Here is a 59,984-nt window from a genome sequence, read left to right on the forward strand (position 1 = left end):
GTCTCCGCCTCCTCTCGGTACCGTAGCCACATACCGCAGGTGAGGACGCTGAACTTGAACGAAACGGCTAATGAAGACAAACGATCGTGGAGATTGCTGATGGGGTAAAAGTGCAGGAAGAGCAAGCCAGATTTCCTGCCCTTAAAAACTACGAGCCCATTCAGCTCTAAAATCTTCTGCTAATGGCCTTTCAGGAGCACTTCCTCATCTATTTATGCTCACACAGAGAAGTTACATCATTTTACATTAGCGTGACAGCAATCCAGTGAATATTATCCGAGCAAACGGACGTTTATGTAGAGAATTGATCAAGTGGAAGGTAGCCCCAGTTTCCTGTGATAAAATATTCAAAACTCAGTGTTCACAGTTGTTTGTCTCCACTACTGTACGTCTTCCTCCAACGAGATTTATGCTTCTACGCTGTAGCTCCGTGCTCCATACTGCAGTAGCCTATTCCAAAGCCTGATGTTAACCTCCCGACTACATAACTATACTACTGGGAACTGTTTTAACACATGGCAGGATATTTTTTGGGGGGGAATTTTCATCCCAGACGTAGATATTTTAATTTGGTTTTAGGGTCTTTGAACAATGGCAGCTGCAGGATGCGGCTCTAAGCTGCATAAAATACCAGTAAATGAAAAACGTGCTCAATGAAACCCGGTCCCTGAGATATTCAGCATCACAGGTTCCAAGCTGTATGAAAAGCTGTCATTAATGTCATTAATGTTCAAATGCGTTGCGACTACTGGCTCTTATGTACCGGGGTAGAAAATGACATTCATGAGCAGCATAATTTTGGCGAGCTGTGTGACATAGCAGGGATTCCACTGCAGCCCACTTCTGAAAACAGTGGGATGATAGATGAGTGGCTCAGAGGCTTTCTCTTTTTTGTTGTACAGATGCTGACATTCCATCTTCAGATGAAAACGTCAGAAATGTTAGTTATGGATGGTTGCCTTTGCATACGTTTAGAATTGAGTTTTTTTCTGAGCTGAATGAAGGCCACTGTTCTTCTTCTCTGGCTTAATTCTGTTGCGTTGTTTAAATTATTGTCCGGCATCTACAGTAAGTCAGGGCTGAAAGGAGATGAATTTAAAGGCGTATTTCAAATGCTCATTGAATTGAATTTAAATGCTACTGCAATACAAAAAACACTAATTGGTAGGCATGTTTCAGTTTCTAATAACAAATAGATTTTGACACAAAACACAAAACCAAAGACAAACTGCTCCATCATTACTTAGGAATGCTAATTCTTTATCATAAATCTGCAGCAGGCTGGCGATTCGTCTGGAGCGATCTGTCTTGTTCAGTAGTACAACTGTCATGGAAACCTGAAATGTGACTGTAAGTAGAGGGCTGCCTATTTTTTTCAAACCTGATGTTAAAAACAACATCTGCAGCAATACATGCGCAAGAATCCTTCATAAACGCCAGCATGTAAACTTTCGAGTAAAGCACGTTGGCAAGGTGAAAGTGTCCCATAATGTTGTCATGTGTTTGTGTAGCCCCGCAGCCATGTCTGTTGGCAGCTCACTCTCCACCAACAAGCACAAATGTGCTGACTTTATTACTTTCACAACAACGACGACCTGGAAAATGTCCACGTTACCATAAGTCATTAAATAGATCCTGTCAAGCAAGGTGGCGTTTTCACCAAAATTAATCCGATACAGGTGACGGCGCCCCTGTCAGTTGGGTCGCCCGTAGGAAAGCGCTGTAGATCAGCATATCAACAGAGCATAAATCAGTCCAGGTGAATGCAAATGACAGGCTTGTGCAAGCCTGATGGAAATGTTTTCCCCGAATACCCTACAGGTTTGGAGAGATGAATTCCTCGCAGGCTGCAGACATTTTCACAGGCATGCGCCGAGTGAATCTGCTGCTAAACAAACAACATTGTGTGCCTCCGTAAGTAGCTGAAGGGCAATTGTTGTTGAGGACAATCTTGAGCATTCAAAGAAAATGTCTGATCACATGCAGCTATTTTGTAGGAGCTTTTCTTGTCCTTGTTGAATCATAGGAATGAGACAGATGGAGAGAGAGAAAATAGTTGACTCATCCCCTGGGATTTGGGGTTAGGGTTAGGGTTAGGGTTTGGGTTTGAGTGTCCAGTAGCTTTTACACAAACATACGCAGACATCAGCATAACATAACAGCAAAATTAACATAAGTAAGAGCAGTGCATATGGAAGACTGGTAATATATATGAGAATACATTGGAGAATGTCTGAAGAAGTCCTTAGAAGAATGTTTGACAGATGAGTCAGTGAAATGGTGTCCTTCAGTGGTGTCCTGTGGTTGTACTTGATCAGTTTGGGATCTAGTGAGTCTGAAGTCCATGTCAAGTTGTTCCTAAACCATTCTTGTGTGTGTCAGGCTGCATCCTGTTGGGGATGGCTGCAGACATCAAGGAGTGTCATTGCTATGAGGTGGGGGGTGACTGGTCTAGTCTCGGTGGGTGGTACATGTCTAAATAATATCCACATGGATGCCAGGTCCAAAGTTTCCCAGCAGAACGTTGAATTGTCACAAGGTAGTCGATGTTATTTACTTCTCCTGTCAGTGGTTATAATGTTGTGGCTACATACTGTAGATGACTACTGTGTTCTGCTATTTCTTCCTTCTGCAGGTGCAGAATGTTCAGTATGTGCTAGCTGGTCAGTGCTGGTAGCCTTTGCGATTGTGTTTGTCCTGAGTTTTACAAAGATAAGAATACACACATGCTTTGCAGTAGTTTTTTTCCCCCGCAGATAAAGATCAAATTCCAGCCATTGTCATCGTCAATCATTTCTGACCACACAAAAACAAGCTCCTGCTTCATGCATATTTAAGAGTGGTTTAAAATGTTTCCCCTCTTGGGTGTTTCTGCAGAATAAGACAGACTCAAGCATGTGGTCTTATCTTGAGATCTCACCGTCATCTCGTCACATTTCCGTCTTTACTGTTCATGTGACGGTCACAAATAGCCCTCAATAAAACCTTCCCATGGGTGCAGCTCAGGCTCCTGGCTTTTCTTTTGCACTGATGCAAGCACAGCAGAGCAGACGTAAACAGGGGAAACGTGTCCCTGTTCATTATTTTCCTTATTTTTACGATGACTAGAAGACACAGTTAGGACTTCTGTTACAGGCTTGGACTGAACTAAGGAAGTGAGACTAGCCGAACTGTCTGGCATCTGTGTACTCGAGGGAAAAAAAATGTGCAGTGGCAAGCAAACCATTTTTAACAAACCATACACAAAGCACTGGGGGATACTTTCACCTGGTCGGCGACATGTAAATACCTTTTAAAGCACCGTCGAGGCCTGGGCTCATCATGTTGCGGTCTCGTTTCGGGGCAAGTGGAAGTCCTCGCCACCTCACCCCTGCGGGGCATCCTCGTAAATCAAGCGGGAGGGCTGGATTTTAAGTGCAGAAGTTTGTTTTTGCCACCGAGCGGTTAAATTTATGGCTGCTCCGAGACATAAAGGAAAAGATTTTGTTGAAAGTCACCTTTGGAATTTGAGCTGAAGTATGTATTTTTTTTATCTTCTATGATACCTTTACTGCCACGTCCAGACACCTTTTCGACTTCTTATGTTTCTGTCTAAGAATGACTTCAAAATCCCCAAATTACTTCAGCATATCCAGTGTTAAAGCTGCAAATCAACCTCTTAGGCCTTTAAGCAATGACCTTGTCTATAACTTCAGAGATTGAATTTATGACTTTATTAAGCCTTTGTTATGATGCAACAACAACTGTATGTGAAGGCGAGATGATACTTGTTGTAATGACTTGGTAACCTGCCCGGTCAGACACTGTAGAAATCTCTCAGAGACAACGGGGTTTAAAATGGGTTTCAATTTTTCAAGGCTTGACAGCTCTGTGGGGATTTATGCCTCACACCCCGTCCCGCCGGCATTTACTGTCAAATTCGCAACAACGGAATCGCAGTTTTAAAAAGGAGTTCACAAGCCAGGGTTGTAACTCCCGTGGCTGATGACAAGGGATCTAAAAACGTCAACCTCGGGGCAATAAAGAGAGCTCAGCGTGAATCAGAAGTTCAAATCAAGGCCTGAGTTGGCACTGCTTTCAGAAAAAAAAAATTGTATTTATTTATACAATGTCATTTAATTTGACACCTGTTTCAGTCTAATGGCACTTTCTGGTTTGCAGAGACATTTTCGCCACCGGCTGATTTTTCCATGATGCCTTAAAATCAATAGGATGCCCTCGTTTTGATGGCAGTCGATAATATGGCTCATTACCAAATGTGGGACACGCACATTTCCATGTGTTGGCCAGACCTTTGAAGTGTGACTAATGCCTGGGCCACCACTTTGGTTCATAGAGCCTCAGCAACTGTTGCATGGATTGTCAAATATTGCGTAGATGTCCCCAAAAAAGTCTTTGATCAACTTCAAATCAAAGGCTGCACTGAAGACTGGAATACCAAAAGTAGGACTTAGGTAACGGACAACCCCACAAACTAGTGGGGTGGAAGACAGAGAGAGTAGTGCCCTGGACAACCAGGACGAAGAAGAGCTGGGTAGGGGGAAGAAAGAACGAGAAATGGCTTGAAAGGAAGAACTTTAGTGGATTTAAAGAACTGGCAAGAAAATAAATGGCATAGAGAGTTAAGGCTAAGCTAAGCTAAACTGAAACAATAGGGGCGTTGAAATTGAAAATTATGCCGTTTTTATGAAGCGTGGGATATAACAAAAGACAATGGCGTGATGGGCGGGAATATCCCAAATCGACCATAGAGGAAAAGATATAGAACGTGTGAACGAATCTTCCAAATTCAACTTTCACCTAAACTTCATAAATCTTTTCCACCATCATTGTATTATAAAGCCCGATCCATGACCCAATGAAACGTCTCAACGCGTTCATCACTGGATGAAATGTTTGTACAGATGTACATGATTCCCACGTAACTTCGGAGCTCTCCTAAGCTGTCCTCTCTCCACCAGACTGATTGACAAATGCATCTTTGGGGTTGTTCAACAATTGATGGATTAGCACAACTCTCAGCACCTTCGTGCTCCGCACAGAATGAGTTTGCAGTAATGAGGTGATCCCTTTGACTTTCCCTCCAGCACCACCGGCAAGTCAATACTCAAAGCTGATTCCCATTGGCCTCGGTTGCACTGTCTCTAATGCTTGTTATCAAATGTGAGCAACACTCTGACACACTCAAAAAAGAAATATAATTATAATGCAGAAAAATGGCTCAAAATAGTTGGATGGTTCAAAATATGAAGGGGTATAGACCCCTTCATGGCCTACGTCACTGTCACATCACGATGTTAACTGGAAGCAAAACTGAGGGAAGCCTGAGGTGAACACTGTCACTTTCAACCATGAAAATGTCCTCTTGCTTTTGGTGCCAAATCTGAAAAATCAAAAACACTAACTTGAAGTTTTATCACATACCAGCCACTGCCAGTTGTAGACAACTTGGTTTGGCTTTGGTGATTAAAAGAAAAATCATTGGAGTGAGACAATCAACAACACTTCATAACAGTTAAGATTAATATGTAATGCATCATCAGTTTCAGCCAGGATAACATCATAGGTTAGAATAAATAGTGACTGAAATTACATTAGGTTAATCATTATTTAGGGAATTTTTGTTACATGTTAATGCTAATGCTAACCGCTAGGTAAAGCAACTTTAGTTACGTGTTTCAGGGGTGTCCAAGCAGAAGTTGCATTTACTACTTAACCCTCCACAGTGGTTTCAGTTAGTTAGAGACTTTGTCCCCTCTGTGTCCTCCTTTGGTCAAATCGTCCATCCAGTGAGTGAGAGGGGTCGGTCAATGTTGTCCCATCAGTCAGAGTCAACTTTTTAAAATAACAATGTTATTACCCTAACCCACTGTATCTTGCCATCAGTTAAGCCCCGCCCCTCAAGAAACGTCACATTGTTTACAAACCATGTAGGAGTTTATACCATGCAGTTGAACAGCTTTTTCTGCCTCTGGGAATCAAATGAAACGGAAATATCATTGTGCATGTATTTATTCATGAAAATGTATTGTCGCAAATGTATGTTAACCATCATGTTAACTTCCTTGTTCAGCAAAAGAAGCAACTAAACATCTCTACTAACTGATGATCTGTCGTCCACAGCAACCTGGAGGAATCTTAACCCATTCCTCAGTACAGAACCACTTTACGTCTGGGACAATGGGGGGTTTCTGTTGGATAAAGGTCCGGACACTGGACTTAGATGTACATTTATAAGAGGTAACCATTGTTTTTTAAAAGCGAGACCTGCAACATTGTTGGTGAGTCTTTGTTGGTGAGTCACTTAGTCAAGTGTCAGTCTAGCACTTGTCATTAATGAACTGGAGACACAAACTCATCTGATTGGTTGACCTGTTTCCTTTTCCTCCGCTAGTGTAATCCATTCATCTTAACCCTAACCCCTAACAAAAAAACAGCAAGAGTTCAAGACTTCCTCTCAACAGCCGACCCTGTAATTTGATAACTGCGCTGATACAAGGAGGTATCCGTCATAATTAGTTCAGAGGCTTTGCATCGCTGTCCCTCCACAAGGTCAGACACGTGCACCTCTCACGGGCAAACACGACCGACTCTTCCGCTCCCACAGCTCTGCAAACATTTCCCAGGGGCTGTGTCACCGCATTACTTCACGTACAGCTCATGAAGCGATGATTACACACTCGGCCTTATCAGGCCTCAGCTGCGGTGATGTAATTTGAGGCTGTAACCGAAATGCAAACATACCAAGGGAACCACGTAAGGTGTGTTTAAGTCAAGTGGCGGCTCTTCCTGTTACCTGCAGCAGTCAGACAGAGGCAGTCCACGGTGGGATGGGTCATTAAACTCTGTCCCGTCTGCTGTGTTGTCAGACCCTGAGCTGATGGACTGTTTGTATTGCCAACATGTAATAAGCCCAGTTAAGAGTTTATTTAATGTCAGTGTTTGGCGTTCGCCCGCTGAACACACTGTCTGTGTAAACACGGTCAGCAGACCTCACTCCACTTTGGGCAAACACACCAAAGGTGAAGAAGAAACCCGATCCCAGCGTGATGTCATCCGGGCCGGCTCCCATGGAGTAACAGTCAAGGAACGCGAGGCTGCGTCCCGAGCTGCAGCTATCCTTGTAATGAGGGAAACCTCACCGTAAATCTCGGTAACATCCAGCTTCCTGCTCGCAAAGTATGACTTTGGCATAATTTCGGGTTATGGAGAGGACGGAAAGTATGTGTTTGTTTGTATCTTTTTTTCTGTTTACTCAGAGATGTATAATTGTTGCCATATAAATATAAAAAGGACAGTTATAATCTTTTTTGTTTGTTCTGGAAACACGACGCCAGTGTGAGATGTGTCGAGCGAAGGAGTGGGAACGCCACATAAGCAGGCCTTTGCGTATTATTTCTTTCTCTCCCGCTCCTCGACTCTGCTCCGCCGCTGCTCTTTTTATTTTTTAAGACTTGTTTACCAGTAGTATTTGGTCCTTAGTGGTCCTCGTCATGAATCATCACCCCAATAAATTTTCATCATTCGGTTTGGTCCTAATCTCATGAAAAACGGCATAATGAGCTGCTTCCTCGCATTCCGATCTTTATTAGTCGATCGGAGCGGCTAATTGAGATAAATGCCCCTGTCATATTTGTCTCGAGTAGATGGATTCCGTTGTCACTGCGCAGCCACCACCCAGCTTGTCTACAGTCACGCCATTGTGTTGAAAGGAAGGGCTGTTAAAGAGCAACTAATTCGCCCTGACTCAAACAATGCATCGTGTGTGCGCCTGTGATGTGCTAATCTTTCTGACAGATAAGTAAGGACCTGAGGCTGCGGAGGCACCGTGCGGGAAGGTCGAAATGATTGCCTCAGAAACCCTTCCTGAGCAGCTCTTTCCTTTTAAACCGCTGAAGGGATGATGGTGCGTTCCATTTGTACTCGGAAGTCGGAGTTTTCACCTGGAACGCCCACCGAAGTTGGATTTTATACTCAGGACGTCGTAAAATCCTCACTACAACATATGTTGAAATGCTGTTATTTAAGTTTTTCATGTGTTACATGGAAACAACAAGCCCATGTCGTGCTAACAATGGCTAAAAACAATAGCCAAACTTGGCAAACTGATTAATAGTGTTTGTTTTTTTTTTTACATTTAAATTGAACAAAACTTTTGTTTAAATTTTATCACTGTAAATAATTCTAGTAAAAAATGTTTGATTTACAATTTGTGTAGCTTAAATAGCCTAAATCTAGCTTATAGCAAAAATAGCAATAATATCAAGATTTTTATTTTTTTTTTAAACTTTAATTTCAATCTGCACTCAAAAAATTGAATTATCAAACACACCAAGTTATATCCGGACAAGGCAACACCTTTCAGTAGTTTTCCGACTTTAACTGGAACGCCGATAACTCAGGTGTGATGTCATTCCCAGGGCTGAATTCCGCCCTCCAAGGTGAATGGAACGAACCGTAACTTCTTGTAGAGCAGAAATAGCACTGTTAAGAAATTTGACACCACCGTGTACAAGAGTGAGCGTAAGATGCTCTTCCGAGACCGGGAGGTATAGTCCGTGCGAAGGAGATTTCCAGCAAAGCAAAAGATGGCAGATTATTTCCCGTCATGGTCAATCAAGAACCCAAGAGTTCAGGGATCTTGATTAGGAAGGCATGTCGGCTCAAGGCTGGATGTGTGACGATTGGTTCATACGGATCTTTCCAGAGCCTATGTTGTGATTGGTTGAGGCTTCTACATCAATATGACTCCTATGCTAGCTTTGGCAACAGCCCAGACCCTAACGCCGTGGACTGACATACAGCTCCCCAGAAATGTCACTACGCAGACCACACATGGTCCACGCTTTAGTATTTCTGGCTGCTTCACCAATTGATTGTTTTGGGCCAATAAAGATGGAATACATTGAGGAAAGGATAACCGAGGAGGTCTAGAGTTGTACAACTCGTCTTTGACATACTTAACTTTCAACGCCGTTGTTGAAAGTCAAGCAGGAAGTAGAAACAAAAATGAACCCGCCTGGCAAAAAAAGACACAGCCCCGACTAGTGTTTGGGTGGCAGTTTTTTCAGACTGAGCACACAAGTATAAATGGCTCGACCAGATCAACCACAGAAACATTAAAGTGTATTTACATGCACAGCTTAATCGAAATCTATGCTCGAAATTCGACTTTCTGAATGCAGTCCTTGTCCCAGTTTACATGCAACGGAGAAAATCGAATAACTGACGGGGACATGTGGTCCTCCTTTACACTAGGTGCTGTTATGTGTCTTGTCACTGGGATAATACTATGTTGATATGGCTCCCTTTCCGGTTGACCTATTACGTCATATAATAAAAAAGAGTTGCACCTGTGGCAGACTGGCGTGTCAAAGACAAACCAGATGGATAATAAAGCTTTTTGAATCTTGTACATAATGTGCGCTCTACTAATGGTGCAGATAAGATGGCGCTACCCCGCAGGCGGTTCTTCTGCCGGCTCTGTTTACCTTCTTCTTCTGGGACCGGCTTTCTTATGTATTACGTGTTGTCCGGTTAAAGTCCTATTAAGGCGTATGCATGTGGAAGAAAATAGTTTTCCAATTGCATTATCCGGGTGTCTTAATCAGATAAGGAGAACTCAAATTTTAGTTAGAGTAATGTGTTTACATGCACTTAAATTGTCCACTTAAAATCATGTAAGCGTACTGACTGCCACTCAGCATAGGAATCCACCCAGCCAAGCCTTCAGAACTCCTCTACAATGTAACCTGTAGGGCTACCAGTTCTACATGGTACATAATGCTAAGTAAAAATCCAATTCAATCCCCAAATTCCTTAGAGGACAACAAACTCCTCCACCCAAAGAAATCCACTGCTTTTATGTCTCATCAAATTCAAACCGTAGTCTGCTTTTCACGTGTTCGCCTTGTTCGTATTTGTCCTCTGAGGTGCGAAGGAACGGAGCAAAACCGGACTGGAAGACAAACCGCCACGATGGTGCCCCTTCAGGCGTGTTTGCTGACTCATCAAGATCCGCTCACCCACTATAGCTTTCTGTTTGCTCTTTGGCAGTCGGCACATGAGTCACGGCGACACTGAGCCCTGAATGTTTGAACAGGCGGTGACAAACTCATTCATACGCTGCATCCATCCATTTGTTATAGGGTGGATGTTTTGTGTGCAACAGGACATAAAATAGCTTGTGACTAATAACTCTTCTTTCTTTTTTTTTATATGAGGTCAAGAAGAAAGATTTTTCATGTTTTTTTTCACCATGGGAAAAATCCCATGAAAATGCGGCGACGCAGAGGCGTGATTGACGTGATGATTATTTGGTTCTTTCCTGAGCTGCTTTAGCTTCGGCGCCGTTCTTGCGGAACGCTACACCACTTGGCCGCGTTTGAGTCGAGCGTGACGCAGTGGCAACATCTGATCTCACATCTGAGAGGCTTGTGCAGACAAGCCTTGTGTAAACCAAGCAGTGTCTCCTGAACTTCGGAGGAAGGCCTGGCTGACCCTCTAAACCCTGTGGGGCCGTTAAAACAACAGGTGCTTGGGGGGTCGTGGGCGTGTGTGGGGTTGGGGGGGGGGGGCTCAGCTGTCAGTGCAAGGCGGCAGCTAGCTCGAGGTTTGGCTAGCGGCAGCTGCAGGTAACGGCAATCGGATCTTGACCTGGAGGACGAAGGAGTCACCCACCAGTGGAGCACAGCCCGCTGAATCCGAACAAACCCCGGAGCTCATTAGACGGAGGACTTGTGGCCTGTTAGCAGCTGCGCTTGTCACCACACAGACAGATGGGACGCCATATTTTAATGGAGAGCGCTGCCTTTCTCTATCTGGGTTTTATTGAGTCTCCAGTGAAAACAGAGAGTGTATTCAAGCAAGACCAGACACGCTGTTCCACATTTATCCCCATCCTATAAATCTTCGTTCATGTACATTTCATTTAAACTAGCTTTCGCATCCGTTTGCCTTTCATTTAAATGTGACCTGCGGCAACAGTAAATTGCCTTTATCTCCCTGATAGGAAATTGATCTGGGTGATGTATAGCAGATGCGATGTATCCATTACAATAACCTCAGCCCGTGGTGGAAGTCGCTCACAGGAACAGCTGGTGCACAGGGAGAGCTGCCCTGAATTTAACACCGCACAAGTGCTATTACTCATTTCATAACATATGTTAGTTTTCTTGGAGGATTTATAATCATGTCTTTTACTGTCAGTTACTGTAGAAGAAGAAGAAGGTGCTGAAACAAGTGCTCCAGGCAAAGAGCAGTACGAAACAATGCAAAAGTAAAACACTGACTGAATCCAAAGGTCACTTTTATTTAATTCAGTGTGAATAAATTCAATACTGTCCCCTGGACAGCACTAGAAACACATTTAAGGTGATAAGACAGGGACATTTCTCTCTGAAACTAGACCACACAACAGCAATGACTTCAGTAACTACGAACTGGATGACGCTGTTGTGGGTACACAACAACATCGAAATGGGCTCAGGTCATTTGTGTAATCTTCCTGACAAGTCTGAACAGCTTGTCCTTTCAAACCTAACTCACTTTAATGTGCACTTACATGAAGTGAACATAAATTAATACTTAAAAAAATCAAATACTGTGACAGAATACTTAATATATCAGCTTTAGCAGCGCTATACACCGATCAGGCATAACATTATGACCACCTTACAATGTGTAGGTCTCTCTTGTGCTTACAAAACAGTTGTGACTCATCAGAGAATGGACATGTCCCTGCTGAGGGTGTCCTGTGGTGTTAGTGGGGGTCTTTGGGTCCTATGGGTTGAGGGGAGGGGCCTCTGTGGATCATCCCACAGATACTTGTCATTGCTATGGGGTAGAGGTGTCTTGTCTGGTCTAGGTGGGTGGTACATATCTGAGTAACATCCACATGAAGTTTCTCAGCAGAACCCTGAATTGTCACAAGACGGTCAATGTTATTCATTTCACCTGTCAGTGGTTTTAATGTTGTGGCTGATCGGTGTATTTCAGTGAATAGATCTCTCTCTCTCTCACACACACACACACACACACTCAAACCACCCTTCAATCAGTGACTTCACATCTTTCCCTTCAGAGAATAACATAATGGTGCGTTTAGAATATGGAAAACACTCTAAAATAACAGTGACTTCATGATAAGTTGATCAGCTCCAGTTACAGCAGCAACGGCCTTTCAGAAAAATTAAATATATGATGAATTGCCAACAGCAGTTCAACGCAACAGCCGAATAATGCTGATGTGAGCTGATATAGCCATTAGCTAAATCCTGCTAATGTCCTAATTGCTTTATGGGTATTTTAATGCTGTTTCATGTTTTGAATTTAGAGGAGGTCACTTCTGTAAGGAAACCTCAGACTGTTAAAAAACACCTTGAAATAGGTTTCTCCTCTGTTGTAAAAAATAACAATCCATTTATGCCAATGCAGGTAATGGCAAATACTATCCACAGTGTCCAGTGAATTATTCAATCCGGAGTCAAGGAATGTTTCTAATACTATTTACAACCTCTCTGAGATTCACATGTCAGCTGATTAAAACTGTATGGCTATGTATGAGCTCATCATATGGAAGTCTACTAGTCGTAGGCTTTTACAGATCACAGTGTTCAAAGCTACATGGAGCAGTGAGCTTCTTCATCATTATGTGGTGTTCATATCTTCATAGATGAACACAATCCACCTCGCTGTCAAATATTGTTGAGTTGCCCCACTGCTAGACATGACATCGCCACACTTGCTATTTTTTATCTGTGTAGATGTGGAGTGAAAATGTTGTGAGGGTAGTGCGTGTGCCTATGCCTGTGTTTGTTTATGACAGCACGGTGAGAGTGACAGTTCCTTTGGTCCTTTTCAGGATACCAACAGCTTCTTCATGTGTAACACCTTCCAGAGTCTGCCCGTTAACAGCCATGATCTGGTCCCCCCGCTTCAGACGGCCATCCTCCGCTGCTGCCCCCTACAGGTAACAAGGTTTTATATAAAGTGAAAACCAAACAAGATTAACTTCAGAAAAATTTGAGAAATGCCTGAAAAATTGTATAAAAACTTTTGAGATGTCAAGAAATTTTTGCAAGAAATAATTTTGGAGAGAAACTTTGGCAACACCTCATAAAGGACCCTATAAATTGTTTTTTTTGAGATGTCAAGAAAATTTTGCGAGAACTTTTTGGGGAGAGAAACTTCGGCGACATCTCAATAAAAAATTGTCTAAATTTTTTTTGAGAGCTTGAGAAAATTTTACAAGATCATTCATTTCTGAGTGAAACTTTGGTGACATCTCAATAAAGGATCCTATAAAAATTTTTGATATGTCAAGAAAATTTTGTGAGAAATTCCTTTTGAGAGAAACTTTGGCGACATCTCAGTAAACCTTTGCATGATATTAAGAAACTTTTTGAGATCTTGAAAGCTTTTGTGAGATCGTAAAATAACAATGGGAGATGTTCAGAAACTTTTGCCTGATCTTGAGAAAACTTTTTGAGGGAAAAAATACCCATGAACTTGTGTGAGGTTTTTGAGAAGCTTTGCGAGTTTCTGCAAGATCTTTTGCTAAATATCAGGAGAAATTTTTGCAAAATTTCATTAAAAGTTTCTAAGATTTGTAGAAACTTTTACACGATTCTACAATTTTTCATTAAAAAATGAAGTAACACATCCTCTTTCCTCCCATTTCAGTGTTCTCCACTGTGCTTTAAACTATTGTTTATTCCCCTCAAATATGTGAAAACCATGCCCACTGCACAGATCTAATCTCTGTATTTATTTCTCTTTAGCTCTGACGCACAATAGTACCAAACTGATCAGGAAAAAAATATCTTTTTAGATGTGTTGCCAAATTCTGCCAAAAGGCATGTTGACGCTGCAACATTAAACTGTTTCAGCTTGCACCACTTACCTTTCCAAAAACTGTTTTAACATAAATTGGCAAGTCTCCATGTGGGCTGCCATATCCTCCAACAATACTGAAGCCAAGTCCATCTGGTCCCCTGTCCAAAGTGATGGTCTTATACTGAGGTGGGCTGTAGGAAAAGAACAGGGACTTAGGGACCGTGCAGGGAGAAAATAAAGGAACTGGAGTGTGAAGGGGGCTGAATGTTGTGTAAAAACTACCAATCTGGAGAGAGAAAAGGTCACTCCCCTATCTAGAGTCATAGACTAACTCTATAGGGGTAAGATGGATGTTGCAACCAAGCCAAACGCTCTTCTAGTAAAAACAATTTCATACCCAAGATCATCCTGGAAGATGCAGCTGGGCGTAAGACCCCCACCTGCCTGCTCCTGAGAGGGACCTGTCACGGTGGTGTCGCCGCCTGCTACCACCTACAGGTATGTGGACACACACACAAACATTCACATTGTCATGGTACAGTAGACCCGATGCACTATGCAGATAAAGACTGACAGCATGGTGGTGGTGCTGAATGAGGGAGGCGAGCTTCGGGCTACTTCAAAGTCAGCTGCCGTCGCCCTTCCACACGTCTTTTCAGATGAAAACTTTGTACACAGATAAAGGAAACAATACACCACAAAGCAAGCGCGGCCGCAGATGGTCTCATCGTCTGCAGGTTTATCTGATGGGAACACAGAGGGCGTGACAACAAGTGCATGGGTGTGTGATCTGGGAGACCTGCAGCTGTATGGTTCCTGTGGCGTTCTTGAGCAGAGTGACGGCCTGTGAGTGGCTCATGCCTTCAGCAGAGGTTCCACATATGCTGACCAGTCGGTCCCCGATCTGAAAAATAAAACGTCAGCTTAGTTCTTTTTTCTTTTTTTTTTAATGCACATTACTGCTTGAAATCTGCATAGAATAGACAGCAGGTCAGATGCTGATGTTTTTATGGTTTCAATCTTACTTCTGCGCAAGACAACAGGATGTGAGACAGTGGCTAATCCTGTTTGCAGATTTCATTCACGTCGCCATACAAACGCAAAACTGTGCTTATGTTCAGTCGAGTAATTTCATTATGTAGTGCTCCATTTCTCATTCTGACTGAAAATATAAAGCAGCGTGAATTTAGCATTCAACATTCCCCCTCTTCATTTCAATGAGCCCTTCCATGGGTTTAATGATCTTAATGCACGAGTGGGAGATTTATTATCCGTGTTAGCAAAGGCTATTGTCCTCCTCCAGTCTGAGCCCGACAGAGTTACAATTGTCAGTTTCTCTGCGAAGGTCACTGTGAGAGGCTGTGGGCTCTTGACCTTTAGAGGCCTCAGAGACTCAGAGAAGACTGTGTAAATAATTCACATTACATCCCACGCGAGGACTGGTGGGATGCAAATTCTTTGTTTTGTATTCTGCCGAAGAGAGAGGTGATCGATACCTTGAGCTTCTGGGTCTGAGCGGCCAGGCCGACGGGATTCATCATGGCGATAAAGATGGGTATGTCACCCAGAGGGCTGCCCACCCCGCCCGCTATGCTGATACCAAGAGAATCACTGGGGCCTTTAGTGAACTCGACCGTCCTGGTGTCCTGGTGCTCTGGGTCTGAACACAGACGCATTATTTAGACGAGTTGCTCAACATTTCCTTTTGTACGTGGCCAATTTGCTGATATGCCTTCTAAGATTTATTTCTGCTTGTTATTTTGTGCTTGTAATCTTGCAACACTTACATTCCTGACTTCTGCTAGGCTTGTCAGGGTCACCTGGAGGGGTTCCAGAGTCTGAGCCGGACTGATAGGCCACCTTGGCGCTGCTGGTTTCACTCATCTGTAACAAAAAGCATTGAGTTTTTCTTTCCAGTGACTATTTAAGAGACGTTCCTATAGACGTGTTGAATGAGCAGTAAATCACCTGACTGCTTTGAGAAAGTCTTCTCTCAGAGTGGAAGGGGCCAGCCTTAAACCTTCCCACGTCCATCTTAATAGGCCCCACGCAGCACTGCAACACAAATGTTGTTCATTTAGTAATTGTTGTGTCATTTATTCATTCAATTCATTGCGACGAAAAGTGGTGGGAATACCTTAAGCAGCGCAGCCACGGCCTCCTGAGTGGCTGACCTGACGTCTTCTCCATTGACCGACAGTATCTGGTCACCCTGCATCAGCCGACCGTCCGTCTCCACCAAACCCCCCTTCACAATATCAGACACGAACACCCCCGTGTCGTTCCTGATCGGAAAGATCGGAAAGACGAAGACCTGTCAGTGGGCAGCATTCTTCTCTACTGGCAGGTCTGAATCATTCTCCAGATTATGTGTTTGAACATGTCATTGTCAATACGCTATTTATCCAGCAAACCTTTTTCAGTGGAACTCGAACATTTGGCTCGCACCTCTTGTGAAACCAATTAGAGACACCTCATACAGTGGGGTTTTTAAAAGCAGAGATTCCCACTTTGACCATAGTTCGGTTTTGACGCTACATACTCTGTAATCTTTGAAAACACAACTTGGAAAAAGAAACTTTATCTTAAGCCCTTCTTCTTCTTTCTTTTTTTTTTTTTTTTTTTTTAAATCACTGCTGTGGATTTTGCATATCTGAGGTGCCAATCTCCACGTGGATAAAGACTAGCCCAAGCAGAAGCTGTGAAGCGAAGAAACCCGATCCCGCTCTGTCCCGGAGCCAGAGATACTTGGCTGTCACAACCCCTCACCGCTAACTGCTAGCTTGCACTTTCCTTCCAGCCGAGGGTTTTATGTTGTCTGTGTTACTGTGTTTTCCATCCTTTCGAGCATTTTATCTTTTTTTTTTTCCACTTGTGTAGCAAAACCACAGTGACAGAGGCAGAAACGTACAACTATATTAAAAGTGGATCCGCCTGAAGCGTTGAGCTGCCTGAACTCTTCCACCTTAAGGCCTAATCCTGGGTCTTCCAACCATGCGGCAGTCATACGTAGACGTATCACGACTCATGACATAAGTATCATGATAATACCCTATTATAATGTGACTTACGTATTGTAAAATATCCTATTGTATTGTGACTTACGTACTGAGTGACTTACGTATTGTGTTGACTTCTGTATCGTGGTAATATCCTACTGTATTGTGACTTATGTATTGTGTGACTTACATATCGTGATATTATCCTATTGTATTGTGATAATACTGCATCGTGACATAGGGTGTTGTGATAATAACGTATCGTGACGTAAGTATCATGACAATATCTTATGAGGTCGCAGCTTTGCGTTGATACCATATTGTGACACACACTGAGTCGTGACTTATGTGATAATATGGAACGCAATGAAAATCGGATTTGTTTGTAACATCTCTATTTGTATAACAACAGATTTAATTGTAAAGGTCCTAATAATTGGTTACCTTTGGTCCCGCGATCTGCATTTAAAACAACAAAAAAACAAACAAAACAACACAGTTATAAACTACTCTGATAATAACATTTCTCAATATGTTAACTCATGACCAGTGCCAACCTTCTAGTGCCAAAGTTACACCATAGTCAATAGAAAATTAAAAAAACAGATCACTCCTCTATTAACTCTTACCTGTATTTTACAGACCAATATGCTAACACTTCTTTCACACTAATCTAACTGCAAACGCTCTCACCTCCTCCCTACGATGCTCAGACCCAGGCCCTGGCCCGGCTTCTTATGCAGCTCCACGGTGAAGGAGTCCCACAGGTCCTCCTCTTTGTACTGGGCTTCGTCCCTGTAGACCGTCAGACGAACCCTCTGCGGGGTCTGCCGCAGAACATTGATGGCTTCATCGTGACTGGCTGCTCGCAAGTCTATGCCGTTCACCTTCGGTGGGAGAAAACCAGGTATGTAATGAAGAAATGTGGGGCAGTTCTAACTAGAAACTACTGATTTAACATTCGTTTTAAATCTGTGTGGGCAAATTTCCGTTTGCGGTCCTGCTGCAAGAGTAGAAAAGCAGAGGACTATAAAAAGGTTCTTTAACCACAACTCTCACACTTCTTTAGATTACCCAAACTGCTGAGACACTTGGAAACTACATCATCATATTTAAATCACGGGGACATGTTAGAACACTTAACTGCGGGGAGGCCTTTCCACAAAACTGTGAGAAACTCGAGCGGTCAGTTTTAGGACTTATGTTCCTTTCTACCACATTAAAAGGGGGAAATACCGCATTAGCTTTCACCATGGACATGCAAAGGATTTATTTTTTCTTTCCATAGCAGCTAATGGCATCGCAGTGGACTAGGAAACCACTGAATCTTTTCACTTTTCCTCTCTGACCTGATTTTCTAAACACAGGAGCCTGGTTTGGGGACAGAGATGAAAAGGGGAGGGCAATTAAGTCATCAGGGGGGTGTTTGTGTGCACGCATGCATGTGTGCCTTTCAGTTCAGGTCTGCACATAGACTGAAGTCCCCGGCTCCACCCCTGGCCTCCCTCTGCCACAAAGCATGAGGTCAGATGGAGGGCAAATCCAAGTTGAGCTTTGATACTTAACTTGTCAAAGCACGTAGGACACATGGGACTCATACGAGTTTTCAGCTAGAATTACACAACCTAGTAGTTTAGATTAAAGTGCTGGTTAAATGTGTTGTTTTTTTGTTTTTTTTTTGGTCATTTGTCACATGAAACCAAAGCTTTCATATCAGAACTCGTTCGTGACCCTCATTTATACTTCACCGCACCTCAAGGATTTGGTCTCCTGCCCACAGTCGGCCATCTTTGGAGGCCGCTCCTTCTTCATAAACTTCATGGATGATGATGGCCCCCTGGAGAGAGAACACGTAAACATGTAGGTGGCAGGAGAGGAAGATGCAGAGGAGCCGGTGGAAATTACACGAGAAGCCGTTTACACGGAGGAAATGAAAGACAAATAGGAGGGGATAATGAGTTAAAAGCCTTTTGTTGTCGGACAGAATGGTTCTTGTGTTTGTTGGCAAAACATATACGCAATCAAGTGCTACGTCTGTGAGTGTTCCTGGGTTCCAGTGTGAGTATCATTTGGGGTCCAGAGGTCACATTCCAGGGTTGGATATTGTCTGCTGTGGTCGAGGCCAGACAATGAGCTGCTCTCCCAAGCCTGACTGAGCAGACAGAATGGACGGGCTGAGGGGAGGATGGCAGGAGGAGGAGGAAGCCTGTGACAACATCATTTCCTACATTCTTGAGCTGCCATGGCTATTTCAGACCTGAGATACAATACCACCAAAGACTCTAAGTGGGTGGCATCGTGGGTGGGAACTGGCACTGCAGCCACTTTAAAATACAAAAAATACTGTATATTTTTTTATTTACTTTATTCATTGAGCCTATTTGTGTCATTTAATCTACTATCCTTCCTTGGCTCTGAGGATGTTTGGTCGACTGCCAAGTAGACTTCTATTGCTAGTTTGTTGTTTCCTACCAGCAGCGTGTCGCAGCCTCCCACAATGCTGAGGCCCAGGCCTGTGCGGCCCTTGGAGATGTCGATGGTGGTCTCACAGCCGGGGATGATGGGACAGGTCGTGGGGTCGCAGGTTAGAGTGGAGGGAGTGGACGAGCGACTCAGACCTGAAACAGATACGATATAAAGCACCACGTGGTTGTGTTCTTCCACGAGCAGAAGTCAAACTGACATTAGCTGCAAATTAAATAACTGCATGACTCACTTGTGACCGCTTCGGCCTCTGGTTGACTCAGGGAGGTCGGGGGAGAGCTCGGCATGCTGGGGAGGCCGGCGAGGACTCCATCTGAGCAGCTCCTGTCCTGGCAGGTGGACTGGGGAGAGGAGAGGGAGGAGGGGATCTCATTTGAAGAGAAGGTTAGCTTCACTGGACCTTTGGCTTTCCTCAATAGAGAACTGACCTAAAAGAAACGAGAATTTGGACCTCATCTGTCACACTGTGGCTGCTGGTGTTCTCTAAATAAGTCTACTGCTACTAACATTTAAACCCTACACGTGGATATACTGAAATCATCTTAGAAGTTTCAAGGACAGGATATAAAATGAAAGTTTATTTCTGATGACACGTACTTTTTCAGCTGTGTATCCGAGCACTGATTCGCCGTTCACAGCTAAGAGTTTGTCCCCTGGTTTCATGCAGCCCTCCTGCACATCACAACACATCAGAGCCTGGATTAGCAAAAAGCCAACAATATTTATGTACCAGAAACTGTTTTCCTTCCTTAAAACGTACTTTTCCAGTGTGTCCTTTCACTTCAGATATACTTTGAATCTCGACTCCATTCTCCGTGTTCCCCTCGACAAAAGTGATGCCCAGTCCTCCATCCTCCTAGTGGACAACACAAACATTAGTGCACGATCGCAATTTGGAGCGACATTCATTCACGTAAAGCGCATGAACGCGGTTGAAGAACTGCGGGGAGCAAAAACATGCAGCCTGAGCCGCGCAGCTTTAACATGTGCTGAATAATGGAGCCGCACCAGCTGACAAAACTACTGTCAACAATTACTTCCAGGGAGATAATTAGTTACAGCTTCACCTTGCGTCATTTCAGTCCTGCTGTGTTCCCAGAGTGGGCTTATACATTCATATCAATGATCTGCCCGGCGGCTTTGACACCGTCATCCCCTGTTGCCTTATGTAATACAGTATAAGCAGAGTCCCATCTGGGCGCTGGAGCTTTTCAAACTAAGTTGTGCTCTCACTTTCTCCGCTGTTCTCTGTCAAACTCTAAACATGTTTTCCCACTTCACGCTGCAGGTAATTATTCTTGCTGGCAGACTATTTGCTGAGTTCTTCAGATATCCGCTGTTGACACTTCTCCTCCCCACTTCAGTGCTGTGGGACTGAATTGAATTTCACTGGTGGCGCTGAATGGATCAAACGGTGACCTTTGAGAAAGCAGACCCCACAGGAGAAAAGAATCTATTCATTTTTATTTATTATATGGGTGAAACGAGCCTTTAAGATCTCTCAGAACTTCCTCTTTCCCCGTTGTTTTGTTTTCTTCACCCTTTTATTCCACCCTCTTTTCTCCATCTTGGCAGCTTGTCAGACTCCGCTGCTCCTGTGTGCTCCCTGTCTGTCTTTCTTCAAGGTTTTTGTGTGGATCCCACCCTCATTACTGCGCCGCTTCTTAGTCTTTCTTCCTATTATCGTCTTTATGTGCTAATTCAGAAGACCATGACTCCCTTCTCTGTGTGTGTGTGTGTGTGTGTGATATCCACGGACCAGCCAGTGCATCTCACCTTCATCTTCACGATGTGATGGACGTGCTTTGAGGCATCAGCGTCACCATTAGCATCAGCGTCTGTTTCTGGCTGCGAGGGAAACAACAAGTGGTTGGTACGCTAAATAAAGCCCGAGTGCGTGTCTGTTGGCTGGTGGGAATACGGCACTGCGCGCATCCACACTGCTGTTTGTGGTTTTTGGGTGTCTCGGGAGTCGCGCACAGGCACAGGATGTTCGAAACTCAGGGACCACACAAAGCTACTGGCATACATGAAAACAATTCCGAAGCGTGAGACAGTAAAAACTAAATTGCACGAGGGCCAGACGCAAATGAACGGTTTACGCGGCTCCGACGTCACTCTCTAATAGCTGCATGATGTGCGTCTGCGGATGCGTACCTCGGCGCGGGGCTCCGCCGCGTCTCCCTCGTGCTCCCTCACCGGTCCCACAGCCATCTGGTCCAGCGCCTCCGTGTTCCTGTTTCACAGGGTCATAACTCACGTAAATCGCCGCTCTTCTGCTTGGCGGCGGCGCGGCCGTGATTTACGCGACCTGATCGCAGCGTCTCTCTCTCTCTCGGACGAGGGGGTCAAGAAAGGGATGTGAGTTAAGTGGGATGTGGAGAAAAAGGGCGAAGGAGGGTCAAGGGGCAGACATGTCTGACGCTGTGGTGACATGTGAACAAATATGTGCCTATTACGTAACACAAAGGGATTTTATGAAAACTAGATTTTTAGTTTTGTTTTTCTATGCTGACTTTTTTAATGCATGGATTAGCTTATAATGACTGTTTAGTATCATACAGAGCTGTAGCTGTTAGCAGATCAGTGACGGTTTTAAATTATGTGTAACATTTTCATTAAAAAAAGTATTAAATATTATAGTGTTTAATACTGGAGTTAACAGTTTTATATGTGAGGGAAAGCTGTTAGATTCGACTGTGTATGTAGCTCTTCACCAGCTTTCTGTTGTGCTACAATAGCTCCCTCTGTTGGATATTTAACAGCATTGCAACACATTTTCTAAGGTTCATTTTAAGAATCTCCAAAACAGTTACCAGCTGGTGGCCTTGATTTCTTTTTTTTCACAGATGTGTTAATAGAAAGATTTTTTTTATTATACCTGACAAAGATGATTTTAACTTTGGACGGAGAGCTCTTGATTATGGCGGATGCATTCTGATGACTGTGGCCGTAAAGGACTTGTCCGTTAATCTGGGAGAAAACAAACAACGATCAGGAAAACGTTCGTAAAATCCAGACGAGCCGTTCAGAGCTCAATTAAATACGCGTCTCACCTCCAGCAGCTCGTCCCCCACCACCATGCGTCCGTCCCTGCCGGCCGCCCCGCTGGGATCTATTCCCACCACGAACACACTCATGCGAGAGCGGTCCCTGTTCCCCGCCAGGCTGAGGCCCAGGCCCGTCTTGCCTTTCTCCAGCTCGATCATGTGTAGCACACCTGGGAGGCTGCCATAGCGCTGGCTTATGTTCTCTGAAAGAAAGAGGCACGTGCAGACGGGTGTAAGCTGACGATACGGCCAAACGGTGCCAGGACTGTCTCGAGTCCTCTCGGTTCGCGTGAGGTCGCTCGAACAAGGGAGGAAATTAGGATTCAGCGAAATACAGAGGGAAAGTTTGAAATGGTAAAAGTGTGAATGTTCTGTCCTCCCCCCTCTATCTCTTTGTCTTAATCTCTCCTCTTTTGTTCTCGTTCTCGCTCCACCTCTACTGTCTCTGGCGTGTTAGATAGCCGGTGTTCAGACCAATGGGCTCCTGTTGTTCTGGGCTCTCTGCCACTGTTGAACCATCAGTCCTGGACTAATCTCCACAACTCACCTCCCCAAGCCCAACCTCATCAATCTTATTCCCGAAGGATGGCTCTGTCTATCTTAGACACACACATGCACACACACACACACACACACACACACGTATTCTCCACAGTCCCAGGTATTTTAAGGCTAGAAATCTGCCCTTTATCCTTTTTGCCTGGTATCATTCTCTTCAGAGCACTGGATGGATCCTTAAGTTGACATACGGATGTCGGCGGCCTAAAGCGGACATGGAGTCCTTCAGGTTGTGCTGCGGTGCGTCCACTTTTATTACAGGCTGTGCATTGGGGGGATAGAGTTATGGTCAGGGAGCACAAACGTGCATCTCGGAGGACCTCTTGTGGCAGTTTTCGGTTACTGCACGCGTACCTCAAGTAAACAGATTTTTATGATTTCTAATAATCCATTTCATTTAGGTGAAAATGTGAGGTGTGTGGTGGGCGTATCTATAACTACCACAGGTCATATTCACACCAAGAATTCAAACGAGCCGAGTGAGAGCAGAATCTAATAAAAATGTACGTTTCTCCTCCTAATTGAGAAAAAATTGAAAACCGAAACTCACTCCAGCTGTATCCAAACTCATCCTCCACCTCCTCCTCTCCCCGCTCCTCCTCCTCCTCCTTGTCCTCAGCTGCTGCCTCAGCGGGTCTGCCAGGGCTCTCTATCAGCGTGTCTGCGTCGGTCTCTCCCACATGGGGCACCACCGGGAGTGGGAGGACGGCGCTGGTGGGAGACGCTCTCGCCACTTCGCGCTTCGCCAGCTGTTACGCCACAGATGGGAGTCAGGGAAAACAGTCGATCGGTGAAAAAGGTAACGAGGGGAAAGCAGGCTGCGCTGAAGTTTAAATCAGTTTGTCAGGTTTGCAGAGATGGAAAGGCACACGAGAACCGTTGATGTAATCGACGGGAATCAAATGCTTGCGTTATCGGTTTGAGAAGTTAGTCTTATGTATGCAATGGGTTTATGCAATAGGCTCAAATTAAAACACATTTTATCACTCGACTGTCAAATTAATAATCAAATGCATCCACGTGTTCACTTACCTCAAACTCAAAAGAAAAAAAACATCTGATTACTTAATCTGTGGTTCTTCTCAAATTTAAAAGACAAACGGTTTAACAAGCCAAATCTGTACAACTGTCTTTTGTCAGCGAGTAAAGCGGGTATTGATTCCGTTATTTATTTAGAGACTAAAAGCAGACAACAGAAAGAGGTTCTGATTTCACAAAACACTCAAAAGGATGCGGGGCAGACGAGAGGAGGCGTTAGGGGACGTGTATGCACGTACAGCATGTTAGAATACAGCCGGCGCACGGGCTGTATCGTCAACATGTTTGTAGGAAAAGGGAAAAGCACAACACAGAGACCCACAAACCTTAAACGGGGTAGGAGTGAAAGGGTTAGTTGGGGAGAGGCGGAGGTAAAGTCTACTGTGACTGTCACCCTCCTACAGAGAAGAGAAAACAACTTTAGAAGGCAACACACTCCTGACAGACAAACGCTCGCGAGACGCGTGTCAGCGCTGCCGCCGACGACGCGTCTCCAGACTGTTTTACTGAACTCAGTGGCGAACTAAATCGCTCACGGCAAAACTACGACAAGTACAAGGAAGCCGGTATTAGACGAAAACACCAACCTTGTTCTTGGCGGCCCTCGTCGCGGCGGCGGCCCTCTCCTCGCTGGAGTCCGTTATCGACGACTGTTGCGTTAAAGACAGACACGAGGGTAAATCACTCGACTCGGCGCCAGGTAGCGACGCCTTCAAATTAATTTGCGTCACGTTTGGAGAGCGGAGTAATAATATCTACTTCAATGTCACCAGATAAGCGGAAGATACGGCATCAGACCGCTGCGCACTTCAAACACAGTAATCCCATAAATATTAATAAGTTCCTACAAAGTCATAAAGTGTTCTGAATGAATAAAACCGTGCACAATATGCTGCGTTGAGATAAACCATCTGGTTTTAAACGAAGAAATATACCCATTTCTCAAATAGAAACAAAATAAAATAAAATCAAAATAACAAAACAAATCTCTTCGATTTAATTTTTTGGCGATTTCAGAAAACTCAAACGTGCCAGAACGTTTGTGCGTCGCGTGGAAAAGGCTGCCCAGCTCCACGCGTCCATCCAAGCTTGACCGTTTCCTCATGATGATCGAAAAAAAAAAAAAAGGCTTTAACCAGAAACTCTGGCATCTTGAGGCGCAGATATTGGCGTTTCCAGGCCCTCGGATAGCCGTGTTTGTGTTGCCTGCCGACTGTCTAATCAAGCTGTCTTTTCTGTTCGCTGGCAATGAGGCACTCGGGACAGCGTTTGAGGGATAATTGGAAAAAAAAAAATTGCCTTTCAAAAGCCGGGGACAGGAGCAAAATAAAAAGCACTTACAGTAAAAGCCTCAACAATTTTGAATTTGTTGCAACGAAGACAATAAAAAAAAAAAAAAAAAAAAAAAGCACAGGGGCATAAATTATAATAGGAAAACAGATAAAAGATTCAAAACAGACATGCAACACCAGTCAGAAGTCTGGACACACCTTCTCATTCGACTCAGTGAGTCCAAACTTTTGACTGTACACCCAAACACAGGCAAGCAGACACAGGCGTGGGGTGTCTCTCTAACCTGAGGGAGGGCAGGCGCTAAGCGGGTTTGGTTAGTGCTGCACAGGCTCGACCCGCGGCCGCCGTTTAGCTGCAGAAAGGGCAGGGGCGGCTTCTAAAAGCAACACAAGACCAACAAGCTGACGACAGGAGGAACGTTTAATATGACGGCCGAGCCTCCCCGACAAAATTGAATCGGAAGCCGTCCGGGAGGAATGAAAAAAAAAAAAAAAAAAAACGGGGCGTGTGCGTGAGGAGGACCGAGAGCACCTCGGGTTTTTATTTAAATGAGTCACCATTAAAGCGAGCGCTTTCCTTGAGGATGGCGATTTCCTTTACATAAAAAGAATCAGAGAAAAGCCTCTTTTTCAAGAAACAGTTTAACAAAATGTTTCAAAGGCTCCTCCGGGCTACCCCGAGATTATTCATTGCTTACAAGACAAGGATCTGAAACTTAAAAGGGAGACGGCGTGAGTCTGGCGTTCTGGCCCCCGGTGGCTGCTTTTTGAAACAGCGTTGTTGTGTTTCAGCCAATCAAAATGATATGTTTTCTAACTGTTTAGTCAGTTTTTTTAATGAATTTCACTCATGCCATGACTTTCTTTAGCCACAGACACAAATGATTCCCCTAACTCATTTTATATTTTCCGGGTTGCCAACGTAATCAGGTGACATTTAAAAAAATAATACGACTTTTAATGTGGTTAAGACCATGCATCATATTAATGAGGCTCACTCTTAATGACGTCTCCTGTGCTGTCGACTGTAGTCCAGGTGTGGAGGGCTGTGTGCATTTACACATTTCATTATTTATAATGACCCCCGACACAGATACAGAATGGTAAGGATCAAATGGCAAATTACTTTGTGATTATAAGCATTTTTAGAGCAAGAGCTGTACAGACTATATCATGAGCAAGTTCCGATTTAAAACATGGCCACAGGTTGTAACAATGGCGTTGTTGTACTAAATAAATGGTCATTATCCACGGATATAACTAATAAACTAAACATACAGCATGTTTGGGGGGATTTGCATCCCATAAATAAATACTTGAACTCCCTCCTCCAGGACTATTTAAAATAGCAGGGTTCTCAATAACCTTCGGCTCTATGCTTCTGCACCCGGCAGCCACCGCAGAGGAGATGAAGCAATCTGCGCAATTTACTGTCCACGATTGTAACTGTATATCTCCCGCTTATGAGGAACCTGTTGAAATTCGCATCAGCATTATATCTGAAAACTTCACACAGAAAGTTGGCAACCCCGGTGCTGCACAGTTGATATAGAATATTATATCATTATAGGAGATAGCTATAAAATTTTAATAACTCCTTAAATGGTCTCAAATTTACTGTGAAGTCTGCATGTGTAATGAGTAGCAGCGTTTCGTTTTTTTTTCCCCCCAAAATGTTTCAAGAGACCAAATTAATTTTACCACTCGCTGACCACTTGATTAAAAACCACCACTGTGGGTCACGTCTCCGTTAGGGTCAGAACACGACGTCTGCATATTAACGTCAACCTTCACTCCCCCCTCTCTCTCCCAGATGGCACCTCCAATTCCACTTTGTCTCCATTCCCATAAATACACACATCATGTCTCTATCAAAGTCAAAGACGCAGTTAAAAAGGAAGGCTCAGCTATCGGCGCGAGAGACAAAAGGAAGGGGGAGGAGGAGCGGGGGGGTGGGGGGGGAGATAATGCAACTGAGATTAAGTGTGATGGATAGCTGATGCAACAGAAATGAGGCGGACGAAAAGAGAGAGACGGATTACCTGACATGTGCGATGTGGCACGCATGTGAAAGCAGAGGTGTGTTTCTCTACAGCTCGCGATGGAGCTGGGTTATATATCGACTCGGGCTGAGGAAGCAGCGAGGAGGAAGAGAGACAATGCACTGAGGCAACTCATACTGGAGTTAAGCACTTGCTGTGGGGAGAATCAGCTTCTTTAAAGGACTGGTTTGCTATATTATTGCTGCAAATAAGATTCAATTGCTTGTAAGCTAAATATGAAGCTACAGCCGGCAGATTGCCGGGATTAAATTAGCATTAGCACTGGAAATGTTTCAGTTTGAACCGTTTAATAAAAAACCCACTAGCAACCGAGCAACGAAAGGCTCTGGTTGGAGGTTCGAGCTCCTCTCGAACGCGGCTAAACTCGCCGTTTCACCGACTCTCCGGTCTGGCTGCTTATGTAAGATAACCATCTGCTGCCTTCATATTCAGCAGACACGAGATAAGAGAGAGCTCCCGATTCCCAAACTTATTTCAAAACATTATGACTGACTCACCCAAGTGCGTGCACATCTGAATACACTGATTCTTTCGGCCAACTGGGAAATGACTGTGAGGTATTTGGCGCTTTTCAGAGCTGAGCTTTTTCATAGTTCCTATAACTGCTGCAGAAAGTTCGGCCTCTTTTTGCGTAGATGCTTTTCTTTGGCGATCACTGCAAGCAACCCCTCACTTATTATTGGAAAAAACTCTCGTTATAGCTGCTTTAATACAATGCAGCGCTCACTGTGTCCTTCTCCTGCACATTACATTACATTATGAGTTGCTACATGCGTAATGAGTAAGCAGAGTGTTAGGGAAAGCATGTGGGAATATCTCGTATTTTACAATGCATAAAAAGCGATTGAATGTGAGAGATCTGACACAGAAGCTTAGCCAGTAGCAGTCCCAGCAGGAAGCTACTTAGTCATGCTTTAAAGGCCTGAGGGCACTTTCAAACAACAAACGCTGTTGTTGATATGGTGATTTTCACCGAGTGTCGCTTTTAAAGGTTAAAACTTGCTCACAGATTTAATATGCCGCGCGGAGTTTGCTGTCACTTCAATAAAGGGTTTCTAAATGACTTTGAAAATTAGACGCTACGTTTTCCATTTTGAAAGTGCCCTTAATGACCTGAACGGGAAAAAAGTTTTTTTTTATTTTTTGAGGTACTAGAAATTAGCTGGCGACTACTGTTAGCTTACCCGGGGCCTGTGGATTATACTCTGTACCAAGAAGCACACGGGGTTGCCTGCCCTTCGTATGGCCTCCACTGCCTCCTCATGACTAGCATCCCTTAGGTCGGCTCCGTCCACCTGCGAGACAAATGTCAAGGAAAAGATTTGAAAATAGCACGAAATAACGACGCGAGCTTCACCCGTTCCGCGCCCTGACACGTTCCCTCACCTCTACTATCCTGTCTCCGGTTTTCAGGGTGCCGTTCTGTCCGGCGGGACTGTCCTCCAGGATGTGTTTGATAAAAATGCCCCTCATCACTTCTCCGTTGCTCAGGCGGCTGCCCATCCCTCTGCCTCCGACGATGCTGATCCCCAGGGACTTGCCCGGCTCTCGGAAAAGCTCCACTCTGACGGAGGTACAGAGGGGTTCGCGCAATTTTCACTTCAAAGTCGCAGCGTTTTTTTGTGCTGATCTGATATGTTTAAAGCGTTTAGACGTAACGTCTGCTCACTTTCTCGGTTGGTTCCAGTTGCTGTACGAGGCGCTCTCCTCTCCTTCTCCGTCTTCTCGCTCGGGGAGGTTGGGAACATCTCTGAAAGTATTATAACGGAGGGTAAAAGACGGATAAAGGTCTTAAAAAAAAGATTCAAGTGAATGCGAGGGGATCATTGCAGGTGTAGGGACATAAACCATTCATCATGGTAAGTAACCTCATTTAAAGGGACTGTAGAGATTCTTAAACCACCAGTGGTACTACGGAGCAACAAAAAATATTATATGGTTAAAAAAAAAGAATAACTTGAGCTTTTTTGGAAGCCCGCACAGATATACACAAACATTTTTTAACTCTCAACAGAGCCGTTTTAAGTTCACCTGTAATTACGTGAGGAAAGTTAGAGTTTATGAGAACGTACTTTGGAGGCGGCAAAGGGGCTGGAACTGCTTCAGGGTAGACATCATCTTTAGTTTGCTCTAGGCTCGCCTTGTACTCCTCCAGATACTCAGCTGGGACGTATGTGATGCTGAACACACACACACACACACACACACATATATATATATATACACACACTTTAGCACACACAAGCACATAAGTGAATCCACATTCATATTTAGAACCTCCATTACCCACGCAGTGGCAATCATGCTCCTATTCATTACATCAGTAATTCACCAAAAAAAAAAAAAAACCTGAGAACTTGCGGTGAAGTCTCGAGTGGTGCAAAAGCACTGAACAAAAAAAAAAAAAGAAGCTTCTTCTGAATCTGCGCGTTTACATTCAGAAGATTGTTTTTCTCCGTCAGATTTAGCTTCGTGCACAAGACTGCAGGAGCGCAGACCTCAGTCTATTTCTCAGTAAACGCAGTCTCCATATCAGTCCAAGGTGAGGAGTCAATGAATTATATATGGGCCTTTGACATCTGACTGCTCAAAACAGGTGTTTACCTTCATAAATGTCTGAGCAAATCAAGTCACCTACTGCACGGCGAACACGCTTCAAACCCGAAGGCTGCGTTGCATCTATTATTAACTGAAACAGAGACTACTCATTCGCTGAGGAAATTAAGCAAAAGATAGCTGACAAACTGTGACACCCACTTAGAGGCCCATTTCAAAACAATTCAGAGTGAAGTTGATTCTGAAGGGCACATTAACACATCTAAGTGAAGCTGACAGATCTTCAGCAGATGGGTTGATTTATTATTTCGTTTTAAATGTGACGGCATGCAGACACGGGAAAATGGATCCCGGTGAAATAAATGGAACAGATAAGTCGGTTCATTAGGGACATCACAACAGGCGGTGAGGGACAAGGCACAGCTTAAATACCAATAAGTGATAAGTAAAAAGGCGGTGGGTTAGAAATGGTGCTAATCGAGTTAGTCACAAAAATACTGGGATGAGTTATTCAGAAAGTTTAGTAGTGAAACAGTCTGTCAAGATTTATCCAGATATGTGTGTTAAGATGACTTTTGTTGATACAAGACAAAATGTATAATTAAGTGGTATGTTACTGCAAAATTAATATGTTAATCAGTGTTTCTGGTTGATATTATAAACAGCATATTCAGCAATTTAATATCAAAATAAAGGATTTTTTTTTTTTTTTTTGCACAGTTTTGACCCTGTGCTGAAATCTGGATAACACTCTTTAACAGACTGCAGTGAGTGAAGCACGGCAGCGGATTTAGAGAATGAGAGGAAGGAAACCAAGATGGCCGCTTCTCGCCGAAACACCACCAGCGTGTAAGTTAGTCATACTCACACATAAAACGGGCACAGATCGTCCTCAGGTGCACAAGCAGATCTAGAATGTGAAGAGTGGATTTATGCACCGAAGCTAACACGCTGCCAAGTTTAGTTCAGCAGGCAGAACACATCCAATTTACCGTCTGTTCTTCAAAGGGCAGGGTGAACATACTGTAGCTTTTGTGGGTTAACAGGATTCATCACTTAATAACACCATTTCCTGTGTTCCTAGACAGTTTTTCTTGATTCGTGTCCAAAGAAGTTTCCAAGTCTTAGTCGAGTTACAAATTAAAGTTCCAGTGTGTAGGATTTGTTAACAGAAATAGAAATAATCAAATTTTTATTTTTGTTAGCTTAGAATTAGCCCTTTATATTTACACATGTCTGCCATGTTTTCTACAACCTTACCAACACTGGTCCTTTAAAAAGACCTGTTTCCACCACCTCACGTTAATACAGAAAAAGATGAGAGGAGCGACAGATGATTTCATTGGCGTAAATTCTATATAATGCAAAATACTAACATTTACATGCATTTATAACGGTGGACTTCCTTTTATTCTGTATTTAGGGAAAGTTCAGGTGTAGCATTTCATTGAGTATAAAGACAGTTTAAGAGGCCTACAGTACATCGCTAAATTAGCAAAACCGTATTCAGCCAACTACCTAAACACGTATGCAGATGATGCACTACCGTTTAATTATAGTCTCTTACCCCATGTCTGGTGCAATGAGAGAGTGTCTTCTGAGCATGGCACGAGCCTGGGCGTTGGTCATGTTGGCAGTGGGCTCTCCGTTTATAGCCAAGATGAGATCACCAACCCCCAGACGTCCATCGCGGCTGATGGAGCCTCCGTGGATTACGCTGCGGATCAGCATCCCCAAACTGTCTTTCATGGCGCTTACCGTCATCCCTTTAAGGTAGAGCGTGGAAAGTTTTATGCGCTAACCTTGAATTTTGATCCATAACACTCTTGCTGCGATCTGCAGACACAGAGTCAAGTCTGAAACAAGACAATAATTTCATGTCCTCGCAAAAACTAATCCTAGAAACTGTCAAAGTAGTCACACATTTGTTTTTCGCATCATTCTCGGCTCAGGAGTTTGGCAGGATATATCTAGAGACTTAACTGTAAACAGAAGAAGAGGCATGTGAGGCAAGTAATTTGCACGTATGCGCTTCTCTTTATCCAGCTGGGGCACAGTGTATTTCACGGCTTTCAACTAAATTTCAAACTCTCTTAAGTAGCAGCTCAGTGTGTGGGAGTTCATTTGCAAAGACCATAAAAATAACATAAGTGTGGATTTGGATCTTAAATTAAAGGTAGAAAAATACATTGGAAAAAAGGGCAAATACATTATGCAGAATATTTCCACTGACTACCAAAAAAAAGAACTTCAAAGACAACAGCAGAGCAAAATGAGAGACTGTTTTCAGTGAGGAACTGAAGATTTTAAACTGTCTTGATAACACCTATTTGTTTCAGAAGTTCAAACTTCGTATTCTCTGAGCTCGCAGCGGCCCCTCGGGTAGGTTTTGAAATGCAAATATTCTGTATAGAAATGGAATTACCCTTTCTGAGTGGAAAACAGCCAAATATAGCTTCTATCATTTTGCCTCGAAACAGGGATTTATAAAACATGAGACAAAAGTACTGTAAAGGCCAAAATATGCCTTTCAATCCTGCCACCTCATTAACACTTCTGCACCTCCATGAAGGACGGGGTGGAAAATAAATAGAAAGAACAAATAAAAGAATGTGGAGAAATTAACACAAACCGAGGCTGGAGTTGCCCTTGACAACTGTGATAGTCCTTTCAAAATTGCTCCCAGAGGTCAGCACTCCTTTGTCGCCGTCTTCTGTCGATTCTTTTGCACCGGTGTCCTCGTCCTTGAAGGTGATAATTCAACACAATTATTCATGACAGCAAATGAAAATATTAGGCTGTATTCCAAACAAAGTGGAGTCTCTCGGGAGGAGGTAGGTGCATCAATTTGGCTGCGAAAATGATTCGTAAACAAATAAGCTTGGAACGTTGTTTGTCTAGTATTTGAAAGGAGCCTCTGACTGAAGAGACTTTATTTGGGAGGATATTCCAGTCAAAAACAGATTAAGTACGATTATTTTCCAGCTGTTATAACACACCTCGACATATCTGTGATGTTAATAGGATAGCGACGACTAACTATCATTCATCAAATAAACAGAGTACTACTTCCATGATTCATCACATGTGAATTTCTTTACCTTTATCAAAATTCTGATGTCTCCAATATCTCCAAACGAGATAACAGGCTCCTCCTGATAGCGAAGGGACTCCGCAGGTTCCTCCTGGACATTACACCTGCTCCCTATTTCAGCAAACGGGCTGTATGAGATTGAGCACTCCACTGGTTCCTCTTTGTTCAGGGGCTGGGCCAGGTACTGATCCGAACCGCCGAGAATGGCATTAAAAGCCGGCAAACTTGTAGGACTGTAAGAGGCCAATGCCTCCGGAGAGAACACTTGAGTGTTGTCCGCGAGGCCGGCCGGTGTTCCAAAGCAGGGATGCTCATCCAACAAGCTCAGGCGAGCTGTCAGCTGGGGTAAAACAAAGCACATCAACTGAATGAACATTCCACTCTGTTAGTTAGACAACTGCCCAACGGGGAGAACTTCGTCTTGCTCGGTCGCCATCCTACCCTCCCTGTAACGAGCCGTAGAAAAGCCATCAGTGGCCAATAGAACATGGCATAAATTCACCGGTGGTCCAAAATGCACAATATGCAGTTTTATTATACAGCATTGAAGACTTTATTGGACCCGGACTGGCTGGTAATGAATCTCAGCAAGAAAATCCCTTTGGGAGCTTGAAGTAAAGTACGTAAAAAAGGATTAAATATGTAACGCTAGTGGGTCTCAAGAAGCAGATGTGTAGAATAAAACATGAAACAGGAAGCTTAATTTAAATAAGTGAGTGCAATAAATTTAGGTTAAATTGAGCTATAACATCTAGGTGAGATGCCTAAACTCAAAGCGCTACAAGGTTACGGCTCATCATACTATGTCTGAAAACAGAAAAGACATTTATGGGAACAAGCGGTATTTCTTTTATTTATTCTGGATTTTAAAAGGACTTCCCAAACATGTCAAAACGTCTTTTTAACTACACTTGTGTATTTACTGATTATGCAAAGATGAAGTGAAAGGAAAAAAGAGCTGTCACAGTGACTTGAAGGCTAACTGACACTCTGGTGACCTTTATATTGTTGCTCTGTTGTGGACTAGAAAGCAAAGAAATCTGGAAAAACCTTTTACTGCCTCTGAGATTTATCAACATTTGCCCGTACGCGTTGCCTCTATTTAGAGCTTATCACCACACAAAGACCGAGCTGCTTCAAACAAGCACTCTGGATGTGTTTTGTGAAAAATGCCACAAGTTGTCGCGTTGATGCGGGGCGGTCCTACAAATAAGGGCAGCCGTGACCTTTGGGAAAAGTGGGAGCACTGGTACGTTGAAGAAAGTGCAGGGGCTGCTCTTCTTTTGTATATTTCCTTTATAATTTTATATCCATTTGGGGAGCTGCTGCTCTAGGGGCACCTGAGGCGAAAGAATCGACCGTGGCTTACAACTCCTACAACAACAGTGATATGGTTACTACCCTATCAAAAAGAAAAACATACCTCATGACATTTTGTCTCCCGACAGCAAAAAGAACTTAAATAATGACTACACGCTGTACAGCTCATAGCGACAAAGGGCATCAGCTGTTACCGTAACACCTGATGAAATGAGGAAATCATTTCGAGCCGTGCGTCTGGTTTTAATTAGTTTGGGACGTAAGGATTGTTTGCTTACCTTAGGTGTGGATGAGTGCAGGTAATCCAGGTCTGTGCTGCAGCTGCTGCCGTGGAGCGCGATCATGGATGCCTGGAAAGTGTCGTCCTCCATCCCGGAGTAAGTACGATCCAACACCTTTTCATCACACAGGTCTGCGTCGCTGGTGTCGATCTGTGATAATGCATGGCAGCGTAACCAACTCGGCCATTAAATGGACATTGCTGTCTTGTCACAGAGAGGTGAAATTATGATCGCATTGAATGATTTTTGTGTCGCTAATTCTAGATGTGTTTAACTACAAAGTACTGCTTACATGACATTAATATAACCCTTAATTTAATGGCACCTAATATCATGCCTGTATGCGTTTGGATAATTAGAAACAAACTTTTCGTATTGATTGGACACAACAAATATCACATGTAAAGTGTAATTTCTTTTTCCCTTTTCAGGTGTTCAGATTTTTTGTTTTTTTCCAGAAGCTAACTAACCAATGCCGGCTCTGCTCGGTAAAGGATTCCCTCAGTCAGTCCTTCTTCCTCTCCTTCTTCAACCAAAATACTGTTGAAGTCAAATGAATGGATGGTGGATGATGAGGTTATTTCCTGCTCACCATATGGGTGTGGAGACTGGGAATATCCACATATTCCCTAAGAAAGTGGAGAAATGCTTTCAGTGTCTCCGGATTTGAGTAATTTTATATTTTTGAAACCGAATCTAGAAGATCTAAATTAGTATGGAATGGAGATGGAGAGAGAGATGTTAGGAACTATTGGAAATGTTATACACTAACTATGGAGTTAAATAATGATTTGGGTTAAGAAAAAAAAAAAGAAGAAAATACACATTTAGAATATCTTTGAATAAATTCTAAACAGAAAAGCTCATCATTTCACATTTATTCCTTAGTCAGAGATCCTGACATTGATTTTGTACAGCTCGCAGCTTGGATAAATATATAAGCAAGAAGGCATACTGGAGGATTGCACTCGTCAGACTCAATTTTGGGAGGCAATACAACAAAATACCCCTGAGAAGTACATTCTCCGTCCTGCAGGAGAGTTGAATAACTCCACCGAGGCTTCCTACATCCCTGTAATCCAGCTAACCTTGGCAGCCCAGAGGTCTCCCTGAGTAATCCAGTGGCAGATTCAATACAAAAGAAATGCAGCTCTACATCTGAAAGAATGCAAGCTGCTCCTGCAGAGGGAATCATCCTGGACAGACAGCACAGCTGCCTGCAGCAACCAGCCAGTGGACAGAGCTAACATCCTGACAGGTTCCCCAACGTGTTGTAACGTAGAAGGACGTGTGCGGTTTTGAGAAATTCAATAATGCGATGGAACAAAGGGCGCGGAGCATTTTAGGCTAGACGCCCCCACTGAAAGGACAATGGGTGGAATGCTAAACCGTACAACGTACGTCCACTCTTTTTCCTGCATGAAAAATTCAAGCCCTTGTAAGCTGAGCCCTCATGGTTACTAACACGGCCCAGCTCAAAACCTCACACATGTGCGGTGACAAATCCCCGACTGCTGAACAAACATTGTAGAAAATCCCAGCAGCTATGTACACACTCAGACCCTTGACACACAAGTCACGTTCTAAACACAAATTGTCAGACAGCTTTAAAAGAAAAGAGAAAGTAAAGTAGACTAATATTAATGCTCACAGGCAGCGGCTTGGCCACTCCGATCTGGACTTTGCCAAGTTTGGCTCCCTTAAGGGCCTGGACAGCATCCTCCAGGCTGGCGTTCTCCAGGTTGGTGGCGTTAACATACATGAGCCTGTCTCCTGGCAACAGCCTGCCATCCTTCTCCGCGACACCGTTGGGAACCAGAGAGCGAATCACAATCACCGTCTTGGCGGGGTCCAGTGGGTCCTGTGGCGCAGCCAGAAAACATAAAGTCAAAAGGTAAACTCCCATAGGCTTACATTGAAATCACATGCATCACATTTTGGTTACCTGCGTACAACGTTTAGAAATGCTTAAAAGAGGCACAGCGGAAACAATAATTATAATAAATAAAGTGACGAATGTACAAATGAATGTTAAAAAGGCAACAATATCAGCAACGCATGTATAAAAGACGTTTTTCATGGCACTTTTTATTTGGTCCAAGAAAGGATTCTCACCTGATAATCCAAAATGCTGAATCCCAATCCCCCTTCACTCTTTTCAAGCTCGATATTCTGGATCTCCAGCTCCCACATGGCCAAAGGAGATCCTATCCCTTCCTCAGTCACATTATCCTGTGTCGCTGCTACTGTGTTCATCTCCGAGCCTTCAGCGACCAGCACACTGCTGAGGTCTATTTCATTCTGCGGAGAGAGGGAAAAGTCCAGAAATCACTATGTAGCACCATGCTTTCCTCACTTTTACTCAGAAACCCATAGGCTCCTTCCCCTCTAGTTGTGTTTCTGGCTCAGGTTTCTGGCAGCGGATAAAAGGGAAATATCATTGGGATGCTCCGGCCTTAGTACATTATCACAGATAAAGCTAGAGAGATGAAAACCCCTTCCCCAAAGGGAAGCTGCTTTTGATGTCTCATATCTCTAGCAAATGTTGTTGGCTACTGCTGAGGTATCGCTAGAATTGGTCTTAATAAACTTTCAGCCTCCCCACGCTTATCACAGAGTCTTAATCCATCATGGCTGGCAATGTGGAAAGCAAATGGAGCGATTGACAGCGAGGCTAAGCTAATAATAGTTGACGGGTTACGACAGAGGAGGACGACTCAGAGAGCATCACTCTCATGCCTTGCTTTATATGCATGAGCAGGAGAACGTGGTTCATGATACATTACTGCTTGTCACAGAAAGGCAGGGAGTTTCCTACACTAGTTATATGCATATGCTGCAATGATCTGAAAATAAGCCAGCCTGGTTTAGCTTGGAAAAAAGGAACGTATTCAATCTATACTTTCTGACATAAGCAAATTTATTGCGATTATAACGAGAATGATTATTCTGATTATAAGAAGATGTGGAGTAGAGTTTAGCAATGCAAATGTGTTACCTTTAATTGAGATGCTGTGGACAAAGCCTCTGGTTGCGGCTGGTCAGCATCCACGTCAGTTTGAAGGTCAGGAGCAGGCCTGCAGCACGTCATGTACACGCAGAGCGGAAGCTCCTTCAAGATTTTCACCACTTCTTTGTGGGTCTCACCGATCAGAGAAATGCCATTCACCTGAAAATTCAAAGCTCGGCATTAGCCTCATTTAAAATGACTCAAACTGTATTGTATCTATTTATATCGTAACTATGCAAACAAAGGTAAAATGTGAAAGGAATCTCTTTACGAGTACAATATTGAGGGTTTGAGTAGCTTTTACTGTTATTTATTTGGAAGTGCCTGGAGCACGTTTTCATTTCACGTTAAAGTGGTAACTATTATCTGTTCACTATTCCATTCACTCGTCCAGCAGGAAAGGAGCAACATTAGGATTAATTTGGAGTCATGTCTGTGTGCCGCTTGGTGCCCACTCATCTAGAGCACAGAATGTGTTTTTTTTTTTTTTTTTTTCTTGCCTGAAAACAGTTTTCTGGTAAAGCTGGAAATGAAAGTGGTGAGAGTGAAGTAAAACAGTTTAAGTGCATGCCGTAAATACAAAAACAAGCCCGTAGAGTCGGGGGAAATTCAGAATTAGGACTTAATCCTCAATCACTATAAGCAACTGGCTTCTCATTAAACCAAATAAAACTTCAGAAATGTTAGTTTGGTCATTTCCTTGGGGAGTTTTGTTCTGTAATAATTACAGGCAGTAAGAACTGCCTGTAATAGGCTTATAAAAAATACAAGCATTATGTCGCACACGTAGTATTGTGAGGATTACACTATTTGCACATTATTTGCCATCAAGTAATGCATTTCTAAGCATTTGTTTACAATTAAACCTTTAGAAAAATGAATAACAGGTGTAATATTGGACTCATTCAAATGACTGCTAACCTCAAGCAGCTCATCTCCACTGAACAGCTTGCCACAGCGACCGACAGGTCCCTCAGGAAGGACAGAGCGGATGTAATGATGTCCACTGTTGGCTTCTAGACTAATGCCCAAGCCACTATTCTCGGTAAACTTCTCCACCTGAGCCACCTGCCAAGGAAACAAGAATTATGTCTCAATTAGCATGTAAAGCCTTTTACAAGGGACTATTATTCATACCATTAACATGTTAATGACTCAGCTCCTTCTTCTCTTTTTATACCAGCTCTGAAGTGCTTACCACTTTCAAGCAACTGCCCAGGAACTTAGCAACGTTAAAGGGCTGGTAAGTTAACTCTCAGTTCACAGCATTACGAAATTAAATAAAATCATCAACAGAAAGTGAAGAAATAACAAGAAATAAAACTTGTTAAGAAGTTAGCATGCTTACCATGCTAACGTCAGTAGATGGCTTTCACGATTATTTAACAGAAACAACATGTACACATATTGGACATTAAGCAAAATCTGAAAAGAGAAAAACAAACTTACTATGACTTCATTACTTGGACCTAGAATCTCCTGCCACTTCTTCATGAGTTCTTCCTCTTCAAAACCTTGAAAAACATAAAACAAAATGACTATTAATAAATAAAACGACATAAAATGGATTCAAACTTCTAAAAAAACGTTCACAACCTGTAACGCACCGTGCCATTAAATAGGTGTGGTAAAAAGACCAATATAATTAAAGCTATCTGGAACAAACAGGACACATCTTAGCGGTATTTCCTCCCATTGTGTGTTTCTCGTCAGTGTGGTCCTGTCAACAATCGCCTTTATCTGTCAGATGTGTGCCCACCATCTTTAGTACTTAGTACTTGGAAAAGAATCCCAGCCTCCTACCATGTTTGTCTTTTGTTAGCTGATCCGCGGCCGGGCCGACATCAGATCCTTCACTCTTTGTCTGGAGCTGCTTTTCATCTGCGGTGACTGTAAACACACAATGAACCGTGAGGCAGACAGAAGCAGGCAGCGGCACAGACAACGAAACAAGTCATCTACTCTCCACCCACAGCACACGTACATACAAAAAAAAAACAAAAAAAAAACACACACACAATTGATGTTGATGGATTTAGTTGGAATATTAACGCTCTTTTCATTTAATACTCTCTTTGAATCCTTCTCACTTAAGCAGAGGAACCCTTTTAAGTTCCCTCAGTGCCCTTGCCGATGTCGTCCATAAACATACTGGGACTTTGAGCTTATGTTTAATGATGCTGATACTTTTTTTTAACAACTCCATGCCACAGTTTATGTCTTTGAGGTTCCACAGGGCACAGAAGCGGTCACCCATGTAATTACTGCTAATGCACCTGTACGAGCCATGGTGCGCACTTTGCATCAGCATCTTTTAAGTGCCAACATTAAACTAATACTCAGTAGTTTCTCGAGGAATAAACAAATCAATAACCCTAAAACTGATCTGACTACAGTTTGAGTAAGCAGTTAAATTTCTCTCCACCATCGCAACCTTTTAATAATGGTTTACGGCTTTATGCACCGAGATAATTTCCTCTAACTTATTTTCAAATCCAGTCTTGACATCGATCACTGCTGAGGCGGAACAGCTTATACAAGTGAACATGGTTGCACATCTGTCTTGTAAATCGGTTGGTTTAGAGATACAACATAATGGTAAGCGCTGGATTCTCAAATAAATTAAAAAGTGCCTAGTTTCATTCCCTTGTCCGAGAAAACAGTTTTGTCATCCTCCAGTTTTGTCCTCAGTATCAGTAATTGTTTCGTGTCAACCTCCTTGCTATTACTAGCCCCCTTTCACTGGCAACATTAATACCAGTGTAAATGGTTACTCGAAATGTTAAATACATTCCTCTGCAGCAGAATAAAGATGCCTGCTGACACACTGTGTTGAGGGGCCAACTTTCTCATTGTATAATGTAAAACAGTGCTGACATCAATTTGGGCTGTATTTCGGGCTTTAACTCAAGTCAGCGGTTTCCATATGTGACTGGAGAAAGTTCAGTTTCTGTATTTTTTACTGTAATGACTGAAAATTCCATTTGGAGTCACATGGAAATTGCTCCTCACTGCATGATGAAAACTCCATTCTGAGCCACATTTACACATCAAATGACACCTTTTTTTTTGACAGCATGATGAGTGGCAAGGAGTGTGTTTTCTGCCCCTTTTCCTCATTAAATTTCTTCCCCTTTATCTTCCCTACCTTGTGCAGGCTCCTCAGCCTTCTGCCTCTCCAGCTCCAGCTCCCTCAGTACGGTGGTGGTGGTGGGGATGGTGGTGGAAGAGGGCAGGATGGTGACGCTGGGGACCATCGCGGGAGGGATCTCGTCAGGCCTGAAGCCCCGCCTGATCAGCTTAAGGTGGACTGTCTGTCCGGTGTGTCTGAGCACTTCCACTGCCTGCTGATTGGTGTATCCCTGGATGTTTACGCCATCCACCTGCAGAGGGCGATCATTCGTGAGCCCAAGGATTAAAACACTACACAACAGCTTGCTTTGACATTGTGAGTCTCCTACACTGCCATCTACTACAAGAAAAATACACACATACACAACTTAGAGTGTTTCCATCTATTTTAGCAATTCACTTATTATTTTGTATCATGTAGTTCAGGTAGAAAATGCATACGTTTGAATAATTCACAGACAATTAAGTTTGTTATTATAAAGTTCCTAAGTCCCAAAGAACATCACCATTTGGGAACAGAAGTAAATCAAACAAACCAATATACATATATATTAAGAGGCTGAAGGAACTTCAGGAAAAGACAGGGCAACTTTAACTCACGTTTCAAATGATGCAGGACATTAACTTCTTTGTTAACGTCCTGCAGTAATGAAATTAAAAACCTAATTGCTCACTGACTCTTTTTTATTCACAAGAATTCTGAATTATCAGTTCATTGTGAATTATTCAAAATTATGCATCTCATAATCTCCCTCCACTGGCCAAATGAGTAAATGTGATCACTATAATAGATGATGTAAAACACCCACTGAATATTTTACTTCATGCCACTGAAGACAGAGGAAATAGTGATAAGTACAAAGAGCATAATTAGGGTACTTACAGCTATTATCTGGTCTCCGACATGAATACGGCCATCTTGATCCACAGCGCTGTCTTTTGTTATACTCTTAACAAAAATGCCTGAGGGCTCTGAGGAGTAAGAACAAGTAAAAAAATAATAATAATTAAAGGGTGAGGAACCGATAACCGTGAATCGTGGCATTAAATACGACCTGCAGAGAAAAGCAAACAGATGTTTCAGCTTGAAGTTCGTGTTACAAAGCCTGTTTTCACACACATAAAGCGTGCTTTCATCATAAATTATAGTTTGAATTAATAAGAGCCATTTAATTCAATTCAGTCGGTATAATAAATTATAATGAAAGGCAGCGTGTGGTTAACGTTACATTGTAGCTGATTTTGTATTTTAAAGGCCAATAAAAGTTATTTCAATGTTAATTTTAAGTCGGATTAGTTTAATTCATTTTCAGCCAAAAAGGGTAGAACAAAATGTTGACTTATCTTAGCTGTGACCGTGATAGTGCATCACCACATTCCAGCAGATTATGAGCATTAGTTTTCATTTAAAGTTAAGTTTCTGAAGAATTTACTTTTAGCTCTCATTTCTTGAGGGAAGAAATTAAAACTAAACTGTTCATCAAGCTGAGGATGATTTCGAACCAGTGGAGACAATGCTCTGGCACGGCCTCAACACTCAGTCTTCCTAACAGCTTTGTGATTGGTCACAGCTTTGCGGAAAATTACGATTTCAGGAAAACACGAAGTAACGACGTGTTCAGTTCGACTCGATCGCTTCGGCTTAGAAGACATACTGCTGTTGCTAGTCCTGGATTTGTAACAACAAACTAGGTGTGGAAAAAACACAGACATCATAACTTTAAAACAGGGTTATGTCCTTAAAATAAAAACCATAAGCTAAAAGATAAGAGTTTATCAAGACTGATGGAAAAATACCTATCAGATAGTGCTAGAAAAATACTACACATGTAGCCAGAAATGTAAATTACTAGTCAACATGACGATTTAAATGAGCATTTAGTTCTGAAAAACTACCATCTCTAACCTGAATTTTTATCTCCAACATAGCCAGCAATAGTGATTCCCAGTCCTTGGGTGTTCTTGGTAAGGCTCACATCAAATGCTTCAGCATCTTCTTCCTCCTCGTAGTCCTGTGTAACAATTGATGAGAATGACAAATCGACATCCACTGATAACTGCACAAAAGATGATTAATTTGACAGCAGCAGAAAGGCGAGCGGTGGCACGTGAGTCATTCCGCAACATGGCGTGATCACAAAAAGTTGCTCTGCTTTGTTTTAAAGGAGCGCTCTGAACCTGTCAGAAAGCAAAAACATAGCTAATGTGTGCGATCAAAGGGACGTGATGTTTGTCAGTCATATCGTGAGTCACCGATATTCGTGTTTTAAATAGAGCTGATGGTTGAGAAGGAGCTTTTGAGAACGCAAAAGAGAGTAAATTCCATTTATCTGACCGAGAAATCAGAAAAGATCAAACAGAACGTAGAAAATATAGAGTTTAGCATTAAGGATTTTGCTACACCTCTAGGTCTGGTTAAAAAAAAAAAAAGATTTCATCAAATTCCTGCTTCCATGCTTTACAGTCACAGTCACCTGCTGCTCATTGACAGTGGGGAGCACCACGGGCATGACAGCGGAGGGAGTCTCATCCACGGGACCCCTGGTAACGACCAGCTTCACCCTGTTGCCGCACTGCCTGAGGACCTGGGCCACCTGCTCGCTGCCCATGCCGTACAGGTCAGTGTCTCCGATTCTTAAGATGTGGTCCCCACTGCGCAGGCGGCCATCCTGAGGTAGAAAAACACGTTTTTTTTGTCCTGGTCTGTGTAGCTTCAGCAGAGTGACAGTTAATTCTGCGCTTGCTTGCAATTATCTCATTCTCATTACATCAAACTGACAGGAGTCATCCTTCCAGAACATTGAAAGTGCGGCATTAAACTGTATAAAACAACTCTGCGAAACCAAAGCCGGCTCTCTGAGATGCATCAGTTGAATCACCTGATCGGCTATGCCTCCGGTAAGTATGGTTTTGACGATGACCCCAGTGGTCTTTCCTCCGACGATACCGAAGCCAAGACCGGTGCCGTCGTTGACCAACTCAATTGTCTCAACATGTTGCCACTGAGAGAACATGAGGTGAAAGGAAAAGGTAAAGGAAATGGCTGAATAATGTGGTTTCAACAAAAATGCATTGCAACATACACCAGGACAGTGTTTTGTTTATGTGCGTGTTTGGATTCCTACCGCACTTGAGTTGGCCGATACTGTGCTGGCAGCAGAGGGCGTGCGGGACACCACAGGACTGGCCAGCTGAGGTATTGGCCCTCTAGCCACCACGAGTTGAACCATCTCTGAAGCACACTGTAGGATTCCTATAGCCTGCTGGTGGGTCACCGTCTGATCCAGGGGCTGGCCATTGATGGCCAAGATCTGGTCAGCTTCTTTGAGCTTCCCATCACTGTAGGCGCAAGAAGCATAGAGCATAGCATTACACGATGCAAAGGGAAGGGCATAGCCTTAGTCCGAAGTAACAAATGTTTGGAACAAGCTGGTACTTCCTGTAAATTAGCCAATTTGTAATCCAAACATCCTCATAAGCAACTGAAATAGACTTCTCTAATTCCTTAATTCTAATTCAACAATCGCCCAAATGTTGAAGAACTTTCTGGGACGTTGCTACAAGCTTAATCACGCTCGAAGTTTGTCAGTGTTGCCCTACGAAAAGACCGCACGTTGTCCCTTACCAGTGAGCGATACTTCCTGGTTGAATTTCCTGGATGAAGATGCCGAGTTCTCCGCGGTTCTCGCTCTTCAGGCCCACCACGCTGAAGCCGAGACCTCCGGACGCTGGCTTCTGGAGCTCCACGTGTGTTACGTAGCGCCCCTGCATCACACACACACACACACACACACACACATATATATATGTACACTTTGGCCCCATGCTGATTCACTGTAGCATCAAAGCTACTGGCAGCCTTTAGAAGTCTATTTGAAGTGCCTCTGGGAGAGAAAAGCACAGTGTGCAGTCTGTGGATGTTTGGTTTGAGTTGTAGGACACATTATTAGTAAGCACAATAATTCAGGTTTTTCTGTTGGTTATACCTGTGCCATGGAGTGGATGATGTGTTCAAACTCTTCAGATGCTGTTTTGCCATTGATGTGTGCAGCTGCAGAGAGGTCAGTGTAGGAAACATTGCTGCCATTGGGCTTGGCTGCTGTGCTGTGATCGCTGAGGTCGCTCCCTTGTGTTGAAGGGACAGTCCCCTGGAAAAATACATTTTAAAAACCATTGTGAGTAATGTTGAAAAATTCAGATACTATCTAAATACTAAATAAGATGAATAGGATTACAACACGGAGAAAGCGTTAAAAAACAGCGTCGAAACGTCTGTTTGGTTTGCAGCTTCGACGCCACATTAGAGGTTTGGATTCCTGCAAAGCGATCCTGTAGGCATTACTGACGCTTTAACAACCAAACACAATCAAAAGTTTAAATAAATCGCATCTCGATCCATCCGTCGCGTGAACGTAAACATTTAGCGCGTTTAATTTTAGACCGCAAAACCCTGAATCTGGGAGTGTTAAACCACTGGGATGTTTGTTATCCCACCATGATTAGCTGGATCTATGGCAGCCTAATCCTTCAGGAGATAATGGCTCTTAGCTGATGTTCCAACAATGACTCGACTCCAAATACAATATTTCCATCATGGTAGAGGGGAGAATCGTCACTGGCCATCTGGATGCTTGGGTTTTTAATTACTGCAGTGACTTTACTTGTGTGACAGATGAATTACATGGATGCGACAACTGCATAAAACAGAAAAGCTGCAATTTCATTAGGCGTTTACGACCGTCTGAATTAGATTCTAAAGGACAGACATAATAACACTCCATTTGGCACGTGGCGTTCCAAGCTCAAGCTGTCCTTGCGAACTTGTGAATTAGCATCAGGAAGTTGACTGTACAACTTTCAGCTTCGGAAGCATGTACAGTAAACTGAGCTTACTTTAAACAGAGCCTCAAATTAGACCTCGGAAACAAAGCAAAACTGGACGGGACACATTAGTGCTGCGCGCCGCAAACAAAAACCCTATGGGCCGGGCTAAGTTAGCGTAGCATGCTGCTAAGTTGCTGTCCTCATGCATGAGCTTTGTTAGCCGGGGCCCTGGCTAAGAGGATTAAAGTTCCAGTTTGGTTCTTGCACATTTAAGAAATTGTTTCTGCCCCACTTCACACGGCAGCAGTGCGCTCTTTCTCATTGGAGAGCAGGGCCTCGTCGCCATAGCGACACGGGCTGAGCGAGGCCTAACTAGCTGAGCCAGAAGACGGACAGCGTGCGAATGTGTGTGCGTGCGTGTTTGTGTGTATCTGGCTCTTGTCGCACCATCTCTCCAAATTGGTTCAGCTGAAGAGGGCCAAACAAGCGCAGCTGGCTCTATAAAAATGTAACAGAGACTCATGTTTGGTGCTGCTTCTGAAATATGTCTCTTTATCACTGTTAAAACACAGCATGGGACCATTTTCAGATCTGAGGTACCGGTAGTTTAAAATGATCATCTTATGGTTAAGATTTGCTTAGTAAAATAAACATACACAGAAATACAGATATAATAATGTAACTTGTAAGTTAAATCACCAGTGAACAAAAATGCCACAAGGGTTTTAATAATCTAAATTCCACAAGGGGTGAAAAAAGCTCTGGCATCTCTGCCTCCCACTGCATAGCTCGCATATTTCCATCTCTGTTTCTCAAACGCTTACCCCTGGCCCCTTTCCACTGTGACTTAAGAGCTCTCTCCTTCCACTCAAACGTTCAATTCTCAACGGGGAGAATCAGCCAGAAAAAAGACTCCCTGACTTAGACCAACTATCTCTGCTCATGTACCCATATTATACCAGGCTTGTGCCGTTGTTCGAACCCTGACAGCAATTTGGCCGTGGCAGCAAACACTGCGGAGGGTGAGGATTGGACGGTGATGGGAGGGCGCCTTGACAAGAGCCAGAAACAGAATGAGTGAGGTCCCCCAGGAAACAGGGAAGAGACGGGGATAAGCAAACCTGAAGAATATGGATGGGAAAGATATTCTTAGCTATTCTGAGCTGCTGCATTGGTAATGCAGGAGTTTCAGTTTGGTCTGGAGGCTTATGGATGATGTCACTGTATTTTGTCGCAGAAATCATATACAATCCATACCAGATATATAAAAATACATCAGGCATGACATCGTGACTACCTTACTAATATTGGGTCTTCTGAGGGCGTCCTGTGGTGTCTGGCAACAGTGTGTTGTTGGTGGGGGCCCTTGGGTCCTATGGGTTGAGGGGGGCCTCTGTGGATCAGGCTTGTTCTACTTTTTTTCATGTTTTTTGAGTTGTTCCTAAACTATTTTTGTGTGTGTCTGTGTGCATCCTGCTGGGGTGGCTGCTGCCATCGAGGAGTGTCATTGCTATGGGGTGGGGGTGCCTGTCTGGTCTAGGTGGGTGCTACATGTCTTAGTAACATCCAAAATAATCCCAGGTCCAAAACTTGTATCGTAACAGGATGGTCAATATTATTCACTTCACCTGTCAGTGGTTTTAATGTTGTGGCTGATCGGGTAACTACTAATGCAGGGCTGTAAATTAACTTCCATGAGTTGTGTTCATCACTGACATCAATCCTTCAAAACAACCCATCCCGTAAACAAAAAGTATTAAGACGTTATGGTAAACACATCATCCAGTAGTTTTGTATTTTGCTCTTACCTGCTCCTTGAGATGCTGGACTGACTTCTGCAAGGCCAGGATCTGGTGGAAGAGGGGGCTCTGGAGCACTGATTTGAGCAGGCTGAGCTTCTCCTCGGTGGGCACCTCCCCCCGCTCCTTGAGTTTGGCCTGGAGACGCTCCACCGCCTGCAAGGCACGCTGTGTATCTGCAGGCCGTCGCATATTTTAGTGACAGCGCCCGGGCCGGAGCGAAGGCGTGGACAAAAGGGGAAAAGGAGGCGTGGGAGAGATAGCGGTGCAGAGAAGAGACGAGGACAAGAGCTTTTTTTATCAGCACGGGCGAAGATAGTGAAGCCGGGAAGGGTTAAATGGATGTGACCCTGTTTAGTCATTTAAATACCCTTATTCAGTTTAACCTTCGTGACAATTTGACACATACCTTGAACTCTTTTCTTTTTTTTTTTCCTAACAGTGATTTAATAAATAAAAGCATAGAGGAGTAAAGTCACATATCACAGCCTGGGCTTAGCTAAGGCTGAGTAGTGCTCAACAGACCTTACGATATAAAACTCAGCCACAGGTTTTTTTTTTTCTTTTTTTCGCACAGAAGAGAAAACTCCATTCTCAACGCACTGGTTGTTCTCAGAATAGCAATGTTTCCTTTTCTTGCCCCTCGGGGTCAACAGTGGGCTGCACAGGAGCATAGCACGGTTATCAGGAGGAAAAGATAAAAGAAGCAGTTCCTTTATGGTTTTGCTTGCTGGACCCTGCATAAGTCCCACAATGGAGTGAGTCCGGAGTGGCTTGTTAGTGAGGACGGGCCAGCCAGACGTCATCTGGGCAAAAATGAAGCAATTTCTGGAGCTCACCCACTGTGACTAACGCCTAATAGGCCGTGCACAGGGGCCAAAGCACTTCCTGCACTTGTTGTTTGAACAAAGGTTGTAAACAGGACAATAACCCTTTTTTTTTGCCCGTAAATGTATCACTCATTGTCTTTGCCTCAATGCGTATATGATTCTTGGGATATCTGAAGTACTAGATCCAATCCTCAATCCACTTTCTTTAAATATGGACTGAAATGTGAATTAAAATTAAGCTTCCATCCTCACGAGTCCAAGGCTGAAGTACAACACCCCCTCCAAACTACACATCACAGCTCAGAGATAGTACATGGTCAACATGCCAGTCTTGAGAGTGACCGCAGATTGCGGCTTTAAAGGAAGAAGCTGGCAGCACTGATCTGGCTTCACGCTTGACAGCTGGGCAAATAAATCTCTACAGGGACAAACAAACAATCAAATTTATGGCGACATCATCAGATATGGCAACACTGGCAGTCCACAGGGCTTGAATTGAATCCAGGGCCTCTCACGCTGGTGGAGAGAAACTCTCAGCAGGAGCCAAATGTGCAATGTGGAAGCAGTGAAGAAGGACACTCAAATGACTAGATCGGATCCTGATTCAAAAACCGCTTACTTTAAAGTGAAGATTAGGATAAGGTTTTTGTTTACTATATCAGGACTGAATCTTAATTAAAGTATTATCTGTTTGCCCGGATTGCTTCAGTCCATTTAGGAACGTAATTTAGAAACACAAAACGCTTTTTAAAGTTACACCGTATTCAAGACTGAGGTATGTAGTGATTCTACTAATATTATTATTTTCTTCTATTTATCACCATAATAAATACTACAGACTCAATACAGTGTATTTGGTGTCATAAAACAGTAAAAAGCAATTACTTACCCATTGTTTCTATCATGTTTAGAGCTCCTTCTCAATGAGATTTCTTCCCTTTTTCAAGGCCTGGAAAATGACCAGAAGAATAGTTTTCTTAGCACTTAGCCAAATGAATATCAGGGCACAGATACGCATTTTCTCTCTTCCACAAAAGATGTCTAAGTGAGGAAAAGGCCCATTTATCTATGAACCCCAAACTTCTTAAACATCCTCCTTTTCTTTACTATTACACTATCATTGTTTGTCACCCCACCTCTCACCTGATAACAGCTGGGATAGACTCCAGCCCCCCCGCAAACCTCGCAACGTTATAGCAGATGAGATGTGACAACATTATTGATGGATTAATGTAGAAAAAGTTAGCACCTCGCCAACAGTTTGCATGCAACGTGTCAGCAGCAGGCTTTAAATACCCCTTAAATACAATTTAAATATCCAGTTAGTCCAAATATCAACTTTTTTCATTCAAATTATACCTACACTTTGGTCCGCACAGGCTCAAAGGGAATACAGTAATTGTGTTACACTGACATTTCTTATGTCACACTAGTTGAGATATCCACATAAACAGTCTGCCATCAAAATGCATCAATGAAATCTGAAATGCCAGAAGGGAAAAAAAAAAAAAAAACACTTTACACTTCCTAAACAAAGCCACAAAGATCAGTAAGATTACTCCTGCCTCGACACTTTAAAAGGTGGTATTTGATATTTGTCGACTGCTTTGAAGCCACGACGGCTGCGAATTCCAACGGAGGGAAGGAGTCATACTTGACTTCAGAGGTGGCTTTGTTAGAAGCGTGGCATGACTAAGGGAGACATTACACGATTAAAGGAGATTGGTCAGATAATTAAAAGCCCTGTATAGACTCCCAGAATAGCTCCAGTATAGCGTACGTGGCCACGGGATCTCCGCGCCATTGGTTTGTGTCCATCGCATTTGGTTCCCAGCATACCTGTCATGGTAAAAACAGTATGCTATAGTAGTCATAGTGTTTTATTTATCTTTTGATTTCTGGTGGCCAACGGTGCAAAACACCCACCACCTCAGCTGGACAGTTGCACCACGTTGTACATTTGCACTCTTTAACTGTAAAAGCATTATACGTTCCAAGCATTTCATTCATACCAGTCATATCATTCCTTCCCTACTAATTTACATTTTGTCTGTGTTATTAACTCAACTCTATTTCCAAGTCCCGCATTTAATCTTGGCTTCGTGAAGGTATTTAATATTTGTTTAAAAGAACAGAGAGAGCTGCTGATTCAACTGCGTTTCAGTTTGGGTTTGCACTACTATGAAATTGCGCTGCGTTGGAGCGATGTATGTTTTGAATACATCCAATAAATATACATGATGATGGCGCTGATTTGCCATTTGTGTTGTTGAACTTTATAACGATTGCGATGGGGAGATTTAGTGAAGGAGATTTAGTGAATGACCACCTTCCTAATATTGTGTAGGTCTCGCTCGTGCCTCCAAAACAGCTGCCTCATGACATAATGGACATGGGTCTTCTGAGGGCGTCCTGTGGTGTCTGGCTACAGGATGTTGTTAGTGGGGGGGCTTTGGGTCCTGTGTGTTGAGAGGAGGGGTGTAGTCTGGTTTGGTCTGGTCTAGGTAAGCGGTACATGTCTAAGTAACATCCACATAAATCTCAGGTCCAAATGTTTCCCAGCAGAAAGTTGAATTTGTCAGTGGTCACAATGTTATGCCCGATCAGTGTAATTCCTCATATGTGTGATCATACATAAATCTGACTCACATCCTGTTATTACCTCGTACTATCCTATATATTTCTGTAGCACTATACCTCAAATGCAGTGGCCGTGTTGTCGGGACACACTAAGTATCCTCTGATGACTCACAACCAACAGGCCTGAGGAACTTGAGCTGCTGTTGTTAACCCAAAACACGGTTAGCTTTTAAGTTAGCATTTGCCTCCCGAAAATAACAGACCGAGCTAATGAGAACTGCTGGCTCTTATATTTTATCGTGTAATCGTCCGCCTTAAAAAAAATAAAAATGAAATGTCGGTCAAACATGTCCCAGTTTCGCCAGTGTTTCCGTTAACTGGCGGTTTTAGCAGAGCAACAGTCGCTTGTTGACTGCTGCTAAACCAACGGTGTTTTGAATATAGTCGCCCAGACACTCGGGACAATCCGCTTTTCTCAACTCCTCCTCCTCCTCCTCCTCCTCCTCCGCCTTCATCTATGGAGCAAGAAAGCAACAGGCTTCCTTCCGATAAGGAGGACGGTAAAGAAGTTGGTATCCTATAGGGTTTGTAGCAAGGCTACTATAACGCTGGCCGTTCACAACACGCAATAAAACACTTTAAACTTGAAATATGAGCTATTTAAACCCGTCTTGTTTGGTGACCCGCCGCGACGGCAGAGTATTTATTCCCCCCACTATCATTAGCGACATTTTAGCGAAAAAAAAAAAAAAAAAAAAAACGACTCTTACTGACGCCTAAGTTTATATTAATGTTTGATAAGGTTTTCCTGGAGGTAAACGCGTCTGAAAAATAGCCACTTACATAAGTGTGGAGCGTCCACGAAACCCCGGCGGCTGGTATCCCGTGTTATATCCCGTGTTGTCCTGCGGCTAACGGCGCACTGTCTGGGGCTTAAAGATGGGGCGTAGAGTAACTCGATCCTCTGTGGACATTCGCAACAAGAGAGGGGCTGCTCCGAGAGCTACACTGGGACTGAAGCGCCGCTTGCTGGCTGCCCTGACACCTAGGACGGAGATGTCTTGTCAGGTCTGCCCCCTCCCCTGACTCCCTGCTCCGGCCGGAGCTAAGGTCAAATAATAAATCCCTTCCTGGACACGGGGTTCCCCTGACGGTTTACCACGGGTATACAGTAGTGTGGGGGGAAAAGCGTTGGCCCCTTCCTGGTTTCTTATTTATTTATGTATTTGCACGTTTCTCACACTTAAAATGTTCCAGATCATCAGACAAATTCAAGACAGAGGTTTAAAAATAAAAAACTACATGTGTGAAAAACTGATTGCCCCCCCTAAACCTAATAACTGGTTGGGCCACCCTTAGCAATAAGGACTTTACAGAGTTTTTTGTAAGGTTTTCCAGCATTTTTAAGGTCATGCCACGGCATCTCAATAGGATTCAGGTCAGGACTTTTTGTTTGCTTGTTCAAACGCTTTGTTGTTGGGAGTGGATTCTTTGAGGATGAAATGCTGTATATTGAGATACTGTGAAATATCCACATATTTTGCTCTTTTTTTAAAATAGCGTTTTTTTGTCATATATCTGGTTAGAAAGTTCGCAGCCCTATGACAGAGCCGATGAATTGAAAGATTCTGGCCCTCTCCACCGTGTACGTTGCTCATCCCTGATCTGGGTTGTTATTGACGCTATATAAATGAAACTGAATTGCAGTGAATTTAATGAATAACGGACGGGCTGCAGGAACATTGAGGAACGAAACATTCAGCATGGAACATTCTCTAAAGGTTATTTTTGAAACGCTTTTACAAAAACCTTCAGGGACTGTTCATAGAAGCTTTCATAAACCCTTCAGAGAACTTTCAATGAAGCTTTAGGGAATATTCTCTAAAGTTTTTTTTTCTTCTTTTACCTTCAGAGGACATCCAGGCAATATTCTCTTTATGATAAATTTAAAGGTCCCAAAGAGAACGTTTCCAAAACGTTTTTGTTAACTAAAACCTTCACAACGAATAACCTTCCAGGAGCATTTGGGGAATATTGCTGACAAACCATAGCCCTCAGGGAACTCTCACAGAACCTTGAGAGAATGATCACTTTTCAAGGTTATTTTTATGAATTTGGTGTATCTGGGAACAATGCACCCTCTGCAAATTATTATTAAGTGTGTATTATACAGCTAATTACTGTACATAGTGTTTCTCGTTCATAAATTGCAATTGTTATACATATATATATATATATATATATATATATATAAAATTGTCAGAGATTCTTACTTCTTATTTTGTGACCTGTTCACATTTCGACGCAAAATGCTAAGCTGTTAATTTGGCTCCGAACGTTCATTCTTCATTCATTCTTATCCATATCCAGTGAGACTTAGCTTGAATAGTCCTCCCTTTGTTTTCCAGGCAATCTACTGTGAGCTCTTAAGAGACTTTAGCAACGAGCAGAACGGAGTAGCAGGAGAGCCGGGGCGTCAGCCGAGGTTAAATCATAATCCTCATAACCCAATATTTTAGCGCTGACAATATAAAACAGCTCGCAGGAAATTACAGGTGAAGGGTATTATCATGAAGTGTAGTTCTGGGAGGCAAAACATTCAGATTGTTTGGTCTGCTGCATTTAAATTGGCTCCTTGAAATTATTTTCCGAGCCCTCCGCGACCTCCCGGTGAGTGGTACAGGTGCAGAAGCATGCTGTTTAGGTGCCCTTGAGAAAACACCGTAAATATACGGAGGAACGCTACGGCTGTCATTCTTTTTGAAGATAATTGGAGTTATCGTGGGGCAGATGCTTGATCTGTTCCCATCTCTGACATTGCGGCAGGGGATCCACGGTAAAACTGTCACAAGTCTCGTATTTTATTGCCGCTTGATGACAGTTGGCGACTGTAGTAAACAATTTAGCGGCAAATGATTGGAACGGTTTTTGGTGAGTCCGGTACATTAAGGAGTTTGATCAGGATAATGATTTTTTCATCTGTTAATTAAAGATGTCCAAAATATTAAAAACACTGACAGGAAAAGAAGTAAATAACATTGACCAGACTAGACTAGCCTGACTAGATCACAAACTGATCCACAGAAGTCCCTCCCCTCAACTCGTAGGACCCAAAGGCCAACACTAACACCATTCTGTATCCAAACACCACAGGACACCCTCAAAACGACCATGTCCATTCTCTAATGAGTCACAGACCTACACAAAATTAGGAAGGCGGTCATAATGTTATGCCTGATTTGTGTACATCCAGTTTGTCGACCACATGCAGACTCTCATTTAATGCTGACACCCTCGGATAATAAACACTGAAGTGTAATAAACAGTAAATGGTGCAGTTTTGATTACAAGTGGAAAGGACCAGGAAGGACCTTGCCTCGGAGAAGGACATGGCAAACTGACAAAAACCCTGAATTCTCCATTTCTGTCCTGTTTACGGAATTTTGCGTTCCGTTCCAGACAGCGAAGTGGCGCGCCCATATTTGAATTTGATACGAGCTGTTATCCGAAATGAAACATACCAAATACCCAGTGGGATGGAATGGCCTGCGTGCTAACTCAGATCGAGCAGCACCAGAATAGCAACACTATGATTATATTTGCATTGTTTTCCCCATCACTGTAGGGGAAAGGGCAGGGCTGTGTTGTAGGCAGGTTGCTGATCAGGTATTCCAGCAGTGTTAAACTGTCCTTTTTGGCCGTGATGCTGCCATGTCCAGAACTTTTTTTTTTTTGCTATTGTTTTTGTGGCCCTCAAACCCTCAGGGGATAGCTGGGAGGAACAGATTCACTCCATAACAAGTCATTTCCACGAGAGGGAAAGACATACAAGCAGCTTTCAGAGAGCCGATACTGACTAAATCCCTTTGCTGTTTTTATCTTTACTTCTCCCTCCATCTTATCCACCGAGTAACTCCCCTTTTACTCTGACAATAAGCCACTTTTATGTGGGAGGTCTGACTCAGCCAAATGCTGAAAAAGACAAGAGATTGAAACAAGACTGAGAGGGAGGAGAGGGGAAAAAAAAACATCTTAGCTCAGTACTAGGCTACTTCAGCGTTTTTATTTTTATACCTGTCTGTCACAGAGGCCTTCAGCAGTAGTCATTGTTTGAAAGCGCTTAGTGACATGAGACATCAAATCTCTGATAATAACGGGATTCAGATATCTTTTTTGCAGCAAGTTCTTTTCTCCGCTTCGCTCCTTACAATACGGGCAGAAGTATGAGTCACTGGGAACTGGATTTCAATCGGTTATATATATATATGAATCCCGTAATTTGAACTTGCATAGTTTCATCCAATCTGTTCATTTCATTTTAAATGGGGTTGATTCAGTGCGGTCAAAGCAAAGGGTGAATAAGTTGGACCAAAACAAAGAAATAGCAAGAAATAAGAAATTATATTCTTTAGGCAATCTGTATGCAGTGATGGACAGAGGAGTAACAGTGACGCACCATCTGAGTCAATTTAGTCACAACCCAATCACACTGACTTATTTATTTATTTTTACTTTTCTTGCTGGGAAGTCTGCTCACCTGTTAACCAATTAATCTCCGGCAAAGATTTGCTGAGCCAATCAAAAGGCGAATAAGTTAACTTGTGTCTTTCGAACCTAAAACAAAGATACAAAAAGGTTGTTCAGGCTTCGTGTGGAGATGGACAGAAGTACAGCGGCAGCCTAGTTATACGTGACATCTGTCTGCCGTTGAGTCCGTTTTGTTTGCAACAGGATAGCAGTTGTCAAAGAAACAAGATGTTTATGATTCGCTAGTGCACCCTAGAAACCGAACCACTTTTTTCTTGTTTGTGGTGTAAAGTTTTCAAGGATGGTTTCTGTCATTGTTGATCGTTATATCATGCTCAAGTATACCCAAGCTATTTTCTGTGAAGTTTAGTTATTTTTTTTTTTTTTTTTGAGTTTTTTGACAGGACATGACATCATGATGAGTAGTTGCCATGCTACCCGTTCCGCGACGTGGTCCCATATGTCCGCAAGAGTAGAAAAAATAACTAACTAAACAAATATAGTTTATAATCCAACATTTCCTTGTGACTGGTGGAGGTAGAGTTCTTGGCTTCAGACTCCAAAGATGGCGCCACTCGTAACCTCGCATCAGTTTGGCCAGTGGAAGGAAGTGAGGATGCATTGTCCATATTTATCTACAGTCTGTGTTTGAAAAACAGTTCTTAATGAAATCCAGGCCTGTTATCAGACTAATTGGGTAAAAACTGAGTTTGGCTATGCTAGACTCAGTGGCGCTGTATGAGGAAAGTTAGGACAATTCCAAGGGCCCTTGACTGTCATTCATTCAGGATTCGTGTACCATTCATTCATTTGAATTTCAGTTCAGACCAGAAAATCAATAAAATCGTAAAACAGTTTGTTATTTCATTATTGGTTTCTCTTGTTAAAAGAAAACACAGATTTTAACCTCTATTTCTAATATTCAGTTTAATGTTTTGGTCAAATGTGATTTTTTTTTCCATAGGGCCCAATATTCCAGACGGCGTCCTTGGCCAGACTAGAACTATTATGTCCGTTGTAAAATATACAGACAGCGAAATAGTCTACATAATAATATCCGAATTTGAGTCTGAAGATAGCTTCAAAATATAAAAACCAGGTGCAGTAAATGGCACTATTTCATCTTTATAATAAGGCGTCGCACATGTAAAGTATGTGATGATGCAGTAAGTACCAGTGTTTGACAGCCTCAGTGCTTGGGGCCATTGTCAGATGTTTTCCATAACTACATGTAACCAATAACAAAAATGAAGGCACGACACTCTTTGAAAACGTGCCGACACAAGTAATGCTGCAGCCGTGTTCATGGTGCATAGATTATTAATGTACTTTGCGCCAGTCACATTCACGTAGCTTGATTGCACTTTCTGAGGGAAAGTGATTATTCAAGGGCACAGTCATTTTGCAATGAAAATTATGTCCTCTATAAAAAATGACACCTCCACATGAAAACTACACATTTTCCCTGTCAGAAACTCACTTTCAGATATCAGGCTTTATTGTATATCAGCCCCGCATAGGAAGTCACAGGGTGTAATAAAGAAATGCCCGGAAGGAATCACAAATTTCAGTGTCTGAATCATATCGGCAGAGCGAAAGCTGGCGTTGTCTGGCTGTCTTGATTTATTGCCAGTAAATCCATCAACATTCAAATAGCCTTTGGAACTGTTACATCCCCAGAAGATGTAAAGAGCTCACAGAAGGAATCAGACGTTTTATTTTTCGTGCACAAGATTCAGCTCAAGACTAATGAAGCAAAGATTTATTAAGTATGTGTTTTTTTTGTGCTTTGTGTGAGCAGGTCATCAGGGTCGGGAGACTGAAAATTTTAACTTTGGCCCATGTAATGTTTCAGGGCAATGGTCAAATAGTCCATCGTTAATCAATAAGTCTGGTCCTGTTGGGAGTGCGACTGTTTAGATGGAATTTAATGTCAGTCTAGCAACTACTTTTGGAGATTTTCAAGACTTTGAGAGATTATTTTGTGTCTTGGAGGGTTATGTGAGAAGTCGTAAGGTTGTCAAAATCAATCAGGTTGTGCATCTTGGGAGCGTAAATGTTGGCACCAAATGTCAAGCCAATCCAGGCATAAAAATCAAAACCAGTGGCACACAGTTTTTAATAACACTTGAAACTCAAACTCCAGTTTTCTTCAGCACTTAGCTCGGATACGTACGTAACCCAGACTGTTTATCTCTTCATGTTCATGATAATAAACATTTATTAGTGAACTCGATGAGGTGAATCAACAAAGAATTTGTATCATTAGTGCATATTTGTGTATCAGGATCTCACTGTGAAATAAATACGAGTTGTGATGCGATTCGGTGTGATTAGGAGTCGAGTGCCTTCAGCATGTGAGAGTTCGCAGCTGTTCCATTGCTTTCCACAGGTTCCTTGATTGCTAACCTGCCTTGGTGGCTTATTACTGACAATTCATTGCGTCTCGCTTCAAGTTTCTGTGACACTACACCTTGAGGAGCCTGCCTTACTTGAAAGGGCTCTGAAAGCAGTTAACCAACCCATAAATCCACAATATGTGACCTCGGTACACCAGGCAGCGGAAGTTCAGGCTTTAACGCTGACATTTCTCGGAACAGACTGCTGTTGATGTCATTATGTTGGGAGTCGAGGGCATTTGAATACAATGCGAGTCGCAGCCGGTGAGTGGTGAGGAGTTTGATGAATGAGTCGCAAATGATGCTTTGAAGAAAGCCGTTTGAGGAAGAAAATGTGACAACTGGCCAAATTAAACGTAATATATGACCAGAATGGGTCTCTCAACAAATGTCTTTGCATCTGAGTCTGTAGCGATAATATTTCATTTCAGAGTTACATTTTGTGCTTTTTTTTTTCACAGGAAGCCAAAATTTGTAAAACATTGGCAGAAATGTAACTACACTCACTGGTATTAAGGAGAAATATATTGGTGGCCTTTACATTCTTCAGGGAAACGTTTGGTACTTTTGTCTTATCTATATAAAAAATATAGCATGTCCATATGTCCTTGAAGCCTTCCTCTTACAAATTGTTTGTGGTTGGTAGGTGGTCTGGAACCCCTCCCTTGGGAGGTGAGTAGGCTCCTGCAAAGTGTAACAACAACATAGTCAGCCATATCCACTTGAATTTTTCTATGACAAAATGGCTTTCCAATTACTATTGTTTTTTTTCTCTGTGTCTGTTAAAACACACCACATAATGTTGCCTTGTTACCAGATTCGTATTAAGGAACACAATAATATGGTATTTCATGGGAGGGGGGAAAAGATAGGGTCAGTGTTTGCAGTTAATTCTTTATCAAGTATGTAATATCAGTAAGCTAACATGAGCCAACGCTAACATTACTTTTGTATGTTTACCTTCCTAGCTGGGTCAAACTTCACATGCGCCAGACATACAAAGGAATTGAAAAGACGTTTCTCACTATCGGGCAAAAGACAGTCAGCAATAGCAGCAGAAAATTTCTGTATAATTTATTGTTGCAATGCAAAAAGAGAGTTTTGAAGTAACATTAGCATGCTAGCACGTTCAAACTGACGCGCTAGGAAACTCGTTTACCTTCTTGGCTGAGCATGTTGGTGTGCTTTTATTTTTGAATTAGCACAAAGCACAGACTATATTCACCTAAAGTACAGTAACTGAGTAAGTAAAATTGAACCGTTTCGACAAATTGAGACAGTCCATGCTAAGTTGCTGTGGCTTTAATATAACTGGTCTCTGTGCATATGTGCTGTTCCGTGGTGATCAAGATAAATGGGTGAACTGCAAGGCCAGCTAAACGTTCTCTTTTAATTTACCTCACAGAGTAGTTTTAGCATAATATAGTCAGAGTTCTGATCTCATAACATTAGTTTTTTTCAAGGTGTCTCTTTCACTGCTCTTGTGTGGTGGTAGAAGTAAATACATGGACATTTACTTAAAAGATGGCAACACTTTTGGGTCTCTCTCACACCCAAGAAAAGGCCATTCGTTTCTCTTGTAATTTTTTAAGAAGGTTTATGCCACAGGTATTTGAATATTACCCAAGCCTTTTAGCACAAGTTGCACTAATGTGTCTTGTCAACAGTCCGCGTCTGGTTTATATTTACTTACTCTGTCATCATTTTCACACCACGCTTTAAAGAGGGTACATCACAGAGATTTGTGCACGCTTGTCACGATGATAAATAATGTAGTGTTGTTTGTGGAATGTTGTTAATTACCGAAGTAAGTGCTGTGATGTATGTGTGACAGGCCAGAAAAGGGTGTATCTTATCAGCAGTCTGTGCGAAAACTGTCTGCTTGTTGGTTGATCTTCCATGTAGCAATACACATGACCATCTGGTAATTGTGGGGCTATATTTCTAGGCAGACAATGGGATTTTGAACATATAAGGACACAATAAATTGTGATTATACACCCATACTCAACTGTGGTTAGAGGCTGGAGGTAACAAATGTGTCTCAACTGCACATAATCTCCTAATAATAGAGTCTTTGTATTGACAAAAAGAAATCCGGATAATATTTCTGGATCACACCTACAGTATTAGGACCTTTCCTTTTACTTACCATTGTTCTCATTTCCAAGGGAAAAGTGTGGAACTGTGAAACCGGAGAAGCAGAAGTAGGACATGTGTCAGTCTTTGTTCCCATTTGAATTTCTGTACATTTGATCTCCTCTCTCCCAGACTTACACCTTTAAATAACATGAATGGGTCTAGTAGCGACG

General features: G+C 42.9%; 1 protein-coding gene across 10 annotated transcripts; it reads right to left on the reverse strand.

Annotated features, from left to right (window-relative positions):
* Nucleotides 1–11,906: 11,906 nt before the first annotated feature.
* LOC125010967 (multiple PDZ domain protein) lies at nucleotides 11,907–52,027 on the reverse strand. 10 transcript variants are annotated; one of them, XM_047589983.1, is made up of 50 exons: nucleotides 51,590–52,026; nucleotides 49,056–49,115; nucleotides 47,346–47,512; nucleotides 44,700–44,861; nucleotides 44,339–44,478; nucleotides 43,839–44,052; nucleotides 43,593–43,715; nucleotides 43,188–43,382; nucleotides 42,620–42,725; nucleotides 41,597–41,685; nucleotides 40,730–40,964; nucleotides 39,385–39,471; nucleotides 39,031–39,095; nucleotides 38,503–38,649; nucleotides 37,570–37,740; nucleotides 36,687–36,872; nucleotides 36,223–36,432; nucleotides 35,042–35,200; nucleotides 34,569–34,721; nucleotides 32,978–33,310; nucleotides 32,509–32,620; nucleotides 31,444–31,642; nucleotides 30,745–30,786; nucleotides 29,393–29,500; nucleotides 28,990–29,070; nucleotides 28,707–28,884; nucleotides 28,505–28,615; nucleotides 27,300–27,386; nucleotides 24,553–24,615; nucleotides 24,292–24,363; nucleotides 23,478–23,676; nucleotides 22,376–22,572; nucleotides 22,201–22,292; nucleotides 21,477–21,555; nucleotides 21,096–21,167; nucleotides 20,080–20,175; nucleotides 19,917–19,991; nucleotides 19,552–19,660; nucleotides 19,308–19,453; nucleotides 18,589–18,672; nucleotides 17,529–17,722; nucleotides 17,280–17,294; nucleotides 15,974–16,121; nucleotides 15,805–15,891; nucleotides 15,624–15,720; nucleotides 15,333–15,496; nucleotides 14,636–14,740; nucleotides 14,234–14,328; nucleotides 13,904–14,027; nucleotides 11,907–12,964 (listed from the first exon to the last, which is right to left on the reverse strand). In XM_047589983.1, the coding sequence occupies exons 2-50, from the start codon at nucleotides 49,069–49,071 to the stop codon at nucleotides 12,818–12,820; spliced, it is 6,336 nt and encodes a 2,111-aa protein (XP_047445939.1). In that variant the 5' UTR covers nucleotides 49,072–49,115; nucleotides 51,590–52,026; the 3' UTR covers nucleotides 11,907–12,817. The 10 variants fall into 10 exon arrangements, with proteins under 10 accessions (XP_047445939.1, XP_047445900.1, XP_047445915.1 ...); XM_047589944.1 differs by having other exon boundaries at nucleotides 19,552–19,747; XM_047589959.1 differs by lacking the exon at nucleotides 30,745–30,786 and having other exon boundaries at nucleotides 19,552–19,747; nucleotides 51,590–52,027.
* Nucleotides 52,028–59,984: the final 7,957 nt, after the last annotated feature.

The sequence above is a fragment of the Mugil cephalus genome, chromosome 1, assembly GCF_022458985.1.
Source record: "Mugil cephalus isolate CIBA_MC_2020 chromosome 1, CIBA_Mcephalus_1.1, whole genome shotgun sequence".
NCBI lineage: Eukaryota > Metazoa > Chordata > Actinopteri > Mugiliformes > Mugilidae > Mugil > Mugil cephalus.

Bases quoted from the DNA above. Each gene is read 5' to 3' on its own strand.
- LOC125010967 (XM_047589944.1), bottom strand. The intron at 42,726-43,187 runs GTGACTGTGACT...ATTGTTACACAG, and splicing joins CCACTGTCAATGAGCAGCAG to GACTACGAGGAGGAAGAAGA. The intron at 18,673-19,307 runs GTAGGAAACAAC...TTCTCTCTCCAG, and splicing joins GAGGCTGCGACACGCTGCTG to GGGGCCATCATCATCCATGA.